General features: G+C 33.8%; 2 protein-coding genes and 1 long non-coding RNA gene across 3 annotated transcripts; 1 reads left to right on the top strand and 2 right to left on the bottom strand.

The window, feature by feature from the left end:
• Nucleotides 1-3848: 3848 nt before the first annotated feature.
• Nucleotides 3849-4666, bottom strand: LOC145098621 (AP-2 complex subunit alpha-1-like). The gene is made up of 6 exons (XM_079036249.1): nucleotides 4631-4666; nucleotides 4511-4513; nucleotides 4373-4438; nucleotides 4199-4305; nucleotides 4023-4127; nucleotides 3849-3939 (listed from the first exon to the last, which is right to left on the bottom strand). Exons 1-6 carry the CDS (start codon nucleotides 4664-4666, stop codon nucleotides 3849-3851), a joined length of 408 nt encoding a protein of 135 aa, XP_078892375.1.
• Nucleotides 4667-27602: 22936 nt separating this feature from the next.
• On the top strand, nucleotides 27603-59522 carry LOC145102128 (cysteine-rich receptor-like protein kinase 15). The gene is made up of 7 exons (XM_079039488.1): nucleotides 27603-28543; nucleotides 47652-47807; nucleotides 47945-48069; nucleotides 48685-48895; nucleotides 50696-50933; nucleotides 58656-58806; nucleotides 59006-59522. Exons 1-7 carry the CDS (start codon nucleotides 27709-27711, stop codon nucleotides 59381-59383), a joined length of 2094 nt encoding a protein of 697 aa, XP_078895614.1. The 5' UTR covers nucleotides 27603-27708; the 3' UTR covers nucleotides 59384-59522.
• On the bottom strand, nucleotides 43023-45498 carry LOC145102129 (uncharacterized). The gene is made up of 2 exons (XR_013706039.1): nucleotides 43582-45498; nucleotides 43023-43288 (listed from the first exon to the last, which is right to left on the bottom strand). It is a non-coding gene; the product is annotated as an uncharacterized LOC145102129 (long non-coding RNA).
• Nucleotides 59523-71833: the final 12311 nt, after the last annotated feature.

Genomic DNA, 71833 nt, shown 5'->3' with positions numbered 1-71833 from the left:
GCACTCCAACTGTTTGACGAAATGCTTGAAAGAGCCATCTCACCTAAGTCAGACCTTATAACATCACCTGACGTACACATGACTGTGAATTTATGGCCCTCACTAGAAATTTACTCTTTTGCAGTTTTTTACTTGCCTAGCTAATGAATATGAAAGAAGGCATATGTCAGCTTCCTCTATTGCAAGGTAATTTAATTCCATATCTATTGAGGTAGTTTTTGATCATTATGAAAGAAAGTAACAAATTCATTTTCAATCTATTCATTAAAGTGTAAATAAGCTTACTAAGATAAAAAATGATAAAAAATTAATGCTAATGTTTCCTCACCACAGGTCAACTCTATTTTATAAATTTTAACTTATAAGTCAAACTTTCCATTTATGTGATTGTACACTCACTTTTCACTTTCTATTCCTCTATCAGACATTAAAGTGCTTGGGTCAATTTGTTCAGAACTTTCAAAGCCTAACAAAAAGTCAGTTCATGGGTAAGTTTGTCTTTTTTTTCATTGTCCCCCTTTTCCAAATCAGCTCTGTTATTGTTCATAAAGCTTAAAAAGACTGCTTTTTCCCAGAGGTTTTGGTTCCATTATGGCAAACATTCTTCTAAAAAAAACTGAATTTTTTAACACATGATCATGAGACAAGTATCTTTTTAACACATGATTTTATATAATAATAATACTAGAAACCAGCCCATCCAACAGGTCGTGAAGCTGAATTACTTTCTTTGTTTTTGAACTCCTCCCCATAACTAGAACGCCCGGAATTAGTGGTGATGATAGGGATATTAGGTGTTGTGTTTACCTGAGAGTGAGAACTAGCAGAGGCAGGAACCGTTGTGAAGCTTTCTTCTCCAAAACCCCATCTGGTGGTGCGGCCTTCAGCTGCTTGCTTGTTCTGGTGCCCATTGTTTCTTATAATCTTATTCTAATAGATTTGGAGTTTTTTGTGGGATTCTCCTCAGGAAATGCCTGCCATGAATTTTGTTCAGGGGAATCTTTATCAAATAATCCCTTTTCAACCTCCCAAACTCTTCCATCTTTCACTTTCTGCTATTAAAACTAAACAAACAAATTAATACCATTCTTTTTGCCTATAAGAAACCAACTGAATTGAAGAGGAGTAACCTAATGTTAACGGTACAAACATGAAAAAGAAACAGCCCCATAAAGTTGTGTAGATTAAGTGTTTTACCCATTAACTCTATTAAGTAAAAAAGAAGCACGTTAGTGTCTCTTTATGCAAGCTTAACCTTAAAGCTTAACCTTATCTTAAACTTAAAGCTTAACCTTATCTTAAACTTAAAGCTTCTTACTGCTCCTAAGTTAATTTACATTTATGCCCTTTGTTTTCTTTTTCATTACATACAACAATGAAGTAACTGATGTCTGTTTCTTTCTACTCATACATATGTCTAGTTCACCATAAAACTCCTCCATTGTAGCAATATCTTTTTTCCTTTCCTCTTCAAGTGCTTCTTTCTCCTCCTGAAGTTCAGTTACTTTCTTCAACATATCTTGTCCTCGTTTATTCTCTTTAAGTATTTGCTTACGAAGAGACTCCAACTCCAAATCTGACATTTCCACTTGCGTTCCCAACCTTGAAACATTACTTTTCAAAACTTCAATTGCATTTCTTGATGCTTCAGCACAAAGTCTATGATCCTCATTGTTTTGAATTTGATTGTTGTTGTTGTGCTCTGGGATTTTTATTAAATCAGCCATACTTCTATCTGAAAGTGAACCCATTGACCAATATGTGTTTGATCTTTGTTTTTGATGAGGTTTTGAGTTCCTTGAAACAGTTGTATTTTGATTAACATTAAAAAGCAATCTATAAGAAAAATCCAGAATTTGTTGTATTTAGTGGCATATATATTATATAATGTAATTAATCTTTCTTTAGCAAAATCAAGGATATTCCCGTTTTCACTACTATCACGTAATTGATTCTTCAATCTGAGTGATTCAGACCTCAGAGACTCATTCTCTTCAGAATCCCTGAAACTACCCCCAAAAATCGATGAATATTATTACATTGATTCATGTTAAAGAAATTTAAAATTGATTATTAATTAATTACCTCTATTCATCCGTTCGTTGCATCTTTTGGATGAACACCTGTCCCATTTCACTATTTCAAAAATATTAATAAATAAAATATCAACAACCTTTATAGGTTATATATAAAAAAACTTACATGTAAATTTGCACCAGAGTCTGAAGCTGTTAAGGGGAGAGAGTTTTAACGCCATTGTGAATTTGGCAGCAACTGAATGTACATGATTCACATTTCACATGAAATAACATTTTTTTTTAAATTTCTATTTAACATGTTATTATGAATTGTACTCAGGGTCTCCTTGTGTATTTTTGCAAAAGCTACCTTCCTAAATGAGATGAAATATTGACATTGGTTCATGAAGATGGAGATGAGTGGCCAAGAAAGTACCTCCCTAGGAAAACAGGACTTGGTGGACGATGGAAATTGTTTGCTGAAGATCATTAACTAGTTGATGGAGATGCATTAATTTTCCAACTCATAAAACCCACAGTTTTTAAGGTTATTTTCTTAATCTCTATTATTTAAATTTCAAATCTTTATTACTCCATTATCACTACAAGAAAAAAGGCCTTTCTGTTTAGCTCCTTTTACCTGTTTACTTTTTTTTTCTGTCCACTCATTGGTTTTTATTCTTCTTTTACCCAGTTCCAATGATCTACATGATGGATTGCACAGAAAATGACTGTAGTTCACTACTCAAGTCATCAACTAAGGTACTTGATATCCCTTGATTTTGGCTAGTGTATGTATTTGTAAATTCAATTAAAAGTTTTGATATGTGTATATCGTTCCATGTTAGAGGCATGGGATATCATGTTTACATCTATGAAATGTTGACTACATGTTCATCTCAATGGTTTACTTAGATTTCATGTCTTGTATCTGTATCAGTTCTTAGTAGAACTTTTTTTTAACAATGGAGAAGGATGGATAAGCCAAAAAGGAATCACGGGTGGCTATGATTCTGTTTTCCATCAGATCTATAGTCATATTGTAAAAATCATACCTTGAGCTATAGAACTCAAACGGACCCCAAACCAGTTCCCAAAGTTCACAAATTGAGTTGGCTAACTTTCTTAAGCAGCCCAACTTCACTGGTAAGGACGTTATCTATGTGCAAGAATGGAATGTTTGCTGTTAGGTCTGATCCGGGTCTGTTCTGATATGTCATTTTGTTTTCATCATTTATAAGGCTTGGAAAAGGATCCAGAGTGATTCCAAGTTTCTATATGTTCCTGATATTATGAATTTAAGATCTGGAGTAGATGGGGTGTAATTTCCAATTATAAATTGGTTAGAATTGATCCAGACTCCAGATCAGTGGGCAGTCACCAGCTTTTACTAGTGTTGTGATTGTCCACAATGTGAATTTTATATCCGGAGCTTGGGAAATGCTTTTCATTCAATTCCAACGCTGAGACTTTCATTTGTATGTCCTTTACTTCTCTGAATTTTGGTATGGACGAATTCTACTCACAAGTTGGGTAGAATTGGCCAACCTCACTTGACTGTCTTGTTGGAGATAGAAGTGATACACCTTTTTGTAAAATTCATATTTAATTCATCCTTTGGAGTTAGAAGGAGTTCTTTATAGTTCTGGAATCCTGAACAATCATAGTTTTCTATAAAATTTAGTTAAAGCTATGTTTCTGTTTTAGATTTTGGAGTAAATCCGTTTTGAACAGCAGGTCTGTTTTAGAGACCTTGCTGTGATTACTCTTTTCTCAACTCATAGCTTCATTACTTCTCCTTTCTAACCTTTAGTCCTTCTAAGATGGGTTTTAAAAGTTTAAAATTTTTGCAAGTGTGCTATTGAAAATGAATAGCTGTACAGCTCTTTGTTGTATCTCAGTATCAATGCATGTTTCATATCTGTCAATGTGTGTGAAATTAAATATTATCAAATTTTGCATATACAAAAAAAAAAGTGTAGCTCCTATTTATTATAAACTCACTTGCTGAATATTGCCCAGATCTGGTTTTGTAATTCGGGATCTGGTGGTTGAGAGTGCATCAAAATCTTTGCGTATGTTGAGAGAAGAATGGATATTGTTGGAGTCCTGTAGAAACAAAAAAAAATAGATGATGATCACAAAAGAAAACATAGATGTATAGAAATAGAAATGCTCACGATACAGTAGGAAGCTTCTCATGTATAATGACAAAAATGTCCTTTGGGCTACACCCAGGTCGTCTGGCCAAAAGATGGCTGTATTCTCCAAGCAGATAAGCGCTAACCTGCATAATGACATCAGCATACAGTTGTCTATATTTGTGTAGGAAATATAAGATATAATCTACATACCTTCACCATTGTCTCATGTATTGCAGGCTTATCAAGATATTCTCTAGCTTTGAGAGCTGCATAAGGCTAATGATTAAAAAAAGAAAAGTGAGTCAGTAGTAAGTCCTATGAACTTTAATAATGCAGATACCAATCTACATTCTACAATACAAAATTAATTAGAATATTCATGAATCAGAATGGAGATTCTAAAGATCATCATCCAAATGCACCAAAATTTAGAGTAAGACCGAACCACTATTAATGAAGGTATTCTACTGGGCTAGGATGCTTGTTGTTTGGATATGGAGCCATGGAAGAACTTGGACCCTTCCGTGTTAACAGTGATGGAAAAACACTCTACCCCAACCACTATGCATGGAACAATGGTAACAAAAATTCCTTTAATTACTATGTCCCATTCACATCACTTATAATCTTAGTCCCTGTCTTGCTGGTGCATGCCTAACCCTATAAAACCTTTGCTTTTGAGGTACTAACTGTTTTCTCCTGGAATTTTTTTTGCCTGAGATTTTTTGCTGCCAGCTATCCCTTTGGGACCACTCTTATGTATTATGTTAAAAGCACCAATTCAGAAATTTGCTAATTATGTAAGTCAGCTTTCCTCTTCCTTTTTGCTTTTTATTATTTATGCACCCTTATGCCACAAATCTCTTTATTTATCATACTAAATATGCAACCATCCCTTATTTTACTCCTAACTTGTTGTATAATTCATTCATGTCAGCTGCATATATGTTGCATAAAATAAATTGGTAAAAGTAGACATGTGAATTATGCATCTGTTATCTCAAATCTTACATTTATTTTTATTTCTGTTATTGTTTTTTCCAGCTTTTAGGTGTTGGTGTCAAGCTTGTTGGCAATACAGTGTAGAGTACCCTCTTTCATCAATTCTTAATAGTGATGTCACGTGAGAAATCATTTTTCTTTTTGTTAAACAAGTCTTTATTATCATGTATTAGGTCATACCATGGGTAAAAACAGCCTTGCCCCTGGTTCCGGGGTTGTCACAAAATACTTGACTTTTTAACTTTGTTTGTGGTTTCATTTAGTAATAATCCTTCTGAGGGGGTGTTTGTTGGGCTGCTTCTTTCAATGTCATTAACAACAGTGGTAAGTAAAATCTTACTACTATGAACCTCTTTTGCTTAAACCTACCTTATTGACCTGTAGCTGATTAAACATTAAATTAATTATGCAGGTTTTGAAGTTTTTGATGGAAAAGAATAGTGTTAATGCTCTTCATAGAAAAGTATGTTGGTATTTTAGGAAATTTGGCTAATAATTTAGTTAATTATATAAAAAATGTTGAAATCTTACATTTGTCTACTATTGGAATGATTATTTGTAGTATTACATTTGTCTACTATTCGAATGATTATTTGTATAACATTAACTTTTGTGCAATGCATTGTATTATTTGTATATGGTATTTTATTTTCCATTATGTGACATAAAATGCAAATTTAATATGAAAATAAGTAAATCCATAAATAATTTTTTTTTTAATTTAAAATTACGATACGCAAAAATGTGTGTCATCTTCATTTATGACATGGCCTTTCTTGACAGGGGCTTTCTAGATACGCATTGCATGTCATTAACACGCGCGTCGTAAGGTTACGACACGCGAATGCGTGTCGTCTTCCTTTATGACAGGGCCTTCCTTGATACGCATTGCGTGTCGTAACCGCGCGTCGTAAATGCGTGTCGTAAATGCGCGTCGTAAATGCGCGTCGTCTCTAGACGACGCACAAATGCGCGTCGTCTATCTTTATGACATGGCCTTCCTTGACACGCATTTGCGCGTCGTCTGAGCCATTTACGACGCGCAATGAGCGTCGTAAAAGGCCTTTTTTTCTTGTAGTGTTTTCAACTCCAAAGAGAATCGCAACAAGTTCGACGATAAAGCGGATGAAGGAATTTTCTTAGGCTACTCCCTGAACTCCAAGGCATATAGAGTTCTCAATAAACACTCGAAGAAAATTGAAGAAACATACTATGTCACTTTTGATGATAGTTATGTTAAGAAGTTAAGGGCAACCGAAGATGCATCACAAGACATATTTCCAAAGAACGGTCAGGTTACTGTCTCAATCTCAAATCTTTTTGACCAATTCATGCTCTTGTTTGATGAACCTCATAAAGCGATTGACTCAGAGTCAACAGCTGCAGACAACAATGTTGACAATTTGAAACAAGTTATAGATGATGCTGCTAGGAAAATGGCTGATGAAAAATCCAAAGGAACCGAAGATACAATAGGAAGCCAACCTTTTGATGACCATCCTACTGTCGAGGGGGAGGGTTTTTCTCCTCATCATGATCAAGGTTTTTCTTTCCAGGGGGAGGACTCATCAACAAATACATCCACCTCCCCTGAAACTCCAACAAATGAAGGAGGTACAAATGCTGGTCCTGAACAGGAATCATTCTTCGAGGGGGAGAAAACAGTTAGTGAAGATGAAAATCTGTCTGAACTCGAAGAAGAAATTAATGCTGAATTGGATCCCATCTATGATCCAAAATTTCCTCCACTTGTGAAATGGACCAAAGATCATCCTCAGACTCAAATTATAGGGGAATCCTCTGAAAAGGTGTTGACACGATCTCAAATCAAAGCGAAACAGGCTGCTCTATTTTCAAAAGTTGAGTCCTGCATGTTCAATTCTTTCGTGTCCAAAATCGAGCCAAAGACTGTTAATTCGGCTCTTGATCATTCAGACTGGGTTCAAGCCATGCAGGATGAGTTAAATGAGTTTGAAAGAAACGAAGTATGGCATCTTATTCCAACACCAAAGGATGCTTCGGTTGTCGGTCTCAAATGGGTATTCCGAAACAAGATGGACAAACAAGGAAATGTCATTCGTAATAAAGCAACGCTGGTGGTCAAAGGATATTGTCAGGAAGAGGGAATCGATTATGAAGAAACCTTCGCTCCAGTGGCTAGGTTGGAATCTGTTCGGATCTTTCTAGCGTACGCATCTCACAATAACTTTGAATTCTATCAAATGGACGTCAAATGTGCCTTCCTCAATGGTGAACTTGAAGAAACCGTGTATGTTGAGCAACCACCGGGATTTGTAAACGAGAAGTATCTTGATCACTTCTATATCCTCGACAAAGCTGTCTATGGCCTGAAACAAGTTCCCAGAGCATGGTATGAAACTCTTACTCGTTTCTTAAAGATGTCTAAATTCAAATAAGGTTCGGTTGACCCAACCTTCTTTCGTAAGCGAGAAGGTAACCACCTTATGATAATCCAAATTTACGTTGATGACATCATCTTTGGCTCCACGAATCCTAGCTTAACAGCTGAATTCTGAAAGTTGATGGAAACTAAGTTTGAGATGAGCTCAATGGGTCGTATTAATTTCTTTCTTGGATTGAACATTGGACAGGGATCCGAAGGCATTTTTATTAATCAGGAAGCATATACCAAGGCTTTGCTCACCAAGTTTGGAATGACGGGAGACTCCAAAGTAAAAGTACCGATGGCTTTTGGAACGAAACTCACTCCCTCATTGGAGAAACCAGCAGCTGATACAACGCTTTATCGACAGATGATCGGGTCTTTGATGTATCTTACAACCAGTAGACCTGATATCATGTTCTCAATATGTTATGGTGCTAGATTTCAAGCCAACCCTCGAGAACCTCATCTTCAAGCAGTGAAGAACATCTTTCGCTATCTGAAGCGAACCTCCTCTCTCGGTCTATGGTATCCAGCCAATTCCGGATTTTTCGTGCAAGCCTTTTCAGATGCTGATCGAGGTGGCTGTGGATTAGATCGTAAAAGCACCACAGGAGGATGTCAGTTTCTGGATGGAAAATTAGTAAGTTGGCAATCCAAGAAACAAACTTGCGTGTCGTTATCCACTGCAGAAGCCGAATACATTGCTGCATCATCTTGTACATCTCAATTCGTATGGATACAGAGTCAACTCCGAGATTATGGCTTAAACATGAAGAAAATCCCCTTGTACTGTGACTCTGAAAGCGCACTCAGAATCTGTCACAACCCAGTGCAACACTCGAAGACTAAGCATATTGCACTGAGATATCATTTCATCAAGGATCACGCTGAAGATGGCAACGTCGAAATTCACTTCATCAGAACGACTGATCAACTGGCAGACATATTCACAAAGGCTTTACCTGAAGCAAGCTTTAATAAGATTTTACAAGGCCTAGGAATGATGTAAGCCGAGTCAGTACCGAAATTGCCTTCTCTCCCATAAAGGTAACAAGCGAAATAAAGCGAACCGAAATGAACCGAGCGTTCGGTCTATTTCGGGTGAAGTTGGTCCATGAACCGAAATGAACCGAACGTTCGGTCTATTTCGGGTTCGGTCCGTCTGAACTTCCTTATTTTTTTGGCGTTTCAAATGTATTCTTTTGTATATTTTTTATTTACTTCCTATTCCATTTCTAAAATCCCAAAAATATTTTTTTTTCGTTCAACTGGTCAATTTTCACAAAAATCCAAAAATATTTTCTGTGTTTTACCTATTTTCCATATTTCTAATGTTTTTTTTCTAAGTGTGATTCTCGATGATGCATCTCCGGCAGGTAAATCTTTTTCCCTTAGTTAGGTGTCCCTAGAAGCATGCTGTTGTATGTAGACTCAAGCCTCAACTGATTCTGAGTGAAGCCTTAATAACATGATCTACACCAATCATGTTTTCCCAATCCAGGCTATCAAGTTCACTCTAATCATGAGCTACCTTACTCTACTCACACTGAGTTTAGAGTTGTCTGCTTAGACCATCTTTTCTTTAATAAGCAGAGGTACATTTGTTTCTTATACCATCTCCATCATCTTTCTCCATTATATTTCGTTTCATCACTATAACCCCTAAGACTCTCAGTTTTAACCACTGAGGTTTATGATTATACAAAATCTGTGTTCATGATCTTAGTCGCATGCTACTATGTACTAAGTGAAACCCAAAATTCAACACCCCTAATGAATTGACGGTGAATTCAAAAATTCAAGATCTTCTTGTTACCCAATGGAATCTCCTTTTCTTTTTGAGTGATCTTTATGAGATTGCCTTTCACCAAGGTTTCTCTAACCCTAAAAGATCCAATTTGTTTTTTTTGAGATTTCTTAAATTCTCTCGTCACTAACAAATTATTTCTCACCTACTTGTTCAACAGATCACATTGATCTCACAAGCACTTCATTCTCTTTTTGATCTTATGTTAAGTATCGAAATTATGAATTGAAGCGAAAGCCACCCTCTTTAACCTTAAAAGATGCCTTTCAAAACTTCTCAACAAGTTTTTGATCGTTATTTCATGGGAAACCAAGCAAGCACTTCAATGTCTCTCTTGACGTTGAAGGAAGTGATTTTTGCCCAGAATCAATTAGTTTATGTCTAAAAACGACATCACAGATAATCCCAAAATATTTGTTTTATTTCTTTATCTTTTACACCCTTTACATGAAAATTTTTAATTTTCCAAAACTCTAAGTTTTACACAGGTAATCAAGGCACAATAGCTCAAGCGTCATCAGGTGAAACGATAGGGATGAAAAGGTAGCTGACTCAGCAGAAATTCAAACGGTTTGGCGATTTGAAAAGGGTGATTTTATGAAAAGGCGTGAAAAAGGGGAAACGTTTTTCTCTCTCCTGCGTCATCTTCGGCATGCCAACTGTTCACACATCAATTCAGGCACGATTTTAGAGATAATCCAAGATTTCAGCCGGATTCTTCTCTCTCTTCCTTGTACGTATAAAAGGAATTGGAACGGGGCTCTCTCAACCTTTATCACTTCCAAAAAGCTCTCCAAGAAACCCTCCTATTTTCTGCAACTGTTCATCATCACTCTCAAGCTCCTACAATGGCAGAATCTTCATATGTTCATGATACCTTAGTTCGTCAACCCCTACTCACAATAAAACCCCAACAAAACCTAATCATCGATCTCACTCCCTTTGTTTATGATCCGTACATGCTGTATGTGGTTGAGTGTCTCAAATACTCTCCACTCGTCGATGCACTAACAAAGGTTGAAATTGTGCCAATGTCGTTCTTATCCCATGTCTGCTCTATGGCTCGAACCTATAATGTCATTCAGCCTTGACAACTCCCGGGATGTGCAGTTCGATATGCCAATCACTAGAAAGGCATTCATCTTCCATTTTTTCAACTCCACTGCTGCCATTCCATCTCCAGACTCGAAGGTAGATAGGGATCTGTTAGAGTTTTACTTGGAGTTTGGTCAACCTCAATACCAGACATGGAGTTCAAAGAAGATAACCACTGTCAGGGTGATGAAGCCCTACTAAGCAGGGAAATTCATTAATGTCAAGTTCAGAGTGACTAGAGGAACCGAAGGCTCTGTTCACCACTTTTCCCTTGCTGATCTACCGAACCTCAACCCCCATGACTGGATACTCCTCAACAACATTCTTTTGTCAAATCCTCAGGAGTATCAGCCAATTATTGATCATGTCAAGCGTATGCTTGTTTGCTACATACATGAGGTAGCGAAGATGGACCAGGAAATTACATCTGCCATACACAAGCGACCAACGATCAAACTGATGGGCAGAGCTGGCAATGTTAATTCCATGATCAAGGGGAAGATTGATTCCAAGTATCACACAATAATGTTTCTCAGGGGCGAAGGTCAAAAGTGCATGTTCGCTCTTGTTGACAAACACCTTTTCTCAACGTCCTGTCTCGAGCATATATTGGAAATTATACAAAGGTGCGACCAAAACACTGCTGCTGATAAAAAGTTGTTCGTCGACATGCTGAGGTGGTACATTCTATTCCGACAGACTCTTCTCACCATTATTCCTAAACTGTTCAATGTTATAAAGACGGTGAGACCTGCTTAGAAGAAATAATCTCTCGCCTCATTTAACGCAAAGGGGGAGATTGTTGAGTCTAGAGGATTGCGTCATGGGCTCAGTCCATTGCCTAGTTTAGTTGCCGGTATTGGGCCTGTCCAGCCATGCATTATTTTACATTTGGGTTTAGTATATAAGCTTCATGCATGCAGACTTAGAAGTCAACACTTTGATTGTTTTCGTATTTACTATTCTGTAAACCCTAGCTCGCCTCTACAGCGGAAGTTCTTCATTGAGCTCTGCTAAGGCGTGACTCAGTTTTGAATCATAAACTCTTATTTGATTTTGATCCGTGTTTGTTCTTAATTTGTTCTTAAACTGTTAGAATTCTTTTATCGCACTTGTGAAAGATCTAAACGATCTAAGAGTTTTTAACTCATCAGAAGTCACTTGTGGCCTGCAACTAATTATACCCCAACTTTACCTCATGTTCGTAGAACTATGCTTGGAAGACTTGCAACTAAAAAGAAAAAGGATGCAATAGAAAACCAGTAAAGTAAAAAAAAATCAAAGAAGAGTACCCAAACACAAAACAAATGTAAGCAGCAGGTAAAGGTATCTAAGGCTATGAAAATACAACAATGTAGTCTTCATAAGACTGAAGGACAGAACAAAAGAGTTTGCACTCTGACAAGGCCTCCTAAAATCAAATCTAGAAGACAAAAAAATAGGTAAATAAGTATTTAGATGGTTAATTCTTTACAATTTCTTTCTTAATTTCTAGTATTGTTTCATATGGTTCAATTAGGGTGGTGCTCAAGTAGTCAATGAGGGTGATGAAGTGAATGAAGTTAATCAAGGTAATGCAGTGAATGAAGGTGGTGAAGTGAATGAGGGTGATCAAGCAGTCAATAATGATGGAAGAGTAGTAAATGATGATTGGGAAGCAGTCAATGAGGTGCATGTGCAACAACACTATGATGAGGTGAAACTCACTCCTTTGGAGTTTGATGCATCAGGAAAATGGAGAACCTAGTCAAGTTCATGTGCAACAATAAGAGGATAAAAGAAACACCAATTACAACCCTTTTGAAGAAAATCAGGAGGAAGAAATCTGAAAGGATTATCAAGTTGAAGCTGGGCAAGATAGTTGGTGATGTAGATGCACATGGGAATTCAGTAGCTAAACCTCTTACTCTAGAATAAGTTTAAGTGTTGGTTTGTGTGATATGAACATGGTATGCAGTGTGAAATTATGTGTTTTGGTGTATTGTTGTTGTTTTTATGAAACTTTTGTCAACTATGGTTTTTTGTATGAAACTATGTTGGTTTACGTGATGTGTACTTTGTAAAGTTTGTACTAACTAAGTTGGTTGTTATTTTGAGCTTTTTGTTGTGTTATTTTGAAGTTGCATGCATGGCAAGGACTTGTGTGGTTAAACTGCATAGCAAGGGAATATATTTCCATATATAGCCAATTTTAAATTTTCATTGATTATGTCCTTATATACCATGTGTGGTCCATATGCCCTTATTTTTGCACGAAAAGGACCCCTGCATAGAACTCAAAACACAATGCACTTTTAAATGGAGCAAGTGTGCTCCTTATGGGCGACAATGTGGTACCCTCACTTTAATTTTTAAAAGGAGCACATGCATATCATTAAATTTAGCAAGGTATATAACAAGTAGGATCTTTCATACCATTCATTGAATCTACAAATATTCATTACAATTGTTCCCATCTACTGCCATTCCATTACATCTACCATCCCATACATACACTGATCAAACAAGCATTCAACCAAAAACCTGACTATACATTACAACTAGGATCTAACCATGACCATGTACCCATACACTTCCTAAAAGCAAACAACTTTCTACATCCACCCATACACTTTCCAAAAAATTGGTTGGAATTATATACCATCAACCATAAATACCTATTTGATCTGTTGCAATTTTCAAGGCCACTTCAATGACATGGCAATAGCTACAATAACCATAACAAAGACCCCACGCTTTAGCATATTGTATTGCTTCATCAACTTTGTCAACTGTGTCTCAAACACTTTCTTATATGCTTCCATAGCTTGCTGCAGCTTAACCAACTTCTTTTGAAACTTCGAAACTTTACTGAAGTCTTTTTTCCTTTTTAGCTCAAACCTCATCTTGTGAAGCTTGTCTTTGTAGTAACCCTCTTCCATTTCTTTGTCTTTCCACATAAAAAACTTGCATTTTGGACCTTTAGCTGACTGATTAAAAAGGAAGACCGAAATTAGGGTTAGGGTTGCGATTAACAAAAATGTGTACATTTCCAGCTCAAAATAACAAATATGGTGTAAATAAACAAAATGAATACTCACCAAAGAGTTTTTCTAGTTCCAAAACCTTCGAGATATGTTATCGTCAGTCCAGAAAATCCTTTTCACGCTAATTGCATCTTTACAATCACAAGGTGGACAGGGGGTTTACGAAGGTTTCCGATACGCAGGAGGTTGATCGATCGACTAAAAGAGGCATACATTGCTTTGGTTATATTGATTGAGTGCAGAGTATCGGGAGAGAGGCACTGACCTAATTTGGGGTAACAATGTATCGTCGATGGTTCGAATGGGGGTTCCATTTAAGGAAGTTTCCATGTTATAAGATGACATGGTCAAATGGTTGTCCACATAAGCCAATACACATCATTAGTGTTGGATTAGTGTCTAAGTCCATAACTATTTTGGTATGTACTTGACCCGATGGTGCATGGTCCTTTTGGGTTGCCTTCACCAAAGCAACTTGATAGGATGAATTATGGAGAAAAAGGATTAAATATGATTTATTAATATATTATGAGAATAATATATTAAAGGAGAAATCATATTGTTTAATTAATATTAGTCAAGAATTAATTGGTAATTAGTTTTGTGACTAAAAGAGATTAATTAAACTTAAGGGACTGGAATTGTAATTATATGATAATTGCAATTTGGGCCATGGATTGCCTTATATTAAGGAGTGGACGAATTCTATGGAGAAGCCCATATGAAATCGTCCAAGGCCTTAAGGAAAGGGATCTATGGGTTGCTTAGGGCTTAAGCATCCAAATTAGGGTTTCCTTGTTAGATAACCCTATTAGCCTCACTATATGTAGAACCCTTAAGGCTCAAAAACGGGTGGAACTTCTCTTCTAGGGTTTCCACACGTTTTTGAGAGCCTCCTTCTCTTCTCTTCTTCATCCTCTTGCTTATGGTGTTTGTGAACCATTAAAGGAGTGACATTTGTGACTCTAAGCTTTCTAAAGTCAATACAAGAAGGATTTGAGATTGTTATTGCTACATAACAATCAAGGTATGATCTAAACCATAATTTATATGTTATATTGATTATCATATTCTAGATCTAGGGTTTATAGTCTTGGATAAATTGCATGTACAATAGAGAAACCTAGATCCAAGCATTAGGGTTTATATGAGCACATAGGATGTTCTTATGACCAAAACCCATCAGTGGTATCAGAGCCTAGATTGGTTTCTATTGTATTGATGTCATGTATGTTGAAAAAATTCGTTTTTTGTGGTTCTGCATCATGGACTCGGCGAGTCCCACTGTGGACTCGGCGAGTTGCCCCTACTCGGCGAGTCCATGGGGGGACTCGGCGAGTTTAGCTGTCAGACAGGTGGATTTTCGGGATTTTTTACCTATTTTGATTTAGGATAATCGCCATAATTGTTTAACCTTAATAAAATTCGAATTTTGTTAATCCCTTATGATTATCCTTATCAAAATATAATATTTTGGTCATCTAATTAGATAATTGTTACCTTATTTGATATATGTTAAGTTGTGGAAATTATTTGATCATTATCTTGCAAGAATTTGAACTAGATCTAATTAGATAACCACCAATTATAGTTAATTGCCTTATTTGAATTATGTGATCTAGAATATTCTTGACAAGTTTGGAAAAGTTTCAAATTAATCCCTTTAGGTTTTATAGTTTAAATTAGAACTCAAAAGTTTAGTTTTGAAATTTAAATAGTTGAAACCCTAATGTTTTGAAAAAGGTTTCAAAACTTGTCCTCAAGTTTTGGAATTTAAATTTTGATTAAAAGTTTAATTTTGATGTATATTTAAATTCTAAACCGTAAGTTTTTGAAATGTTTCAAAAATTGCCCTCAAGTTTTGGAATTTAAAAGTTGATTAAAAGTTTAATTTAGGAATGTTAAATTCTAAAACCCTAGTATTGTTTTTGAAAAGTTCAAATCACTCTTTTATTAATTAATTAAGGTGTATAATTAAAAGAGGTTTAATAAATCCATAAAAGTTTTGGTTTACAAATTTAATTGAATTAAAGGTATAATTATTGAATTTGACCACCTAATATTTTAAAAGTGTAAAATACACCCTATACTATATATAACATTAAAAGTCTAACATTATATATATGTATGAGTAAAAGTCAGTCTTACCGTTAGTAGGCCTCATTCACGAAGCTGGTCTATAAGGGGTGTTTAAGGAAATTGCCTATAAAATGGCGATTGAATGGGTATCCACTGTTACCCACCGCACTCTTGACTAGTGGAGGGTCGTTAGCCGAACGGGTAGGATGGGACGAAACCTTCCATTATAAGTATAATGAATTACAAAAGTAACTAAATGTTTTTCAAATTCCTAATCTTAGTTACTTAGGCAAAAGTGAATTAATGCAATTTCATGAAATTACACTTTGTGCCCTTGCGAAGATGTTAGTGGAGCGTGTGTGGTTAACCGGCACACTAAATGGTTCTAAGAAAAGGTAGCAAAGGGTGACTCAATGTTTGTCATAGTTCGGTGGAGCGTGTGAGGTTTACTGGCACATCGAATAGGTGACTGTAACATGTGGGGGCACCATGTAATTTGCATGGTTACTCACACCCGCTTTGTGATCCTCAGCATCCCAGTCACAAACAAGAGGGGCATATCGAGATTTAAACATGCCATTGAAATGTTCAATGAATCTCAAAGGATCTAGGAGTTTTCATAGATTTAAAACTTAAATTTCTTTTTCGTTTTTCATGGTGGAAATTAGTGAATTGTCATTCACTTATCTTCAAATATTCTGCAATTAGGGTTACGGCATCCCTCTCCCGAGTTGTAGAATATTGTGTTGGGTCCTAGCCTTAGTATCTCATTTGGGTGATTTACTAAGGACTCAATCAATCAACTAACTTAAATTCGTTTTCTCCCGTTTTGTAGATGTCAAAGTTCGACAACTATGGTCTTCCCAAATCCCGTGGAACAAGCATTCCACATGAAGATGATATTCCACGATTCGATCGAGGAACAAGAAATCATGCTTCACTTCCTCCACCTCCTCCAATTATTCTCCCTAACCCACAAGTTCGAAGGCTTGAAAAGTTCAAGCTCACTCAAGCCCTTTTGGCAAGTAAACATAAAGAAGGAAAGTCGGTGTGTGAACACATCCTAGGGATGAAGTCACACATTGATAGGTTAAGAATGTTGGGATCCGTTGTCTGTGAGGAGATGGCTGTTGATTGTGTTCTTCAGTCACTTCCTAACTCGTATAGTGAGTTCATAAGAGAGTACTATATGATGAACTGCGACGTGACCCTTATAGATCTCACCTATATGCTTATTGCTGCTGAATCAGCAATGGTTTGGCGCAATAGAAAAGCAAAGTTGATTGGTGAATCTGCCTTCAAGACCTCTATGGATATAGACAATGGCAACGAAAGACATGCTATGATCGAAAAGTCTGATCATAAGAGAAAGGCAATGTCTGAAGTAATTCCATGTCCTGTTCCAAAAGAGTCAATTTGCTTTTATTGCCAAGAGAAGGGGCATTGGAGACGAAGCTGCCCTATTTACCTAAGAAATCTAAGAGATGGGAGAGTCAAAACGTATGGCTTTGCTTTAGGTAAAATCCATTGACTAACTCTTTTAAGCTTCATTCTAGATTCTTAATACATAATGTGATAATATTAAAATTGATGTTTTGTAGGATCGAAGAAAAGAAAGGAAGCTTAAGGGAAGAAGTGAGCAGAATCTAACCGTGAAGAAATGGATTTTGATCGCATTACTTGAAGATTAGATTCGTGAGCTACTACTTAGAGTTAGAATTAGCTTGCTAAGAAAGATGTATTAGCATAGTTTTTCAATGAATTGCATTGTAAGGACAATTTTTTCCGCAATAAAATAAATTTTGATTTTATATTATTTATTTATCCTTGCAATGGCGTATATGAAAAATTGATGTTTGAATGTTTCTATTATTAGCAATAATGGATTTGGTTCTTATTATGTTATTTATGGAAAGTCGAGAGTTTACCAAATAGAGAGACTTTCTCATCGCCCAAGTTTCAATTGGACAGAAACTTGGAATCATGAAACTTGGTTGCACGATGAATGAGAAATTTCATATTTGGAAATTAGACTAATTCATTGACAAAGTGTCAAGTGAAGGACTAGAAGATCGAGTACACAAAGTTGTGTATTGATCAAAGTCCACCATAAGAGTAACAAAGATATTCTTCATGATTTACTAAAGGTTTAGTAAATATGATTATACTTATAAGATTAAGTGTAATTGTGAATTGATTAAAAAGGTTTAAATCAATAGCAAAACGAATAAGAAGAATCAAGTAGGCAGAAAAATAAAAGTTTCTCCATTCTAAGAAGAAGGGAGAGTACCTTTTATGCTTTATGATAGGTCTTAATGATTAAGAACCATATCTCAATTGATCCTCTAAGTGAGTCTTAGTACAATTGTATGTCTAAGAAGAGGAATCAAGAATTGAAGAAATGGTTAAATCAAGAAGTCAATCATACTTCGTTCCAAGACAAATCTTAGAGTTAAGATTGTGACAATGAGTGACAAGTATTAAGAAGGTTTATAACATTCATCAAATCTGGAAGGTTGTGATGTCTTGGATAAGACAAAGACCAACTAAGACCAATTTATGAAGTGTTTTGATAAAAGCTACACTAACTCTTGAATATTTGTTTGTCAAGAAATGATTATTGACAAGAGAATCTTATATGTCAAAGAGTCAGTGGGAGTCTTAATGGTCTTGAAAGTTTTCAAGAACAAATCAAATAAACCTTATCGATCATCACTAGCACACGAGTTGAGGTTAACAACCTATCGTGTTGACATTATTTTGTTATTGTGTTATCCCAATTAAGTTAATTATGCATGTGAGTTCTGTAAGTTCTCATTTTGAACGCATAAAAGGCAAGACACCTTAATCAATGAAAGGTACATTGATAGGAAAAGGTGAGCTGCTTAACTACTTGGAAGACATGGTGGGCAGCTGTGCTACCATAAGGCAAGAAATCAAGATTAAGAAAGTTCGGTCCATATGAGTTTGAATTTGTCGTAAACTTTGGTTTTAACAAATTCACATGGATAAGAACACATACACCATTTAAATCTAAGTGTCATAAGATTTCCTCCTTCATGAAAATGATTGTGAGGAAATGCTTTTACTAAGAAAGATTTTAAGAAGATAGTGATTGTAAAATTGCATTCTCGAATTCAATTATGGTTACGGTATCTCTTTTCATGATTTGAATTGTGAGGTTTGGCAATTAGTCTTAATTGTTTAAGACACATATGAGCTATCTTGGATAAAAGGTGTATAAGATTAAGAAGCCTTGATAAAGGATTATCAAAGCATTAAGTATTAAAAACATGAACTTAAGAAATTCAATAAGTATTATTTTTCTGTAAGTTAAGCTGCTAAATACATGTCAAAGCTAGTGGGAGCATAAATGTTATGTTTATAATAATCATCATGATAGTGGGAGCATAAATGTTATGATTGCATGATTATTATGGAAAGTATTGCAAGTTAGCAATATTAATTATAGAAAAACAAAAGTCATACTTTGCAAAGTTGTAAAGATTGAATAGTTGTTTTGCTATAACTAAGGGAAAGAATATTATGCTTTATTTCAAATCTAAAGGCTTAGGTTGTGGAATGTTAATAATTTAGTCAAGGGAACATAGTGTGTTCACAAATTTCGATTATGATTACGGCATTCCTCTTCATACTTCGCATTTTGAGAACGTAGCACATAGAATATTATGGCAGAAGATTAATAAAGTATTAAATCTTCATGTAAGACATTATGCACCATGTCCAATACGCATCGGGTTTGGGATTGATTGCAAATGCTATAATATTTGACCATTCTAAAATTTTCTAAATGTCTAGCGCATTTAGAGGGAAAAGGACAAGAATCGGTTTTGACTAAGATAATTAAACAACTATCAAAGGACAATCCAAAGTTCGCCGAAGATTGGTCGCTTGTGGATAGTTGGAAGTATAGTATTGAATGGACCATATCGACATTATTATGAATAGATAAGATTCTATTAAGAATGAGTTGTCATATGGAAAATATGGGAACGTGTCCATATTGGGAATTGAATATTGAAAATCTATGTCTAGATTAGAAAATTTTATGCAAAAGGATGTTCAAAGGAATGTACTTTGAGTGAGAGACATCATATCTAAGGAATTGTATTGTAACAATGTCCGATAGAGAACTTTGTAATATCGTTGGCAATAGTCTTTGTGACTTTTTGTGCTATGACATTAAGAAATGATCATTGCATAAAATGTTAGAATCTAAAATATTCTATAAGTGGCAAGAATTTGATATTCTTTCACTTATGAAAAAGGATTTGGAGTTGTGAAATGAGTATGACTGGAAATGTGTTCAATTGATCTATTTCACAAAGTAAGAACCATAAGTAAACATTGTGTGCATGATAAGAGCATGGGTCAAGTGTAATAATTCAAGTAAGAAGTTGATTACCCGAAACAACAAATAATGAGTAATCGATATGGTGATAATTAAAAGGTATTTTATTTATACTCAAAGGTTTGAGGCCATATGGGATTAGTATTATCCTTGTGTTTCACTTTGCATGTTTTGACTTCCTGAATAATTTAATTGGTTTAGAACAGTCAAATGATTCGAACGGACCACAGTCGTTTATATGTTGGAAGTAGGTATGAATGAAGATTGTCGTGAATTGGTGTGTGGATTGTCTAAAGAGCATTAGACATAAGCAAATGTTTGCTGCAACGTTCATGAGTGCTTATGAATATGAATTTGAGCATTGGATTAAACCCACGCTCACTTGGATCACTCCATGAATTGTATCACGAGTGATTGGTGAGACGATAACATCTTATATTCTTGAAACCGAGATGTGTGAGTTGTATCTTGCAAATCGGTTGCACATTGATAATATGTAAATGCACTAGTAACTTGGTGTTATAAAACATATTGTTGTGTGTGATTCGGTGAGTAAGTGCAAGCGAACATTGAATCAAAGTTTATCCGTTCCTTTTATCCAAAGTAGAATAAAAGCGATATCTTTGGGCCCCTCGATGATTTAGTGATGACAAACGTAAAATGCTCGGCCGGGCTAGGGCTAATTTGATTTGTTCAATTGGTCAGTCGTCATAAATCAGAAATCGAGAAAAAGTACAAAGAGAATGATTTGAAATCATGTCTCATACGATATCTAGAATGGAGGAATATATGATCCCTTATCTAAAGGACACGCGTATCTGATAGGATCAGAGTTGACAGCGGCTTTGGAAAGCTACGATTGCAGATCAGGATCTGAAGTCATACGCATAATAGTTATTAGACTTATCCAAGTGGGAGACTGTTGGATTAGTGTCTAAGTCCATAACTATTTTGGTATGTACTTGACCCGATGGTGCATGGTCCTTTTGGGTTGCCTTCACCAAAGCAACTTAATAGGATGAATTATGGAGAGAAAGGATTAAATATGATTTATTAATATATTATGAGAATAATATATTAAAGGAGAAATCATATTGTTTAATTAATATTAGTCAAGAATTAATTGGTAATTAGTTTTGTGACTAAAAGAGATTAATTAAACTTAAGGGACTGGAATTGTAATTATAAGATAATTGCAATTTGGGCCATGGATTGCCTTATATTAAGGAGTGGACGAATTCTATGGGGAAGCCCATATGAAATCGTCCAAGGCCTTAAGGAAAGGGATCTATGGGTTGCTTAGGGCTTAAGCATCCAAATTAGGGTTTCCTTGTTAGATAACCCTAATAGCCTCACTATATATAGAACCCTTAAGGCTCAAAAACGGGGGGAACTTCTCTTCTAGGGTTTCCACACGTTTTTGAGAGCCTCCTTCTCTTCTCTTGCTTATGGTGTTTGTGAACCATTAAAGGAGTGACATTTGTGACTCTAAGCTTTCTAAAGTCAATACAAGAAGGATTTGAGATTGTTATTGCTACATAACAATCAAGGTATGATCTAAACCCTAATTTATATGTTATATTTGATTATCATATTCTAGATCTAGGGTTTATAGTCTTGGATAAATTGCATGTACAATAGAGAAACCTAGATCCAAGCATTAGGGTTTATATGAGCACATAGGATGTTCTTATGACCAAAACCCATCAATTAGTGACCCCTAAACCGGTAACATTTTCTCCCATTCCTTTAATTAGCTGGTATTTACTAACATTAATGATCAATTGAGCACAAATAAACGTTAGTGACTAAATGTGCAAATTGACCAAATATTGATGTGCTACAGCATCAAAAACCTGATAATAAAATATAGACGTTTCTTACGACTCATCTAATTGATTTGAATTTCCATTTTTTAGTGAAATCTTCAAGAAAAAATATCTCTCTTCCTCTTTATACATACACACCACCACCACCATTACGATCAACAACCAGTACAAGGAGAGACTAAAAACACTTTCTTCTCTAACCTTCCGAATGAATCAACAAGATATATTCATGTAGTGCACTTTTAAATATGTAATTTAATATAGATCTTATTTCGTATTTTGTCCCTCACATTGATGGCAACATTTTTTCCGGCATTATTAGATTACGAATTTTCACTTTACATTAAAAGAATAAAAATCAAAGTAACTTGTTTAATAGGTTGATGAGTATATATTTTCTAAAAAGAAACCATGAACTTCGGTAAGGTGTGGCATCTTTTGAAGCCTCATCCTATTACTCTTGCAATATTTGAGAAAAAGAGTATATTGTTTTAAAAAATTGATAGAGTAAGATATTATAATTTACTTACTCCTTGATTCTTTGGCTTCTTTTTAGTACCTAAAACCAACATTATATATATATATATATATATATATATATATATATATATATATATATATATATATATATATATATATATATATATATATATATATATATATATATATATATATAATGTTGGTTTTAGGTACTAAAAAGAAGCCAAAGAATCAAGGAGTAAGTAAATTATAATATATATTACGAATTTTCACTTTACATTAAAAGAATAAAAATCAAAGTAACTTGTTTAATAGGTTGATGAGTATATATTTTCTAAAAAGAAACCATGAACTTCGGTAAGGTGTGGCATCTTTTGAAGCCTCATCCTATTACTCTTGCAATATTTGAGAAAAAGAGTATATTGTTTTAAAAAATTGATAGAGTAAGATATTATAATTTACTTACTCCTTGATTCTTTGGCTTCTTTTTAGTACCTAAAACCAACATTATATATATATATATATATATATATATATATATATATATATATATATATATATATATATATATATATATATATATATATATATATATTACCAAAATCGGTTTATGAGGTATTCATCTCCACTTCTATTTTTATCCTCCATTGTGTGTTGTGTTCTTTTCTTTTTTTTATGATGTTGCCCCCATTTATATTTCTTTTTTTTTTTATTTCCAAATCCAAAGCATGCATTATTAAATGTAAAAGAATACTATTCATCTCCAATTAATTTTTATTTAATACTTTTCATCCTTCATAATTTTAAAGTTAAATTATTGGTATTTTACACATTACTATTTGATCTCTTATTATATTTTAAAGTTACATTTTGACACCTTACATATTTTTTTAATAATAATTTTTTTTATCAATTTCTTTAGGATACAATTTCAAGTATTATTTTCGTCCGTCTCCTCCGTATGTAATTATTTGTATCCAAATTTTATTTTGATATTTTTGTGCTCCATTTTATATGGTTTAGTCGTTTCTGTGGTACGTATGGTGTCGATCTACATTTTTGAATATACTGGGGCTTCCGCAGCATCGTGTGGACGGTCCAAACCCTAGTTTATCGTTAAAATGGTAAATTTAATCATTATCTTGACTAGCTATTTTTGCTCTTTAAACATGATAATTATTTTATTTTATTTATTAATTTTTGGTAATTTTGGATCATGCATTCATTTTCAAGTATTTTTTTTTTTATTTCTATCAGTGTTGTAAAACTCGCTGAGTTGGCCGATTACTCCTCCGAGTACTCGCTACTCCCCCCTTGCCGATGCGAGTTACATAATCCCGAGTACTCCCCGATCGGCCCCTTACGAATTGAGTCGTGTTGTGAAATTCGGTCAACTCGGTGATTAATATGTATAATATACTTAATGATTTATTATTTAAGAGACATACATGTGATTATTACTACATATATATTTTAAATTTCCAGTAATTATTCACGAAGTGAGACCATTATGTGTTTTTCATTTTTTGTGTATTCACATGTATCCAATTTTGTTATATATTTTAATCAACTTATGATTTTATCTTATGATTTTGACATATATAATTTCCCTAAAAATATTTCTACATAAATTTCCAAATCCGAGTACTCCCCGACTACTCCCGAGTACTCGCTACTTAGTCGGCCGAACAGGTACCGAGTAACGAGTTCTACAACCTTGATTTACTATTAATTCACGTTAAAATATTTTTATATTTAATATTATCTTGGATGGAAATTGGATTCTAAAAGAAAAAATATATATATCAAGCTATACAATGGAATGTAAATGTGTTTCAAATTAACTTTTAAGAAAATGATAAATAGTTGGAGTAAGAATTTATTTTTAGCTTTAATATTTTAGTTATAACATTCTGCCTTTTTTTTCATACTAGGGCATTCAACTTTAAGTAAGAAGTTATATTAAACACAAAATTAAAAGTACAGTTGCTATTTTAACCTAAAATTGGAAAATTTGCAACATATTTTCATTATTTTATTTATTCCACATATTACTTGAAGAGCTCATTTAAAATGACTCACAAATAATTCTTTTTTATTTTCTATAAACATACAATTACTTACATTCACACACTCACATATAAACACATTTAACTCATCCATCGGGCGGTTATAACACTAGTTTAACACGGTCAAAATTAAACGTTGAAATGATCAGAAAGCTAAGCCGTTAATAATAATAATAATTGAGCAACAATTGCTTTTGGTGTCTGGGCAAAAATTCTCATAGGCTATTTGAAACAAACCAATGAGCAAAATTATATCGTTTCACCATGACGTACATGTTTAACCGTCATTCAAGGTTGTTAAGGGTAAAAATTGATGTTTTTTATATTCAAAGTATAGTTTGATATTTGATTGAATTTCTAAGTTTGTCAAATGAAAATTTTAGATTAACTTAGGGAATATGACTTGTTAAGGTAATTAACTTTTCGGTATGTTCACATCTGGGTAACTATCTTTTTTTTGTACACATCTAGGTAACAAACTTGTTGGAAGTGTTCACATATGACCATTATGACCTGCTATAGCAGGTTAAATCTTAGATGTAAACGCTTTCAACAAGTTCGTTATCTAGATGTGTACAGAAAAATAGTTACCCAAATATGAACAAAACGAAAAGTAAAAATTAAATTACACGAATGGTCCCTATGATTTGGGAGAATTTGTGTGTTTGGTCCCTAACTTATTTTTTTTTAACTTGGATGGTCTCTATTGTTTATTTTTGTTGCGCGTTTGGTCCATGTCTTTCTTAAAAAGACTATTATGCCCTTATTAATTTAATTTTTAATTAATTTTCTTATTTATGAATTTATTTTTTACATATTTAAAAAAAATTAATAGACCCCACATATTTGTATCTCTTCTCGGATGATCCCTACTGTTTATTTTTTAATTAATTTATTTTTTTAATTTGGATGGTTCCTACTATTTATTTTTGTTACGCGTTTGGTGCGTGTCTTACCCAAAAAGACTATTTTGCCCTTATTAATTTATTTTTTAATTAATTTTCTTATTTATGTATTTATTTTTTATATATTTAAAAAAATTAATATACCCCACATATGTGTATCTCCTCACCGTAAACTTGAAACCAAATTTGAGAACTTTAAATTGGGTCTTATCGGTCACCATTTCATCTCTCATCGAAAAAAGAAGGGATAATGAAGACGTCGATATCACTAAAGATGAAAAATAAGTAGAAATTGAAAAGGAAGAAAGATGGGATAGTGATGAGATACAGATATGTGGGGTCTACTAAATTTACTTAAATATATAAAGCGTAAGTACATAAACAAGAAAATTAATTAATAAGGGCACATTAGTCTTTTTAGGTAAGACAAAGACCAAGCTAGTAACAAAATTAAACAGTAGAGACCATCCGAGTTAAAAAAATAAATTAATTAAAAAATAAACAGTAGGGATCATCCGAGGAGATATAAATATGTGGGGTTTATTAAAAATTTTAAATATTTAAAAAATAAATACATAAATAAAAAAATTAATTAAAAAATAAATTAATAAGGGCACAATAGTGTTTTTAGGAAAGACATGGACCAAACGCGCAACAAAAATAAATAACAGGAACCATCCAAGTTAAAAAAAATAAGTTAGGGACCAAAAAACACAAATTCTCCCAAACCACAAGGACCATTCGTTTAATTTAATTTTTACTTTTCGTTTCGTTCATATCTGGGTAACTATTTTTTTTGTACACATCTAGGTAACGAACTTGTTGAAAGCGTTCACATCTAGAATTTAACCTGCTATAGCAGGTCATAATGGTCATATGTGAACACTTCCAACAAATTTGTTATCTAGATGTGTACAAAAAAAAGATAGTTACCCAAATGTAAACATACCAAAAAGTTAATTACCTTAATAAGTCATATTCCCATTAACTTACAATCCAGTACACGTAATCGATTTTTATATTATGGATTAGGAATTACTTTTTGACGTTTTAATAAAACCAAACGAGTTTATGAATACTACATCAAACATATTATTTTTTAGACTACATTAATTAACAATTCTTCATGTTCTTGTGTGGCCTATATTGAGTTTATTAATGATACATCAAACATATTATCGTTTAGACCACATTAATTAATAATTCGACTTATTAATAAATAATGTAAATATCGAAAAGATCTGAGGGTATATTTAGCAAAACTACCTTGTAATTGGTAGCTAATGGTGGGTAACGTTTGACTTTGGAGCGTTTTGTTAAAACATCTCCATGTATTTTTTGATTTTTTTGAGTGCTTTGTTTAAGCTAAAAGTTAAACGTTCCGATCGCCGAACGAAGCTTTTTCCTTTCTTACGAACACTTTCTTAAAAATTAAAAGCTAAACGCTCTCAAACGTTCCATAACGAACACGCCCTTAACAGTTTTTGGTTGTTTTTCAATGCTGTTTTTTTTTTCTTTATGGTTTTTTTCAAAAAGCTATAAAGTAATTGGCTGTTCCCAAACGATGTTAACTTATTTTTTAGAACTGCAAACACACATGCATTTTGGCTATGTTTGGCGGATTAGTTGAAAAGCTAGCTATTAGATGAAAAGCTAGCTATTAAATAAAAAGCTAGCTGATAGCTGAAAAGGTAGATGATAAAAAATAACGTTTGGTAAAACTAGCTGAAATATATAAAATTACTTAAAAGGACATGTAAGAATATATGTTTCTATAATTAATTAAGGGGTGTATTTGGAAAATTTTAGAAAAACTCCTAAAAAACTAGTGTAAGTAGTTTTTCAAAAAGTAGCTTATAAGCTACTTTTTGGCTTATCAAACACGACAAAATAAAAAAACTCGAAAAAATAAGCTAGTTGTGGCACGCCAAACACAACCTTTATAGTACCCCTAAATTACATGATTCATTAATAACAAGATTTGAAGTCGATTTACCAACACCTTATAACACTAGGAAATCTAATCTTATACTTTTAGATGAGATACAACTTAACTCTTTTATTATTATTATTATTATTATTATTATTATTATTATTATTATTATTATTATTGTGTCTAGCTCGGATCCTAACAAGATATATTGGTATTGTAATAGGGTAAGGTGAGTATTTTCTTTGGCTCTCCCATTTGATTTCTTGCTATTTTTATTTTTCTTAATGAAATTGATTACATTCTATAAAAAGTTTGACAATACGCATAAAGTTTTGTTTGTACGAAGGAAAATGAATGGAAATTTCCTTTGATTTTTAATGAGGTGGTCGGGAGGTTGACGGGACTATTTACCATCAAATATCTTTTCAGACCTATTTTTTCCTGAGTTTGGACCCAGTCAAATCCAATTGGGATTGTTTTCTTTATATAACCCATCTCTTTATATCCCCTTCCATCTCCTCCCTCCTCCGCCACAACAAACCATGTCCATCCTCGCCGGAAAACTCATCTCCTCGTTCTCTTTTATTTTCACATACTTGATCACCACCCTCACCTTAGCTCAACCCGATTTCCTTTACTATATCTGCGACACTGCTGGTAACTTTACAGCAACCAGCACATACGGAAGAAATCTAAACGCCACCCTCACCGCCCTCCCCACCACAAACTCCGGCTTCGGTTTCTTCAACAGCTCCAGCGGCAACGGAAACGATAGAGCCAACTCATTCGCCCTTTGTCGAGGCGACGTCAATCCAGATGTTTGTCGCAGTTGTGTAAATGACTCCATCGTTAAGTTGCGAGAAACCTGCCCTAATCAAAAAGAAGCAGTAGGATACTACGACTACTGTTTGTTGAAATACTCCAACCTGACACTATTGGGAGGCGTAAACACTAGGATAAGGGGTTACGTGACTTTGTATAACATTAATAACGTGTCCGATATTCAACGGTTCAATAGTGCTCTTAGACAGTTAATGAATGACTTGAGAAGCACGGCGGCTTCCGGCGGTCGGTTAAGGAAATTTGCCGGCAACAACATGACGGGACCGGATTTCACAACGATCTATGGGCTTGTGCAGTGTACACCAGACTTATCGGAGCTTCAATGTAATGGCTGTTTGGAGGAAGCGATTAATCTAATCGGCATGCCGCCTATATATGGGAAAGTAGGAGGGAGAATTTTACAAACTATGTGTAATTTCAGGTATGAGATATATCGGTTTTTTAATGCGACTAGTATAGTTGCTCCCTCACCGCCGTCTTCGCCACCACAAGCACCGATTTTGCCGCAATCTCCGGCCATTCCACCGCCACCAGGTATGAATAGTAGTTTCTTTATAAATGAATAGTATTTTCTATATAAACTTCAAAACAAAATTCGTTGACCTTGACCTAAGAAAAGCAACAATTGCGGAATTTTCACTAATGTCCTTATCTAAATTATATATATATATATATATATATATATATATATATATATATATATATATATATATATATATATATATATATATATATATTATAATAAATGAATGTTTTTTCCTATATGTCCTCAATTATTTATTTAGACACATGACATTTTTTAAAAATTTTAAAATTTTCTATTTTCTACTTGTCATTTTATTATATTTTTCACTAGGTATGAGACTCATGTATTACATGGGTTTAATTAAAAAAAATATATAAAATTTTAACGATTTGAAAAGTTTGAATTTATAAGAAAATTTTGAATTATTAAAATTAATGAGACTTTAATGTATTGAATACATTACATATATAATCTTTTTTCTAATAAATACTTTACATATATATTACCTTACACATTAAATGTGGAATTTTAATTTAATAAAATAAAAAATACAATAAAATTACAAGTGGAAAATAGAAAAATTAAAAATTCTAGAAAATGTCATGTGTCCAAATGAAGGAGAAGAGGACATGTGGCAAAAAAACCTTCATTTATTATACTAGATTTTATTAAATTAAAATTTCACATTTAATATGTAAGGTAATATATATATATATATATATATATATATATATATATATATATATATATATATATATATATAAGATATTTATTAGAAAGGGTTTATATATGTAATGTATTCAATACACTAAAGTCTCATTAATTTTAATAATTCAAAAATTTTCTATTTTTCTTATAAATTCAAACTTTAAATTAAATTTCAAATTTAATTTTTTTAAATAAACCCATATAATACATGGGTCTCACACCTAGTAATATCATATTGTGGACTTTAAAATATGAAAATGGGGACACGTAAGCTTTAAAATATGCTTTACATATCTGTGTTGCATATTAAACAATTATATTAATATTCGGATATCTTATTACATAGTATAAGTTGGTTTAAGATTTATGTATTGCATTAGTTCTTTTACAGAAAAAAAAAATATATGAAATTCTATATATTTGAGACTTTAAATTTATAAAAAGAAAAAATTGAAAAATATTAAATTATTAAAACTAAATTGTTAGTTTTTCTTGTAAATTAAACAAATGACAATAATAGAAACTTTAATTTATAAAATTTGAAATTAAAGTAGTCAATTAATGAAATTGATATGCATTTATTATTACATTTAAATATTATGTGGAAATTAATAAAATGAGAAAAAACCACAAAATATCATGTGAAAATAATTGAATATAACCACAAAATGACATGTGGTCAAATCAATAAGAGTGTGATAGGTGACAAAAACTTAATCAAAATATACATAATAGGGTTCCGAAGCCATAAATTGTAGCATGTATGAAATTTATGTTTCCTATACACCACCTATCAATAAATGAATAGTAGTTATAGAGGTTGGCTAAAAAGACACCATATTTTCTTTATAAATGAATAGTATTTTCTATATAAACTTCAAAACAAAATTCGTTGACCTTGACCTAAGAAAAGCAACAATTGCGGAATTTTCACTAATGTCCTTATCTAAATAATATAATATCATATTGTGGACTTTAAAATATGAAAATGGGGACACGTAAGTTTTAAAATATGCTTTACATATCTGTGTTGCATATTAAACAATTATATTAATATTCGGATATCTTATTTAATAGTATAGGTAGGTTTAAGATTTATGTATTGCATTAGTTCTTTTAAAGAAAAAAAATATATGAAATTCTATATATTTGAGACTTTAAATTTATAAAAAGAAAAAATAGAAAAATATTAAATTATTAAAACTAAATTGTTAGTTTTTCTAGTAGAATATTTTATTTATGTATACATAATTATTTTTCTCGCTTGAATATAAATGATCCTAGACTTCCTAGTAAACATCAAAAACATCAAATTCATAATAAATATTGGATGTGATAAGTTGTTGGAAAATTAATGTTTGACTCCATGGGAAAAAAGTTGAGTCGTCGGGAATCTTGACCATTTATGTACAAAAGTTGAAAATAATAATATTTAAATCTCGTTAAAAATACATGTAACCAAAATATCAACATGTCCGTGACACATAACACATTTAACATTGTCAAATACATAATGACTTGAGTGAGATTTTGTTGTAAATCCTCTACAAGTACTTAGTAATTAAGTATGGAACAGCATTGTTTGATAACTAATTATCCTTTAAAAACATAATAATGTGCATCTTTGCTAAATCCCCAATAAGATTGCTGAAATTATGATAAGATCGAAAATATAAGTATTTTCTTAACAACAAAAATATTTTTGTTAACAATGATGAAGTTCGCGAAAAACATTTCCTCCCAAACTACTGTTTCTTTCATGTATATTTTAAATTAGCATTATATTTGTTTCCCATTTAACTTGATATATAAAAAAAATATATTGATATAAATAACATGATAAAAGCAAACAACAAATATCATGGTGTCACACATGTAATGAATGAGGGAGGACCACGTCGCAATAATGATAGCTATTCTATTATAGAAGAAAAGTGCTCAGCTCAATTGTATGAGATTGACGTTTAGACTTTTTTATAAATTAGTTAGACATGTTATGGACTAATTCATTTTTTTCTATTGAAAACAATTACGATCGAAATTGATTAAATAGTTTTTTAATTTCTACTTATAGAAGGATTAATTTTAGTTTCTCTACAAATAAATTTACGTTTTAATTGTCATGAATTAATCACTTTATTACTTTCGGTATATCTGTAGTTACTCCATTTTTGTTATATATTACACTAAGTACACATGGAGAGAAAGTTACTAGGCCAATCACCCTTCAAATATGTGGTTAGTTATTAGTTAAGAATGCAACAATTCAAAAAAAAAAAAAAATAAATAAATAAATAAATATATATATATATATATATATATATATATATATATATATATATATATATATATATATATATATATATATATATATATATATATATAAGAAACTAATAGAGCCAACTTGGTAATTTTCTGATTAATAATCACAAATGCAGGTTTTACAATACGTTCACTAAATAGAATGAAAGTCTAACAAACTAGCTGAACAAATGGATAATCTAGATAAGAAGATAAACTATCGGATAGGCTAAGGATTAGGCTAAGGATTAAAATAAATCCTTTACTCCCCCTCAAGATATGCATGTAGGTTCTGAATGTTCATCTTGACATGTAGGGATTGTAGCTTATCTGAACCAAGTGGCTTTGTAAGAAGATCTGCAAGCTGATCACGAGTATGAATCTAGATTGGAACTATCACTTTAGACTCTACTCTTTCACGAACAAAGAAACAGTCCATCTCCACGTGCTTCGCTCTCTCGTGAAAAACAGGATTGTGAGCGATATGACAAGCTGATTGATTCTCACACAGAAGAGGTGTAGCTGTAGTGACTTTCACACCAAGTTCTGACAACAACCATCGAACACATAGGACTTCACTGACGGTTGTAGCCATTGCTCGATGTTCTGCCTCCGCTGAAGATCAGGAGACGACTGATTGCTTTTTGGACTTCCAAGAGACAGGAGCCCCACCCAAAAGTAACAAATAACCCGTTCTAGAACGACGCGAATAAGGGCATCCAAGCCAATCAGAATCACTGTAAGCCACCAAATCTGGTGACCCATCTTTTGGTAGGAGGATCCCCTATCCTAAGCTTGTTTTAAGGTGTCTTAAAACACGCATTGCTGCATGCCAATGATTTTCTCAAGGATCTGAAACAAATTGGTTGAGTACATTTACCGAATAAGTGATGTCAGGACGAGTGGCTTGCAAATAAAGCAGACGACCTATGCGACGCCGATACATGTTGGCATCTATGCTCTCTTTGTTATCCTCTCTATTGAGCTTGAGATTCTGTTCCATGGGAAATTTGCTCGGTTTGCATCCAAGCATGCCCGTTTCTTCTAAGATATCCATAGTATATTTCCATTGGCTCAGAACTAAACCTTCTTTCGTACGAGATACCTCGATACCCAAAAAATATGTCAAGCTACCAAGATCTTTGATACTAAACCTAGCATCAAGATTGGATTTAGTATCTTCAATTTTAGTGGTGTCATTTCCAACGATAATGACATCGTCCACGTAAATGAGAGCGACAACGAAACTAGTCTTGTTTTTTGAATGAAGAGAGAATGGTCTACATGTGACAATTTAAATCCCATGTCACGTAGGGCTGCGGTGAACTTGTGGTACCAATTTATGCTTCCTTGTTTTAATACGTACAACGATTTCTTGAGTTTGCATACTCGCGAGTCACCTTCCTTACCAAATCCTTGAGGCATCTTCATGTAAACGTCTTCCTCAAGGTCTCCATGTAGAAAAGCGTTATTCACATCTAATTGGTGAATTATCCAGTTGTTCTTCACAGCCAGAGTTAATAAAATTCGTACGGTGACCAATTTAGTGACTGGAGCGAATGTGTCGTGACAGTCGACCCCTTCCATTTGAGTGTATCCTTTAGCGACAAGACGAGCTTTGTATCTTTCTATGGCACCGTCGGTCTTAAATTTTATTAAATCCATTTTGATTCTATGGCTCGTTTTCCTTCTGGCAGCATTACGAGTTCCCAAGTATCATTATCTTCCAAGGCCTTGATCTCCTTCTTCATGGCATCATGCCATTTTGGATCATGAATTGCATGCTTAAAACTTCTAGGTACATCGTGAGTAACAATAACAGCCAAGAAAGCTTTACAAGAAGTCAAATTTTTTTGATATGAAATATAGTTGGAAAGGGGGTGTACCAAAGAAGCAACATGATTGGCTGCGGGTGATGCGTAGTCAATCGATGGGGGTAAATTAACCTCGTAATCTTGATACCTGACCAGTTGAGCATTTGATCTGATGGGCCTGGCGTTGTCTGAGGGAAAAGGCTTATTAATTCCGAAATATGGGCCGAAATATTGGGCCTGTTGCACAGCAGAATCATGATTAGTTGGGCTTGAGTTGTGATCTTGGTGCACAGTGGAATCATGGTGTGTTTTGTGATCATCGGTTTGGTTGTTATTGCTAAAAGATGCATTGTCTTTAGGGCTGTGATGTATGGCTTCCTCATAACCCTCTAACTGAAAAATATCGTCTGGTTTTGAGTTTTCATGTTCCTTTTTTGTGTTCATAGGAAACTGGTTTTGAACAAATCGTACATCCTCGAGACTATGATCCTTTTGCTTTCCAGATCAAAAATCTTATAACCTTTGGTACCGCTCGGGTAGCCAACAAAGACCCCTGGTCTTCCACGTGGCTCGAACTTATCTCCCCCTGGTCTCAGTACTGCGATGGTAAGTTAAACAACCAAAACCTCGCAAGTGTTCATAGATAGGCTTTCTTCCAAAAAGAACTTCATACGGTGAAGCTCCTTGTAACACTTTTGAGGGAATTCGGTTTATAACATACGTTGCAGTCAGCACGCATTCTCCCTAAAAGGTTTTAGGAAGGTTGGCTTGGAAACGAAGAGACCTAGCCATTTCTAGTAAATGTCGGTGTTTGCGCTCTACCACCCCATTTTGTTGTGGGGTGTACGGACAAGAAGTTTCTAAAAGAATGCCTTCTTTTGCATAAAAATCATGCATGGCACTGTAACAAATTCTCCTCCATTGTCGCATCGTATCCATTTGATGCATTTTCTAAATTGGGTTTTGATCATTTTGTAAAAATCTATAAGACATGTGCTTGCCTCACTTTTGTGTGTTAGTAAGAAAGTCCAAACCGCCCTGCTAAATTCGTATATGACAGTCAAAAAATAAAAAACCTTACTTGTTGAAGGAGTTTTATATTTCCCCCATCCGTCACAATGCACCATGTCAAAATAAGCATTTGTTTTAATTTCACTAATAGGAAACGATAATCTAGTGTGTTTAGACTTAAAACAAGCATCACAATTTAAATCATTCTTACTAGCTGGAATAAAATCTAAGCGATAAACTTTCTTTGGAGAAGGGTGCCCGAGTCTTTTGTGCCAGGTCTCGAAGGTGGTCAAGATAGCGTTATTAGTCTTCACTACCCCCATGCGATATTAACCTTATATGCGATTACCCGCTCCAATCAAGCGCTTCGTCCCCAATTCCTGCATGAGAAAGAAACCCGGAAAGAAAGTTACAACACAATTAAGTTCATCGGCCAGATTCCCAACAGATAGTAAATTATAATTAAAACTTGGTACAAGTAAGACTCCTTTGATTTTGATTCCTCCTAGAAGTACATGATCACCCTCACCCAAAACAGGAATCTTGTCTCCATTTGGAATGACGACAGGGGTTCCCTTTGGGGTTTGGGTTTTGTTTTTAAGAAAATCACTCCTATGAGTCATGTGTTCGGTGGCACCTGAGTCCACCACCCAACCATCATATGTATCAATTCTACCTGCCATGTTAGCCCTTGGTTGAGATTCGGTTTTAGTTATGCCTTCGCTTTCCTTGAAGTGCTTGACAAAGAGATGATATTGTTCATCTGTTAACTTCGGAATTGGGCTAGCTATCATCTCAACGCAGCCGACATTTGGTATTCCTTTGTCTCGATTTCCACGCCACCACTCAATGTATCCAATTATCTTCAAACACCCCTCCTTCACATGACCTTCTCTTTGACAGTAACTGCATTTTTCTTTCTTTTCATTCTCGATCTTTGCAGTTTTTGGAGTTGTTTTATTGACTGCCTACGCGTTCAGCTTGCTTTGTGACTGTCGATGTACCTTTGTCTCGCCATAGTTAGCCTGGAAAGCTGAAGCTTCTGATCCCGGCCTCTTTGTTCCACTTGTGATCGCCCTGTGTTGTTCATCTTCTACCACCAAGTGGTAAGTGGTTGCAAGTGATGGTGTTGGTTTCATGGCCAAGACCTGAGTCCGAATAACTAAAAACTCATCATCGAGACCAATAAGGAATTCATAACTCCTCTCTTTCTCCTTTACTTCATTCAACTGTTTCCCAATAGCACACTCACACCTATCGCACACACACCGTGGCACAGGTAGAACAACTTGAATTTCATCCCAAAGAGATCTCAGTTTTGTATAGTAATTGAAAACTGACATACCTCCCTGTCATGTTACATTAAGTAACTGTTTTAATTCATAAGCCCTTGGTTCTCCTTCCTTTTCAAATCGACCCCCCCCAGATCCTTTCAAATTTTAGAAGAGGTATTGGCATACCTTACGCTGGTGAGAATTTCCTTTTCCATTGCAGTCGTTAGCCAACCCTTGACCATGGCATCAACTCGAAGTCAAGCCATACGTAATGACGACTCCTTCTCTGGTCTCTTGATGGTGCCTTCAATCAGTCCCATCTTGTTTTTCGCAAGGAGAAAGTTGGTCATCTCCTGCTTCCACTCGTTGTAATTGTTATCATTCAAAATGTTATTCACCTGCATTTGTTTTGGATAATCAGATAGGTGAATGTAGAATGGTGAATTGACATCAGTGGCTTCACTTTCTGGTTTCTTGCTCCCATCTCCTTTCTCTCCTGTCATGGTTGCTGAACGATTTTGCTATTCGGTGTGGATAACCTGCTCTGATACATAAAGAAACTAATAGAGCCAACTTGGTAATTTTCTGATTGATAATCACAGATGCAAGTTTTACAATACGTTCATTAAATAGAATGAAAGCCTAACAAACTAGCTAAACAAATGGATAATCTAGATAATAAGATAAACTATCGGATAGGCTAAGGATTAATATATATATATATATATATATATATATATATATATATATATATATATATATATATATATATATATATATATATATATATAAACAACTATATAGTTGAAATCTTTACAAATATATGTTTTTTTAAAATATAACAATAACATTGTTGTTAAATTTGATATAATAATTCGTATACTAAATTGATATAATATATTTATTATTTTAAATTATATGATAATATATACATCTATTATAACTGCATAACCTCAACCGTTTGAATGATTTCTACCCACGAGTTACTCATTAATAAAATTAAATATAATATATGGTTTAATATTATTTATAGTTGTTGTTATTGTTAATTAATTTTTTAAAATTTATTTGCTTAACTTTTTAATTTCTATCATTATAATTATTTAAAACATCAAACGTTGTTTTTTTATTTTAAAGGTAACAATATAATCATTTATATAAAGTTATTTTTAACTATTGTTATTGTAAGTTATTTTAAGTTATTTATTTGAAAACTTTTAACGATTATACAAATATCTTTAGAAAACATTTTAGTTAAATTTATACTGTAATTTAGTTTTTGCATTTAGCACTACAATTTATCACTTTAAACTATTCACAAAATATTCATTGAGTTTTTTAAGTGGAACTGAAATTTATATTTAAGTTGACAGGATAATGTTATAGTTAAATTAACAATTTAGATATTTTGTCTAAACTGTTCAAAAGTTGTAGGTTTAAATTGTTAATGGTTTATATACAACAACATATTAAATCTAATAAATTAAGTATAATATTTTAAAATTTAAAGACATTACTTTATAAGTAGAAGTAAAAATATTATTTTAATATTGAAATTTAGTTTATTTATGATTCATGTTTTGAAAACCGGACCGGCCGGTTCGACCGGTTCAACCGGGAACCGGTCCCGGATCCGGTTCTTAAAGGTCAAAAAACCGGTAATCGTTTGAAGCGGTGAAAACCGGTCGAACCGGTCAAAACCGGAAATTTTAAAAAATATATATTTTTTTTCATTTTTTGTATTTTTTTATATAATTAAATATAATTATGACATCATCCGGTTTTTCCGGTTTTTGAGACCGGTCCGACCGGTTGGACCACCTGAACCATGGAACCAGTAAGACAACCTGTTTGGTCTGCGGTCCGGTTTTCAAAACCTTGTTTATGATTGTACTTTAGGTTTAATATTTATTTAACCTTATTAACCAACATATAATTATTATTAGAAAGATACTACAATTTATCACTTTTAGCTATTTACAAAATATTCTTTGGGTTGTTTAAGTTAAACTAAAATTTATATTTAAGTTAATCCTGTAATTTTATATTTAAATTTGTTATTTAAGTATTTTATACAAATTGGTCAAAAGTTATAGCTTTAAAATGATAATGGCTTATATCCAACAATATATTAAAACTAATAAATTAAGTATAATAAGTTAAAAGTTCAAAAAAAAAATAACTTCATAAGTAGAAGTAAATATATTCTTTTAATATTAAAATTAAGTTTATATATGATTATACTTTAGGTTTAATATTTATTTAATCTTATTAACAAAATTATAATCTTTATTAGAAAGAAATTGAAAAGTCATGAGAGTTTCAAATGAATGTGGTTTGAGGAAGTTAAAAAAGAGGGTTTCAAATGCATGAGATTCAAGAAAAAATGCTAGTTTTATAAGTATGTATGATATATATATATATATATATATATATATATATATATATATATATATATATATATTCATTAGATAATTAGAGCACCTCTACTATAAGAATGATTTTGTATAGATTCATATTTATGTATTTACTTATTTAATTGGTTTTTACTATTTTGAAGAACAAATTAATTATCTGATAGCCCGAAACAAGAAAATTATGTTCTACATTATGATTACCAAGTACACCTCACAAAGCATCTAGTTTTTCATATCAAAGAAGTTATATTGCAAAACATAATTTACCATAGTATTCACATAAGACATCTATTCTCTAATCTCTAATAAAACCAACATAAGGAAAATGAATGTCCCACCACCAACCAGCGTTACATCAGGATTTTGTTTAAGAATAGACTAAATAACTTATAAAATATGAATAAGTAGTCAAGTACTTCAAATTGTAACAAAATGTATCAATGTATGATTTAAAGTACATTGTTCATTTAAGTTGCAAATAATTGATTAATTAAGATAAATAAAAAAATATTAATCTACAAACCCGATGAACGAGGAATTCATTGTAGAGATTGAAATGCAATTTTATCTATTCAAAAAGTTGTTGCCTCAATTCATTAATCGACATGCCACAACACATAAATTATTTCGTTTATTATGAATTTAAGTTTTAAATGAGATGCACCATGTCACAATTCACCACCTTAAACGTCTTTTATTCAAAAGAAATATATATTTATCTATACAATATATATTTTACCTCAAATTTGTACGGAGTATGCTAAGGCCCACCTTTGCATCCATATCCTCTACCACTAGAAAGAGAAAACATAGTAGAAACCACTTCACAATGAAGGATTAAATTGTGAGTCAACTCCAGGTTATGATGACATATAATGGACTCTATATCAGCACCACCATTTGCTCTAAAATAACAATAGCATGAAAGAGATTTTTTGTATTTCACTCTTAAATCAAAACAATGTATAGTGTTTACAATTGAATAATAGAACACCGGAACGTAGCTAAAACAAGGCAAGGGTAAAACTAAAATGATAAACAAAGAAAGGAAATAAAGCAAAATATTGAGAAGATTTTCTTTCCAATACTCCACCTCAAATTGGAGCATGCAAGTCACGAGTGCCCAACTTATCGAGTAAGAAGCTGAGCTGTTTAGTTCCAAAACCTTTCGTGAAGAGGTGTGCAATTTGCATTGTAGTATCTATGTGATGTGGCTGAATTTCTCACGTTCCCGAATGAATTAGCAATCCATTTCGATGTGTTTAGGTTGTTCGTGGAAAACTGGGTTGTTGGGTATGTGATGAGCAGCTTGGTTGTCACAAAATAATGGGGATGGTCCGAGAGAAGTTACATCAAGCTCCTTCAATTGCCAACAGAGCCAAAGAAATTTACTAACAGTGGAAGCCATGGATCGGTATTCCACTTCGCGGACGAACAAGAAACTACATATTGGTTTTATGTTTTCCACGATACAGGAGAACCTCCTAGAAGTAGTAAGTAACCGGTTCTGGATTTTCTCGTATACGGGCATCCCAACCAGTCGGAATCAAAATACGCCGTGAGATTACAACCTCCATTTCAAGGAAAAAGAATGCCTTGACCAACAGTGGCTTTGAGATATCGCAAAACTCTATGTGTGGCATCCAAATGAGGTTGTCGTGGGTCGACAACAAATTGGTTTAACACATTTACAGAGTAGGCTATATCGAGCCGAGTTGCTTGTAAGTAAAGGAGCCTACCGATGATGTGACAGTATCGATTAGCATCAACTCTTGGTTTGCTTTCACATTTGTCCAACTTGTGATTTTGTTTGATTGGGAATAAGCTCGATTTACATCATTGAAGACCACAATCTTTAAGGATGTCCAGGGTGTATTTTCTTTGACTAAGAACCAATCCCTATGAGGTGCGAGACACTTCGATTCCAAGAAAATACTTGAGGTTACCAAGGTCTATTTTGCTGAAAAGTTTTTCAAGCTCGTCTTTGATGTTTTGAATCTTGGTAGGGTTGCTACTAACCAATATGACAACATCCACATATATTAGGGTTGTCATAAAATCACTTTTCTTTCATTAAGTGAAAAGGGAATGGTTGGCCTTAGATTGAATGAAGTCAAGATTAATTAAGGCACTTGTGAATTTTTAAAACCAATTTCTTGATGCTTGCTTCAAGATGTAAAGAGATTTTTGCAACCGACAAACTCTTGTTTCTCCTTCCTTAGAAAAACCTTGTGGTATCTTCATATACCCTTCTTCATTCAAATCTCTGTGTAGAAATGCATTGCTGACATCGAGTTGGTGAATTGCCCATTCTATTTTAACAACAACATCCAATAAAGTTCCAATGGTAACTAACTTGGCTACCGGTGCAAATGTACCATGGTAGTCAACCCCCTCCAATTTAGTAAAACCCTTTGCCACAAAACGAGCCTTATACCTTTCAACTTCTCCATTCGGCTTGCATTTCACCTTGTACACCCACTTAGAATCGATGGCATGCTTGTCTATGTCTTTAGGCAATTCTTCAAGAGTCCATGTTCCATTTTCTTCAAGAGACTGAATTTCTTTCTTCATGGCGTCTTTCCATCTATCATTTTTAACAACCTGATGAAAATATTAGGCTCATCGTTTGAATTGATGGTTGCTAAAAGGGTTTGTGAGATGTAGAGAATTAATCATAAGAAATATAATTAGATAAGAGGTATACTATTGAGGAGTCTTGACTTAGCGGTGTTTGTACATGGTCGACTGATGGGGAGATTTGAACCACAAAATCCTTTAGATGTCTTCATTGTGTTCTGGTCCTTTTGGTTTCAGCCGATCAGGGTCAGCCCCGAGAATTTAGAGGCCTTGTGCAATTTAGTAATAAAGGGCCTTAAACGGTAAATTCCAAAAATACCAACAATAAAATTACTATTTTTCATCAAATCCCACAGTTACAAGTCCTTTCAAAATAGTACATGAAAAAGTAAACTCATTTCCACTTAAAAATATATCATCCTTTTAATGTCCAATCTCAACTTCTCTCTTTTAGATGAATTGGGAAAACACCTCATTGGAATTTTCTCCTTTCCTGCTTTTGAAAAATCAATCTGAAAAATGAAATGCATAAATCTGAATCAGAAAGTCAAAAAAAAAAAAATAGATGACTCTAATTTAAAATTCAAAACTGATAATATGATTTCATCAGAATTGTTATTTACCTTTTCAAAATCTGTAAAATCTGGAACTATTAGCCTCATTTGTATAGGTTGCCTCTTGAAAATTTCAAAATAAGAGGAAATGTCAAAATCATAATTATATATACAACATTTATCTCTTAAAAACTAAAAATAAAAAAGAATGAAGGATCAAACTAAGATGATAACTAAGATATTTTAAAAAATGAAGGCTTAAAAATAGAAAACGTATAATACCTCTGATTATGTAGAAAGAATAAAATCAAAAATCTTGACTCTTGAGAAACCAAATGTATTACTCTAAGAATATGTTAAAATGTAAATCTGAAACATACTCTAAAAAGTAAAAAGTCGTTCGAAGATACAAAACGTACTTAGTTACTTACATCTTAAAAAAGATGTTAGACTCAAGAAGAGAAGAACTTCAGGCCACGATTATTGAACATGAGCATGTTTTGTGGTTGAAGGTTGCGATTCCTGAATAAGAAGGATGTTGAATGTTATGCTTTTTTTTAGGAACAGAAAAACCAAATGAAAGAAATTGTTTTCTTTTTGAAGCCTTGAAGGTTGTCAAATTTTAAATCCCGATATATCCTAGGATTATGAGATCATTAATAAGAACTGAATCATTGTATGTCATCAATTGTTTTCCCTTCACGCGTATATTGAAAACGAGGCAGGAGCAAAATCGATTTCAATCATATTCCCGCTTTTAATTTTGATTTTGTGCGCTTTGATTTGGAAGAAAATGTGTTTTGTTTTAGGAGAAAACAAAAAGAAGGTTATTAACCCTAAACGAGAAATTGGACCCTGTTAGAGGATGGGACATGTTCATGGGCACCTCCTGAACTTGCCTTGGGCCGACCCTGGAGCCGATTCAGTATGCTCTTCGTGAATGGTCTCACATTCATCATGTTAAAAGTGTTGAGTATCAGGTAGTTTGATTTCCATTGTTCATTAGGAAGGTAGATCAAAAGAAAAATCATGTGGACTTTCATCATTAGCCCCAAAATTAATGTCATGGTTCTCATTTTGACCGACAATTTCCTCCTCATTAGCATCTACTTCTTGAGGGTCTGGTTCCTCTTCATAGGTGGTTCTAAAAGGTAATTCCAACTCTTCTTGGTTAATGTTCATTTTTCCAAAGGGAAAAATTGATTCATGAAACTTGATATCCCTAGAAATGACAATTTTTTTTATTTTCAATATCATACAATTTGTACACCTTAGTTCCCCTAATTTCAAACTTGTCTACCTTCGTTTTCGTGCTTCTATAATATGCAAGACATCCTAATATTCGCATATGATCGTACTCCGGAATTGTGACCAAAAACGATCTCATATGGAGTTTTATTTCCAAGGACTTTCGAGGGTAATTGGTTTATGATATATGTGGCGGTTAATACACATTCTCCCCAAAACCGTTTCAGAGTGTTAGACTCAAATCTGAGGGCACGAGAAACTTCTAGAAGGTGCCTATGCTTCCGCTCCACCACTCTGTTTTTTTGTGGAGTGTATGGACAATTTATCTAAAGAATGATTCCTTATTCATCATAAAATTTTGTCATTGCATTTCACTTGAACTTTCCTACGTTATCACCTCTAATGATTTTGACTTTTTTTTCGAATTGAGTTTTTATTATGCATCTACCTGCTTCATATTTAAATTTTAGTAGGAAGACCCAAACCGCCCTACTAAAAAATCGTCAACAATGGTTAAAAAGTAACTAGCTCGAGTAAAAGAAGGGGTGCGATACTCTCCCCAAATATCACAATGCAATAATTCAAAGCAATCGTTTGTTTTAATATCACTGTTCGAAAAAGGAAGTCCAGTGTGTTTTGCCTTTTTAGCAAAAATCACAAGATTTACTGAAAGAAACTTTATTAGGAAAACTAATGAAAGCTAGCTTTTCATTAGACGAATGACCTAATCTTTTATGCCAGGTATCTCTGGACGTCATCATTTCCCTTCTTCCGTCTTCGAACAACCCCATCCGCTACAAACTCCTTTTGCATTCCCCAGTACCAACCAAGCTTCGAGTGGAGTTTCTGCATGACACAAAATTTAAGAAAAAAAGTAATGGTAGATTGTAAGTCCTTGCTTAATCGGCTTACAGATATCAAATTACAAGTGAACTTTGGAACATGTAAAACGTCCCTTAGTTTTGGCCGCATCGGTAGCGTACACTCACCCCTCCCTTCAGTGGACATGGCATCTCCATTAGGGATAACCACATGGGTTTCAAACTGATTTTGGGTCATGTTTTGAAGAATGTAGCTATTATGGGTGATATGTTCGGTTGAGCCCAAATCTATCACCCAATCATCATTATCATTTTTACCTGTCATACGTGCCATGGGTGTAGTACTTCCTTTGTTGGTGTTTTTCATATTTGAAAAGTGCTTTAGAAATGTTTCATATTGCTCACTTGTCAAACCTGCAATAGGACCTGGAGCTGTCTTAACACGTGTGACCTTGGATTTTGTTTCCTCACGCTTCTGGTTTCCTGACCACCACTCGTGGTATCCTATCCACTTGAAATACCCATCTCGAGCAAGGTGTAGTGCTCAACGACATTTCTAGGCTCCACATCCTTGGAAGGGGTTTATCACGTCGTTGACTAGAGCCGTTTTCCCGATGCCCCGGGACGAACCCCTCGAACGCAACAGCATCAGCGGAAGCCCGCTTATCGGCTGTTATGGACCTTTGTCTTTTGTTTTCAGCAACAAGATGATAGGCATTGCCTAATGTGCGTGTTGGGTTCATTGCAAGAATTCGTGTTCTGATGACCGAAAACTCACTATTTAAACCCATGAGAAACTCCAAAAGTCTTTCTTTTTTCTCTGTGTTCAACCAACTTCTTTCCCACATCACAGGAACACCCATTACAGTTACAACAAGGAATAGGAAGTGCAGATTGCATCTCATCCCAGATGCTTCTGAGTTTGGTGAAATAGGCCGAGACGAAAGTGTTACCTTGAATGGTTGCTGAGAGTGTTTGCTTTAATTCATACACCCGAGGGGCGCTTTCTTTTCCAAACCGTTCCTTCAGATCTGACCATATCTCAGCAGTCGTGTTAGCATATTTCACCCTACTTATGATCCCTGTTGGAAATCATGCCCTTTATATTCACTTCACTGTAGCAACAAAATAAGAAGAAGGAGAGTTGTTTATCGACTAAAAATGGCTGATTTAATATTCAGAAAACTAAAGGCTTTTTATAGCCTACAAAACCTAATTGAACTAACCAAAAACAAGCACACGTTTTCCTCTTTTCCAGCACTAAACCTATCATTCTAAAAGCTCAAAAGACTTGGTCCACATGACCCATTCAACCCATGAACTACTATCTTTTATTCAATTACTAAATAAAACTAATACTAAACTAAAAATAACATCTTATGTCAAGATTAAACCCAACATTCACCCCCTTAATCTTGACAATCTTGATATTTGCTTCTCTTGCTATAATCTTTCTAGCAACGGGCCTTCTCCTGCTTGTTAATCACTTGCTGCTTGCTTCTTCTTTCTTACCTGCTAACAAACAACAAACTTGCTGCATCTTTCTTCTGATTAACAAACATGATCTACCTTGCTGCTTATCTTTCTTTCTTGCTTTCTTTCTTGTCTGCTACTTGATACATGATACATACTACTTTCTTTTCTTGCTTCTTGATTTCTAACATAGAACATACTTAGGCTCCTTCTTGTTTTCTTGCTTTCTTTGTTGCTCTCTTGGTCTTCTCTTGCTAAGAACCTTTCTGCTTACTTCATCTTGTTTCTTGCTTTCTTCCTTAATAGCCATTTTTGCTATCTCTGGGATCGAACAACCACAACCGGACTTTCATCTGTCAACACCATTGCGAGCCATTAAAACCACAGCAAAAACCAGAATACACCACAGCCGAGAACCACCCTCATTTGATCCTCTTTTTGTGTTTCTTTCTTTCTGCAGAAAGCAACATCCAACAGGTTGCATGTCACAATCTTCTTTCTTTCTTCTTTCTTTCTTTCTTTCTTTCTTTCTTTCTTCATTGTGGTGGTCTTGACTGCAACATCAATATATTGGTTCAGCCCCTACAACCATCATCTTCTTTCATTCTCAGCCCTGCAGCCAAGGGCTGCTCCTCCTCTCTCGCTACCGACTCTCAAACCTGATTCTTCTAAACGAGTCCTAGGCTCTGATACCAATTGTTGGAAATCAGGCCCTTTATATTCACTTCATTGTAGCAACATAATAAGAAGAAGGAGAGTTGTTTATCGACTCAAAACGGCTGCTTTAATATTCAAAAAACTAAAGGCTTTTTATAGCCTACAAAACCTAATTGAACTAACAAAAAACAAGCACACGTTTTCCTCTTTTCCAGCACTAAACCTATCATTCTAAAAACTCCAAAAGACTTGGTCCACATGACCCATTCAACCCATGAACTACTATCTTTTATTCAATTACTAAATAAAACTAATACTAAACTAAAAATAACATCTTACGTCAACATTAAACCCAACAATCCCCTTCTCCATTTCATTCGTCAACCATCCTTTAATCATAGTGTCGCAACGTAACCATGACATGTGAGTACGTGAATCCTTCTCTGCCTTTTTGAATCAGTCCATCTACGAACCCAATTTTAATTTTTGCAAAGTAAAAGTTCTCCATCTCTTGTTTTCAATCGTTGTAATTTCCATCATTCAACATATCGTTTACCTGCATTTGTTTGGGATAATCTGATGTATGGATGTAGTATGGCGAGTTTGAATCGATGGATTCTCCCTCGGTCTTCTCTTGTCAGCATCATCATCTCCGATCATGATCACTCTGGGTTAGGGTTTTCTTGTTCGTACCTACTGCTCTCTGATACCATCTAAAATAACAATAGCATGAAATGGATTTTTTGTATTTCACTCTTAAATCAAAGTAGAGTATACAATTGAATAAATAGAACACAAGAAAGGAGCTAAAACAAGGAAAGGGTAAAACTAGAATGCTAAACAAAGAAAGGAAATAAACATCATTAGTCCAAACATCTTTCCAGAAGTTAGCCATGAAACCATTGCCAACTTTTTTCTTCAAATACAAATGGAAATCGAGACATTTATCATGAAGATGATTTATAGTATCCAAAATTCTAGGCCACGTGCCAACCATTTTATCCTCATCATCTTCCAAACGGAAACCACCTTCAAAACCATAAATAGCATGGATGAACTTAACCCACAAAGAATTAGTTTCATTGACAAATTTCCACACCCATTTTTTAAACAGATGATTAAAAACAATCAAAAAGATGATTAAAAACAACCAAACTCCCAATCCCCATCCCACATTTATCCTTAGGTGGTCCATGGCAGCATCGACAACCCCTAACTTTTCCGGCCGCAGTGAAAACTTTTTCGAAAATTTTCGAAATTTTATTTTTTCTAATACCGTGCAACCTCTACTGTAAAATCATGTGTCCGTCCCTGCTTATAAGCCAAAATTTTCTAGTATTTCTTTCTAAAAAAGTATTATTGTCATCTAAAGTCACCCTTAAACCACCATTTGAGTTGATAGTGTTTTTAGTCAATATTATTAACTACTTCATATTTACTAAATCACTTTTTGGGCTATGGATTTTCTATATAAAGGTCACATAAATATTTTCATAGCCATAATATCTCACTTGTTATAGTATCCATTGCTATGTATTCTACTTTAGATGAAGAGTGATACATGGTCTATTGTTTCTTTATTCGCAAGAAATCAATGCATCTCATAACATAACGAGGTAATGTGTTCATTGTTGGTTTGTAAAAGCACATATGAACCGATCTCATCACAAAACTCCATAAAATCAATACATCGGTCCACCATATGGAAAATGCCTTGATCGGGAGTGGCTTTTTATAAGTATCAAATTACTAGTTCAGCGACCATACTAGGAGTCTTATGAAACCAACTCCCTCTATTTATGTGAACTCCATCACGAAGATAAATGCATATTATTATTCCACCACAATGTCGGTATCATCACCAAGATCTGGATCTTTATAGTTCCAGATCTAACATAAAAAATCCATAGAGAACCTCCTCTTTCGCCTCTGCGATAGTCTTTCTAACTTCACACGTGTAGTTTCGACAAGGGCATCATACTTATAGCTAGTCAAATTTTATTTCATCATGGTGAAAAAAGTTTCCATATTTGTTCTTCTTTCTTCCAGGTTTTTGCCAGTTTTGTATTGCTAGGTTTTCGTTTTATAAATCATTGTGGCTGTTCTAAACAAACAGTTTCCTAAAATTCAATCGTAAACTTGTTACATATATCTTACTGTTGAAATGAAGTTGATTACTTTTAGTAAAGTTTTCAACTAATTATTTTTTATTTATATGTTTCGAACTTTACTTTTTGGTAACAATTTCTATTTTGCAGGGAAAGGGAATAACACGACACGCACTGTCCTAATAATTGTTCTTATAACAATCGGCACTGCCATAATAATTGGCTCGATATGTATCTTCATAGCATTAAAAAGAAAGAAAAAGCAAATCCTGCAGCCGCCACTTCCGCCGCTTGAAAATAGTGAGAGTATGTTTCAATTTCACATCCTAAAACTTATTGCGACAAAAATAACAGACCCCTTGTTTAAAATATTAAAGTATTAACTACGACATTAACATGCTGAAACTAATCCTATCTCTAATTTTTGTTCCTCTAAATACTAGCTGGAACGATGGATATTGGCACCGCTGATGCTTTGCAATACAACTTTAACCTGGTGAGAGCAGCAACCAATGACTTCTCTGAAGAGAATAAGCTTGGAAGAGGTGGATTTGGTGTAGTTTACAAGGTATATATACCCAATAAGATCTTGTACTTACATTTCAAAATATGAGAATCTTGCTATATATTACTTACATGCAGCGGCGAGTCTAAAACGTAAAACGACATGGTTCATTATTTAAATGATATAGATAGAAAAAAAATACTAGTTGCGAGTTCAGGTCGCATCAGATCGTATAAACAAAAAAAATAAAAAATTAAGGTTATTACAACTGTACTTGATGGATATATATTGATATAGTTTGACAATTATATCATTATTAATACCTTTTGAAACAGAAACAAATATATAAAAAAAAAAAGTAGTAAAAAACCGAATTGGTTTAAAAAAAAAACTTAATTCGGTTAAAACTGATGTTTGTTCACCTCTACCTTACAAATATTATTTATTTGGGCTATTGGAATATAAAATATAACCTTTAAAAATCTTAATTTATACATATTTTCTTTTGCCAAAACATAGGTTAGTTCACTAAACATAAGTAAGATAGGTCACAGTTTTCATTTCTGTATACCTCTTATAATTCAAATAAAATAATAAGGTAGGTCAAGTGACCTACCTTTGTAATATGTGGACTCGCCATTACTTACATGTTAATATATGATATCTTTTCATATTTAGGGTAAGCTTGGAGATGGGCAGGAAGTTGCCGTAAAGAGGCTAGGAAGGGATTCTGGGCAAGGTGACGTGGAATTCAAGAATGAGGTTTTGCTAGTTGCAAAACTTCAACATCGTAATTTGGTTAGACTACTTGGTTTCAGCATAGAAGGGAGTGAACGACTTCTCATTTACGAGTACTTGCCAAATGCAAGTCTCGATCAGTTTATATTTGGTAATTACGTTTATATATATATATATATATATATATATATATATATATATATATATATATATATATATACACACACACACACAGAAGATGGTTCAATTGAGAAAAATAAAAATATTAAGAATGAGATAAGGGATACACAAATGCTTTCAAACCAAACATGTTTATTTAAACTTCGCTAATCGTTACTTTAATATATATATAAACATACTTTTTTTTGTTTTGTTTTTTTTTTAATTTTTAAAGAGCTATTTTTATCGAAAAATTTCTTTAAATATATCAAAATTCAAAATTTTTTATTTTCTATAAATATACATCTATATTGATATAATTTTATGAAAAAATAAAAAATTTATTGTTCTTTATAGTTTCAGCTATCGTTATTCGTAAATGAATAAAAATGTATCAGATTTTTATTACAATATATTTTTTATTCACTTAGTAATAAAACTTAATAAAACGTATTCTTATTTTTTTTAGTTTAAATATCATTCATATATTAATATAACACATAATAATTTTTTTTTACCTAAAATATATTTTTTTTACATTGTCTTTCATGTTATATATATATATATATATATATATATATATATATATATATATATATATAATGTGTATTAGCTCTCGTCATATGTTCTATTAATATATGAATAAGTAGTATGCTAATAAAAGACAAATTGTTTTGAAAATTCAAATTCCTTATTCATATATGAATAACAAATTAACTGTAACAAAATTGTCATCAATGAGTTATTCATATATGAATATAATTTGTGAGAAGTGCAAGTGTACGTTTTATTCATATGTGAATATAAAATGCGACAAGAGTAATATAAACTGTAAAAAGCATATTACATGTTATATTCATATATGAATGATACTTAAACTGTAAAAAACACTTAAGCATACTTTTTATTTATAAGTGATTAATGCATGTACTTAATAAAGATTTGATGTATTTTATTCACTTATGAATAACGAGGATTGAAACTATAAATAATAAAACTTTTATTTTATCTAAAAACTATAGATTTATTGAGAATACAAAATTTTGAATTTTGGTATTTCAAAATAGTTTTTTGATAAAAAGAGCTCCTTAAAAATAAAATAAAATAATAAAAAAACAATATTTTTGTATATATTAAGGTAATGATTAACATAGTTTAAGGAAACATTTGGCTGAAAAACACATGTGTAATCATTTCCCTTTCTGCCGGTACGATGGAGAGTTTTGCGGCAACAATAAATGACTGACTATGAATGATTCCCTTATTTTCAATATTTTTTTATTTTCTCAATTGAACTTACCCCTCTCTCTCTCTCTCTCTATACATATATATATATATATATATATATATATATATATATATATATATATAATTTTCACTAATTTTACATCGATGAGAGATGATGTAATGTTAGCTAATTTCCAATAATACCATTCCTTACACGATGAAGTATAGGAGCGTCGATCCTTGTGCAAGAATGAATCCTTGGAAGTTGCTTAGTGTTTAAGTCAGTATAGGTTTCTTATGGTTCAAGCAATGATACCTCTATATGGTAATTAGAGATCGAGTAAGACTATAAGTACATTACTATATCTAAATATCGAGTTTAGGATATCGAATATGAGAGTTTTTAGCAATGAATAATTGTAACATAGTTTAAGCAATTTTCTATGCTATAATAAGAGCTTATCCTTAGTCTATAGTGTTTATCAATTGCTTTACAACAATTTTGTAATTTTACTGTTATGAATATAGTTAATATATAATCTCTAATATATGATGACACTTGTAGATCCAACTAAACGCACACTTCTTGATTGGGAAAAGAGATACAAGATCATCAAAGGCATTGCCAAGGGGCTTTTATACCTTCATGAAGATTCTCGTTTAAGGATAATTCACCGTGATATGAAAGCTAGTAATGTTTTGTTAGATGCAGAAATGATTCCTAAAATTGCAGATTTTGGGATGGCCAGACTGTTTAAACCTGAAGAAACTCAAGGTGACACTAGTCGAATTGTCGGAACCTAGTAAGTACACTTTATTCATATGAAATTAAACACACCAGCTTTATAATTTTTTTTCCTTTCCGCTTTAAACCCCATCAACAAATAGGTCATCTATTTTTTATGACTACATTATGGGAACAATAATTCTGACTTGATCTCTTAGTTGACCCTGTCAATAGGAATAAGTGGCTTAGTTGCCACCTTTTTAGGAGCACACGATTGTTGCAATTTACTTTTGCAGTTTTGCTTTGTCCTTTATTTAAGTATTGTAGCTTTCTTTTTGTTTTAAACGAATTCAACAATCAGAAAAAAGGTGGAATTTTTTCTGCACCTCTGTTACTTACTCTGTTTGGGTGCAACCTTGTATTGATCCAGACAAAGGGCCTGAACCAACACTTGGTATCAGATCTTTCTAGTTTATGCCCAAATCCATTAGATACAATAACATGATGGGTTCTAGCTAGCAGGTCACAAAAGATAACAATAGAGTGTCCACTGTTGACTTCAGCAAACTATACCACATGGGCAATCAAGATAGAGGCTATTATAGATGCTCAAGGTGTTTTGGAATCCATAGAACCAACAGCTGGAGTGATTGTGGAAGAGAAGTATAATAAGATGGAATGAGCCTACATCTTCCAAGAAATACCAGAGGATATTCTCATGCAGGTATCCAAGATGAAAACTACAAAAAAAAAGTGTGGGAATCATTGAGAATTCGATACCTGGGTACAAATCGAGTGCAAAATGAGAGATTTCACACACTCAAAAGTGAGGTTGATGAACTGAAGATGAAATAAGGAGATTTTGTAGATGATTTCTCATGAAAGTTGAGTAGGATAAACTCAAAATACATCGTCCTTGGTGCAATAATAGAAGATAGTACTTTGGTGAGAAAAATGCTTGATTTTGTCCCTGAAAAGTATCTACAACTTGTGGCCTCGATTGAACAGTATTCATATTTGGATACGATTCCAATTGAAAAAGCTATAAGAACACTCAAAGCTTATGAGGATCGGTTGAAAGTTTGTAGTGAAAACACTAATGTTGTAGCGGGTTTGTTGCTCACTTGATCTGAATGGAAAATAGGTCAAAAATCAAATAAAGGCTTTACTAGTTCGACTGGAAGAGGTCGTGGCTCGTCTCACAGTGAGAGGGGAGGTTGATGAAGCTACTATAGAAGAAGAGGCTCAAGGGGTACAGGAGGTCGAGGCAATCACCAACCTTCACTGGATACAAACAATAGTCAAGGAATGGGAAGAGACAAGAGTCACATAAAGTGCTTCGACTGTGACTTGTTTGGGCATTTTGCATTAGAGTGCCCAAATCCTAAGAGGAAGGAAGTTGATGTTAATCTCACATAGGTATAGGAAGAGGAACATGCTCTTATGTTAACTATATGGGGGTGAAGATACAGATGACTGGGTATTGCTCAATAAATATAAAGTTTTCTCAGCAACAAAAGGGAATGAGAAGGATACATGGTACTTGGATAATGGTGCACGCAATCACATGACGGGGGTGTGAGATTACTTTGCAGATTTGATGAAAGAGTAACATGGCAAGTACGATTCGAGGATGGGTCCAAAGTTCAGATCAAAGGAAGAGATACAATTCCCTTGGAATGTAAAAATGGAGAGCAACAAGTCATCTATGAAGTATACTACATCCCAGATTTGCAAACTAATATACTTTGCTTAGGATAGATCATAGAAGTGGGGTACAAGATCGAGATGCTTCATGAAGTTTTAAGGGTCCATGATGCAGGCAACCGGTTGACAATGAAGGTACAATGTTTAAAGAACAGGTTGTATAAGATTGTTTTGCATACAACACAACCTGTGTGTCTTAGTGCGAGCCTAGATGATACTGCATGGCTATGGAACTCAAGATTGGGTCATGTGAACTTCCGTGTCATCGAGTCTATGGTTGAAAAGGATCTAGTGTGGGGAGTGCCGAAAATTCACCATCCCACATAGATTTGTGAGGAATGTTCAGTTGCCAAATAGACTCGATATCCGTTCTCGAAAGAAGCATAGTGGCGAGCTAGTTCTCCACTTGAACTGGTACATGAAGACTTATATGGCCCTATAACATCCCAAGCTCTAGCAGGAAATGGATACTTCCTTCTCATTGTAGACAACTATTGTAGATACATGTGGGTGTCGATGATCAAAACCAAAAATGAAGCCTTCTCTGCTTTCAAGAGATTTAAGACTTTGGTCGAAAGTGAAGGGCAACACAAGCTGAAAACACTACGTACAGATCGAGGAGGTGAATTCACATCCAATGAATTCATTGGTTATTGCAGAAAGGAAGGAATTAAGAGTTAGCTAACAACACCCTACTCCCCACAACATAACGGGGTAGTAGAACGCAGAAATACAACAATCCTTGAAGCCACAAGATCTTTATTGAAGGCCATGAATGTTCCAGAAACATTATGGGGAGAAGTTGTTCGCCATGCTGTAAAATTCTCAATCGATTCCCAATAAGAGGAGTGAAAGACATGACCCCATATAAAGTTTTACAAGGGAAGAAGCCAACTCTGGAGCATTTTAAGGTATTTGGTTACGTTGCTCACGCAAAGATACCAACTAACAAAGTCCCAAACTTGGGTGATAGAAGTGAATGAATGGTGTATCTGGGAAACAAAGAAGGAAGCAAGGGGTTCCGACTGTATTGACCTAAACGAAATAGAATATATGTAGCAAGAGATTTGGTATTCAAAGAAAAAAGAGAATGGGATTGGGATAAGGTCCATTTTGAAGGCCGAATTCTAAGCAATTTTTGGGTCAGATTTTTGAGTAAAGGAATAGCCCAAAATAGGGTGTAGGAATTCAATCCAATATTAGGAAAAAGTGGAAGCCCTATTTTACCATCCGGTGGAGATCAGCCATCATCAACACGGTATGATTAATCGCCTCTCGTGAGAGAAATCCTAATTAGCCTTGGAGACTCTATGACGCCATCATCAGAAGAACTCGTAGACAAAACATCTTACGGCGACACACCTGTTCAAGGATTTAGAGCCTTGAATATATCTATAATGAAACATAGGAGCTGGAAGACGATTCAAAAATTATGATGTATGTAGGTGAAGAACCCACTACCTATGAAGATGCTTCAACTGATAAGGATTGGAGAAATGCAATGGAAAAACAGCTGGAATCGGTTGAAAACAACAATACATGGAAGTTAACTCACTTTCCAAAAGGTCAAAAGGCAATAGGATGAAGTTGGTATTCAAATTGAAGAAGAATGCATAAGGGAGAGTCACAAAATACAAAGCAAGAATTGTTGCAAAGGGCTACGTACAACAAAAATGTGTCAATTTTGATGAGGCCTTTGCACCAATGGCTTGTTTGGAAACAATTTGTATGTTATTGGCATTAGCAGCAAGTGAAGGGTGGAGAGACCATCACTTGGATGTAAAATCTTCGTTCTTGAACGAAATCCTATAGGAAGAGGTGTATGTTACCCAACCAATGGGTTTTGTCATTGAAGGAAAAGAAAACATGGTCTACATGCTTAACAAGGCACTATATGGTTTGCGTCAAGCTCCAAGAGCTTGGAATGAATGACTTGACAAGACCTTGGAAGAGATGGGATTTCAAAGACGCCCACAGGAATATGTCTTATACAAGCTCCAGAAGTCAAACAACACCTTGATTATTGGTGATTATGTAGACGAATTAATCATGACAGGTACAAGTAAGGAGCTGGTGGCTGAGTTCAAAAGGTGGATGCTAAAGATCTTTGACATGAGTGATTTGGAAACTTTATCCTACTACCTGGGAATAGAAGTCCAGCAAGACAAAGATGGTATCACAATTAGCCAAACCGGGTATGCTAAGAACATATTACAAATAGCAGGTATGGCAGTTTGTAACCCATCGGAATACCAGTGGAACCAAGGCTCGCTCTAACGAAAGATGAAGATGTAGTACCAGTCAATGTCGTCGACTACCGACGCCTCATTGGCAGCCTCCGTTACATCATTCACTCAAGAACGGATTTGAGCTACTCAGTTGGAGTAGTAAACAGATACATAGAGTCACCAAAGGAGAGTCATCTCAAGGCAGTCAAACATATTTTAAGGTACATAAAGGGGACAACCAACTTTGGCTTAATGTATAAGAAAGGTGGTGATAGAAAGATTATTTGATTCAGCGATAGTAGTTATGGAATGGATATTGATGGTAGAAAGGGTACAACATGAATGGTTTTCTATCTATTTGGAAATCCAATCAGATGGTCGTCCTACAAACAACACACTTTGGCTCTATCTTCTTGCGAGTCAGAGTTTATGGCAGCAAATGCGACAACTTGCCAAACACTTTGGCTAAGGAGTCTTCTAAAAGAGTTGATCGGTTAGAAAGAAGAATGTGTCAGGATGTATGTAGACAACAAATCAGCTATAGCCCTTATGCAAAACCTGTTTTTTCATGGGAAGAGCAAGCATAATGACAATTTTATAGAAATGAGGGATCCTTTGGGAATTCTAAGGCTTGAGGACAAAGTTCAGAATTAAGGGGAAGTATGTGGGAAAAGTAATTATGAGTTGTTCTCTTAGTTGACCTTGTCAAAAGGAATAAGCGGCTTAGTTGCCACCAGTTTAGGAGCACACGATTGTGCAGTTTAGTTTTTCAATTTTGCTTTGTCGTTTATTTAAGTATTACAGCTTTCTTTTTGTTTTAATCGAATTCAACATAAGTAAAATGGTGTAATCTTTTCTGCACCTCTGTTAGTTATTCTGTTTGGTTGTAACCTTTCATTGATCCAGACGAAGGGGACTGAACCAACATATAAAGATGTATTTTTTCCTACGAAATTTACCTAAGGAATATCTCCGTTGACAATTATTGACCGAATTCTGATGTATTTTTTAATTTATTTATTTTATATATTCTGTCTATATTCCGTCGGAAATTACCAAGGATTTCCGAATTATTACAAAAAAAAAAAATTTTATTATCATTTTAAACATATGTCGGTATTTCATTGAAAATTGCCAAATAATCCTCGTTAAACTAACACTTTTCCGTTGCTATTCCTTACGATTGTTATTATTACGTATTTTAATTACTAAATATAACTATGATGTTAGACCATCTCCAACCCATCTCCATTTTCCCCCCATAAATAGAGTAAAAAATAGAGTAAATAGCGTTTCATCTCCCACTCCATTTTCTACCCATTTTTTACCTCAAAAACTATATTCTTAGAATATTCCATTTTTTTAACTTATATATATATTGTCAAATACACCTCTTTACTAATTAAACTCTATATTTATGATTAATTAATATAAATTAATATATAGCATGATATTATAACTATTAAATATTGCATTAAAATTATAATTAATAGATAAAATAAGTTAGAAATGTATAAAATAAAAATGAGAGGGATTAAAATTGAGAACCAAACTTCACTTTCATTTATCGAGATATGAATAGTATTCCTCCATATATGGATGAATACTGTTCATATCTCGAAAAATGTAGGTGAAAATGAGATAGAGTTGGAGAAGAATGAGGGAAGAAATAGAGTTTGGGGGTAGGTTGGAAATGCCCTTAATGTATGCGTATGTGTGTAATAAAGATGACCCTCGGAATGGGAAAAAGTTGCGAAAAAACATGATGCAAAAAAACATGAAGTGAAAATAAGATGCATGTCTAAAATTGCGAAGAAAAAAAACGTTGTATAAAGTTTGAAAAAAACATGAAGAGAAAACACAAAAAGTAGTTGTCACTCGGAATAAGAAAAATACCAAATGGTCGTTCTCTCTCTCTCTCTCTCACTCACTCACTCACTCTCTCTCTCTCTCTCTCTCTCTCTCTATATATATATATATATATATATATATATATATATATATATATATATATATATATATATATATATATATATATGGTTGACTAATGAAAAGAAAAAAGAAGAAGGATTTTTATTCTCTTAAATCTTAAATTTTTATTGTCTTAAATCTTAAATAAAGTAAAAACAAAATATGAATTTAAATTTTCACCCAATATACTTGGTCTTTGCGAGAACCGTGTGAATCACTACACTACTTGACTTGATCCATACGGTTGTCTCCGATTGACACAAGGTGTTTTATATACACCGTATTCCGTTTGTATTCGTAAGAACTTTTCAGGAATTTAACTAGAGGTTAACGTAAATGATAACCTACAATCTGATAATCCTGTCTAGATATGTTTGTAAATGAGATAATTGTCTTTTCAACATAGCCGCATCTTTTTTTTCGGAAGACGGTCGAGCCCCTCTGTTTTTTGTTTGGTTCTCAAGCCTCTAAACTTATGAAGTCTTGTTTCTGTAGTGGACCAATTCGTTAACATACCACCGAGCCATTTTTTATTAGCATAATGACACCAAGCCCTTATTGCAGCCCATGCTACTAAATCAACTTCTTTATTTTTAGTGCCAACAATTAAGAATTCTTTTCCTCTGCTTGCAACATCAAAAACCAAATCACAAGCTTCTGATAAAAAACGAGCAGTTCTAGTAAGATTTGTAATATGAACACCTTTACGTTTTGCAGAGATATAATATATATATATATATATATATATATATATATATATATATATATGAGAAAAATGAATATAACCTTAAGGGTATATAAACTTAGGTACCCAAACTCATCATAATATGTCGTTTTGATTGATATATTCATTATAATGTTCTTAAACTTCAATCTCTAACTTGATTTACTTTCAAGACTTTCAAAATTTCACAATTATCTTCTTCTTACATCATATCTTTTTATCGAACACCTACTAGGTTATATATATTATAGTTGAAAATGAAAATTATTTAAGAGGAAGATAAATATGAAATTTATAAAAATATTGGAAGTAAATTAAGTTAGAAGTTTAATTATAAGAATATTGGACAATTACAATATATATATATATATATATATATATATATATATATATATATATATATATATATATATGATACAAAACGACGTAGTACATTGCGTTCGGTACCTAAGCTTATATACCCTTAAGGGTATATATATATATATATATATATATATATATATATATATATATATATAGTTGTGAAACCCTTTTATTACATGAGTGAATTTAAAAAAAATTAAATATAAATATCTAAATATTTGAGAACTTTGAATTTTTAAAAAAATAAAAAAAATAAATAAATTATCATAATGGAAATGTTTTTTATCTTTTAAATTTAAACAGATAATTTAAATAAATAAACAAAAAAAAAGTAATGAGGTTTTGAGAAATTTCAAATTAAAAGGGTAGTTTATTAATGACATTGATATCCATTTATTACTAAATTTATTGTAATTATTACATATGTAGAATTTAATAAAATATAAAAACTCATAAAATGGCATGTGATAAAAAAAAATCAAAATAACTACAAAATGACATTTGACAAGTTGAAGGAAAGTCTGACAAGTGGCTCATGTATTAGAGAGGATATATATATATATATATATATATATATATATATATATATATGTGTGTGTGTGTGTGTGTGTGTATGTGTGTGTGTGTTCTATCAGAAATCCATCATAAAGAATTACCCACAAGGTTTTTGCCGATAGAAAAAATTCCATTGAAATTTTCTGTAAATCCATTAGTGATGGATTCCGACAAAATTAAGTTTTTCTTTTCTAATAATGTATGGAAATACTAATTTTTTTTTTCTCATTCACTATTCTTTTATATATAGCGGTTACATGGCACCTGAATATGCCATGCATGGACAATTTTCAGTGAAGTCGGATGTGTTTAGTTTTGGAGTATTAGTACTCGAGATGGTAACAGGTCAAAAAAACCAATGCTTTCGGAGTGGAGATGACGTTGAAGACCTTCTGAGCTTTGTAAGTATCCACCTTTTCACAACATAACTAAAGATTAAAATATTTAAAATAGTACAATTTTATTAATAAAAGAGATACAAAACATTACACTTATTTTTTATGAATTGTTAGTTTTTCGGAAGAATTTCTTACTTTGTTATTTTTAGGATTAACAAGTTGTACAAATCATAATGTTAACAACTTTTTGGATGTGTTTTAGGCATGGAAAAGTTGGCGAAATGGGACGGTGGCAGATATAATAGATGCCACATTGAAAACAGGATCGGGTTCATTGCGTGACGTCATTAGAAGTATACACATTGGGTTATTATGTGTCCAAGAAAATGTTATCGATAGGCCAACCATGGCTTCAGTTGTTCTTATGCTTAATAGCTTCTCTCTCACGCTTCCCTTACCATTAGAACCTGCTTTTTTCATGCATAGTACCATTGATCCTGAAATGCCACTTCTTAAGGAATTCAGTTCATCCAATTCAGGAAGTAGTGGTTTTGGAAAACCTCAAATATCAAAATCAAAATCAAGATCATCTCAAGTTTCAGTAAATGATGTTTCAATATCCGAGATCATTCCTAGATAAGTTTTTACATTGCACTTGATATGGTTACATATATTTCTTCTTTGTTTCATTTTCATTAAGGCTACTATTTTGAACTTGCTAGTTTAAACTTGGATGTAATATTTACCATAAAACTTTAGTTTTAATTTCCTACTTCCTACTTCTTGGCTTCGAGTAAGGCACCTATCATAGTATGTACAACACAACTCATATATGTAGATAAAAAAAGTGAATCTAATACCTCATGTTTGGTTTTTGATTCCACCCTTTCAACCCCTATCATAGACCCATATGGCCCCCCTACAACATGGAAGAACAAAACTCCAGTATGCACATATGTGAATGAGTCTACATGGAATATAGGGTGCAAATTCCCTTTATCTGATGAACAAATATATCTCTTTCCAAAAAATCTTCTTCATTTTGCATTCCAATATTTGAGTTGACTTATCTATGAGTTAGATAACATCATCGACAACTTGGAAAAACGTATATACTAGCCTCACCTCATAGATATTTTCTCAAATAGCACATGTGGAATGTGTTACGAATCCCACACAATTTCAGTGGAAACTCAAACCTGTACTACACACATGATCCAACTCGTTCCAACACATGTTAAGGTCCCTTTAATGAGGGACTCAAATTTCCTTATCTTCTAAAAAAACTTAGTCATTTGCATTATGAAACTTTAATTAGCAGCAAGTCCCTTACCTTCAATATTTGGGATCATATTTTTAACTTCCTCTTTTTCCGCTTCTAGGCATTATGTATTCACTTTAGGATCATGCTTAGCTTATCAATTGTCTCCATAACAATTTATGGCGATTCATGCTATCTCTTAGCAACTTTTTATCAAAACGTGTCATAGATTTCCTCTAATATAACGCCTCATATAGTTCCATATTAATGTTAGAATGGTAGTTATTGTTTCCAGTAAACTTGACAATTGTTAAGTGCTTCTAAAAAACACCAATGAAATCAATCAACAAATTGTAACATAGTCTTGAGTGTCTTGATATTCCTCTTGCTATATTGGGTGATATATTAGTGCATAATATCTTGATGTAACATCCCGGAATATCAAGAATAAAGTTGAAGGGCTAAAGGTGTAAATTGGAAAGGGCAACTCGGCGAGTCCACGAGTGGACTCGGCGAGTAGGGTCGTGATTTTGGTCGCGTGTTAAGTGGCCAACTCGGCGGGTCGGCGGCTGGACTCGGCGAGTTGGTGCTGAGTGGAGAAAACCCTAATTTCGGAGGATGAGCCCTATATAAAGGACATTATACCCTCTCCCCAGCCTCTCTACCCTCCCTTGAAGTCCAAAAAACTCTAGAAGCACGATTGTGAAGGTTTTGTGTGCTTTTGAGCCTTGGAAAAGAGATTTGGAGGAAGATCTTGGAGAGTTAGGAGGCTTGGAGCAAGGGGCTTTGCTTAGATTCAGATTTCATTGATGTTGGGGCTTCCTTTTGAGCTATTATCTCGTTCTTTGGCTGCTATTCATCTAGATTCTTCATTTTTGGGATGTGTGGGAGGTTTAGCTTGTGGTATCTTGAGTTTGAAGAGTAGATTTGAGGTTGCTACCTCAGATCTGGAGTGGAGGAGGTCTAAAGTGCATTAAAGTCCCTGTTCTTGAGTGATTGGTGAAGCCATCTTGTCCCAAACCCTAGACCTAGAGTGTATAATGCCTAGATCTCTTTGGATTCACGTAAAGTTTGCCACTTTACGTGATGGATGGGTTGTAGGAGGGTAGATCTACGTTTTGGATCAATTGCATGGCCTGGAAAGCTTCTATATGGGATGAGATCTAGAGGCACTCGGCGAGTCACAAAGGTGTACTTGGCGAGTCGCTTGAAGATGGACTGGAACTCGGCGAGTTGGAAGAACAACTCGGCGAGTAGGTTGAAGATAGCCTTAGACTCGGTGAGTCTGTTCTTGGACTCGGCGAGTCTAGTCGTGAGGTCCAAGTTTCTTCTGGTTGAGCTGTGACTCGGTGAGCCAAGGGATGACTCGGTGAGTCGAGTGAGAAAGGATTCAGAGTTGCTGGACTCGGCGAGTTAAGTCCCGGATGGGGGAAGTTCTGTGTATGTGGACTCGGCGAGTCATTGGGTTGACTCGGCGAGTAGAGTCAGTCAGGGGTTGACTTTGACTTGTCTTTGACCAAGGGTTAACCAGTGGATTCCAGGGGCATTTTGGTAATTGTTAGCTTTTGTTTTGAGTTCAGAGTCTTGGTGTTGGCCAGTGTTGGAGATCGTATCGGTGGTTGGAGCAGCTTGGGTTTATCTGTTCAGTCGGCAATTTCGAGGTGAGTTATCCTCACTATATCAACAGGGTCTAAGGCACCAAGGCCGGCCCTTTATCGGATTGAGATCCGGGTATTTGTTGTTATGTTGTTGCTTTGATATGTTTGCATCCTGGTAGTTAGGATGGTATATGTTAGAGACCTGGTTGAGGTCGGTATCCTGTTATGTAGGGTGATGCTATGCTAGTGACCGGTTAGGTCGGTATCCTGGTTAGGATGATGATATGTTATGTGATCTGCTTGATCGGCTTGTTGACTGTGAATTGTTATATGATTGTATGTTTATGTGCACATGGTTGTTTAGACTGGAGTTGGGTTGAGGCGGGTCCTGCTTTGTGCGGTAGGCCAAGATACCCAGGGCGGACCGGTTATCCCGAAGGCCCAGCGAGCGGTCCGGATAGGCTGTAGGCCCCAAGAGGGCGGACCAGACGTACCGAGGCTCGAAGAGTGGACCAGGCCGACTGAAGGCCCGGTGCGGGCGGACCAGTCATACTGTAGACTCAGAGAGTGGACCAGGTGGATTGAAGTCCCGGTACGGGCGGACCAATCACACTGCAGACTCAACGTATATGGCTAGACTCAGAGGGTGGACCAGGTGGACTGTTGGCCGGAGCGGCGGACCAGTCACACAGTAGACCCGAAGTGCATGGCTGTTCTGTGATCGGATATGTTATGGCATGTTATGCTTGGATGGTATATGTGGTTGGTATTTTGGGGATATCTCACTAAGCTTTCGGGCTTACAGTTGTGGTTTAATGTTTTTCAGGTTCTTCAGGAGACTGTGGCAACGCGAAGGCGTGATCGTACCGCTCCTCATGTTTATGATGTGATGTGATTCTGGGAATACTCTAAATTGATTGTATTGAAAACCTTTTTGTAATAATTTAATGAAATAGGGTTGTTTTTTAAAAGTTAAAATTGGTTGGAAATTTTCAGTCGTTACACTTGAAGACTTAACTTATGCAATACATGGACAAATGGGAGAAAGACAAACGAAGGCCAAAAGCAATAAAACTTAAAATGAACATTACTTTTGATCTATTAGGAGTTTAGAGGCATGCAATACATCATCCGAAAAGCTCTCATTAGGTGGTATATCCTGTCAAAATGTATTTCATAGGTTTCCCACTCCTCATCATAAAAATTACCCATTTACGGCCTCAATTTAATTTTACCTTGTAACGCTTGCAGATTCAGGCTAGTCAATTAAGATATAATATGCATTAAAAATGACTTTTTGATAGAAGATTATTTAGGATAAATAATCTAAACCAAAGTTATAGTATATCTGACAAGGATTTTGTACCTATAAAGAGCACATAAATCCGACTCCGTATGAAGAAGTTAGGCTTCTTCAAAGTTTCGCGATTGAATCGACACGACTCTACGTATCGTAAAGAGTGAATGTTTGATAAATTGCTTTTTAGCCTAACTAATCTAAACGAAAGTCGTAGTAATCATTAAACCAATAGTGTGCATATAGAGATCATCCAAATATGACTTTATACGAGGAAGCTATGATTTTTCAAAGTTTTAGCGCAACTGTGTTAGTACAGAAACCGAATTTTAGACCGGTCGATTTTTAGCCAAAGCAATCTAAACAAGAGTTGATGATCTCATTCATAGGATTTCGTCGATATAAAGACAATCGAGAATAGTCGTCGTATGAAAAAGATATGAATTTGAAACGAAGATTAGCAGTCTAAGCCTTCTAAAAATAATAAATAAAAAATAAATTGAGAATTAGTCGATAGAGTCTAAATGAAAGATGTCGATTTCATCGATAACTATGTGTGGATATAAAGAACATCAAAAGAAGAGTTCGTATGAAAAATATTGGTATTTTTGAAGTTTTCCCGAGTACACCTCGCTCAAAAAGGTGCGACGCACACACTTCTAGAAGGTGAGGCGTGGACCGTCACCTTTTTGACACGTGTCAGCACCAGATGCATCCTTGCTATGTAGGGCATAGTGTTGGGATGCATCAAATACACTATAAACTCTAGAAAGGATCGATTCCCAGTCACAATCCTACTAGTTCCTGATGGTTGTGGATGCCCATTCCCCATTGAAGATACCGATTTGGAGATACGTAACAACTATAACCCATGTAGTTGTGTCTGACATTGTTGGTGGTTGGATCTGAAATGTCATTGAGGAGATCCTTCAGTGGATTTTCACTCAGGTTGGTGGTAATGATGGGTCATATGTGGTGTTATAAGAAACTGGGAGATATTTCTCCTTGTGACATAATGGTTATGGTGTTGATGAATAAGAATGAAATAGAGGAAAATGGAAATTTGAAGCAAAGATGAACCGAGTGAATTAAAAAAGAGAAAGGTTGTGCAATCCATCTATCACATTCACATACCATTCTATCTCTCTGTTTTCTCTGGCGATCTAATATTCAAGGGTTTCAGTGATGATGTGCAGGCCACGAAGGGAGAGTGTAACCATTTTATTGAAGGGTATTGGGTTGGTTCATTTCAATAGCTTTTTTTATCTTTGATTATGGAGGATTTTTGACTTTTGATGCTATTTCTTCTAATTTGGTGGTGGCCAGTGTTGGTTGGCCGAAGGTGACAGGTAGTTCTTGAACTGAATAATGTGAGAGAGAGAGAGAGAGAGAGAGAGTACTTATAAGGGATGAGATGGTGTTTTTTCATTTTTCCTTTTTATTAAATTAGTAAAGTATTAGAAAAGTGTAGAAAAGAAATGAATAGGGAAAATTTGTCTTTTCAACTTTTTTAGGACCAAAATCATGGAAATATTTTGATTTTGGACCTTTCATGTAAGTCAGAAACTTTTTGGACCTTATTCATAGTTTCTTGCAAACAACAGGGACCAACTTTGCATTTTTGTCTTTTAATAAGTTCTATTTTGAAAAAGGTAATAATAAAGAAAACAAATTAGGAAGAGCCAATCACAGCCCCAGAATCAAATTTCTCTCTCATGTCTCCTCTTTCTACAACCATGACGAGATCTCCTTGGTGCCCACTTTGCGCAAGCTAGGGGTCATGTTTAATGTGTGCTAGCTACCTCTGCGAGCTCCTTGGCACCCCGACTCCTTGTAGTCTATTGAGAGTATACACAATGTTAAAACTTATTTATGCCACCACAACACCAATTAAAACATAAGATTTAAAACATTTTATATAACTATTTTACATTAAATTAAGGGGAAATTGCAAGTAAGCCAGTATATTACCACAAAATTTCAATTTTGATGTTGGGTTACTTTTTTCTTAACTGAATCACTATATTTATATTATCATAAAATTTCAATTTTGACAATGATTTTCTTTTTCTTAATTATGTCATTACATTTACAAATTTTTTGCAATGTCAACAAATTGAATGATTTAAGAGATGTTATTGTCGTTTAGAAGCTCGATTTATACAATAAATAAAGCACGGTCGATCCAAGGGTTCAAACTCACCTACAAGTCAACAAAAAGAGCATAGTCACCCTATCAGGAGATGTTATTGTCATTTAGAAACTCGATTTGTATAACAAGTAAATAAAGGCCCCTACAGTGCGATTTGCACAACAAATAAATGAATACCCCTAAAAGGTTAATTTATTTGTACAAAAAATAAATAGAGACGCCTATAAATGAAGATCCCTACAAACTCGCTTCTAAACCAATTGACCGGTTGCCATCAATCTAGCAGGTTACCAAATAAATGACATTACAATATTGTGATGTGGAAGCCACGTTAGATCTTATGTGGCAGACTGGCAGGATTGAGTTTCAAATATAGGGTTTTCATTGAACTCAATTTCACATATCTTTTTTGGTCGATCCAATGGTTCAAACTAATTTAAAAAAAAGGTCAAACTCACCCTTTTAGGTGACATGTAGCATCCATTTCTCAATACGTAATTTCATATGGTTTTGAATTTGATCAATCGGAGAAAATCTGAAAACTAAAAAATAGATTTATTCGTAAGGGGGGTGCAGGGGCCTATTAACGGCACAACATGGGTGAACGAAGGGATGAAAGGATTTTTAGGGTTCTAGAGGCTATTTAACCACCATTAACCCCTAGGGTGTCACACCCCCAAACCAGACGGCGGAAACGTCCGGGGGTGGAGGACTTCATTTGTAGTATCACAACACATGCATCATAGTAATCAAAGTACAAACAACCACTGTATTTAAAAAGTATAAGTATTTACATGTGTTAAATCATTGTATATTGAAACCAAAATATTTATACAAAAGAAGAAAACATGACTCAAAATAGCTCCATTTTCTAAAAAGCTCGGGAAGTACATGTGTACTGATTCCCTGAGAATACAAATAATTTGAAAAGAGAGTATCAACATAAAGTTGAGTGAGTGCATAAGTATTTATGTTTGAAAGTATGTTTTTCTGTTCCTTGAATATGTAAACTGTTCCAGAAAATCCTATATTTTCTGTTGTATATGAAAAGTAATTTTAATCTCATAAAACTGTTCTGTTTGTATGACAATGTTCTGTAGTTGTATTCCTTTTTGTAAAGCTTGTAATTGTGAGTGTGCCTGGTTCCACCAACTGTTATTATAAACTGTAATGTAATATTGTAAATTCTATCTTGTAAACTAGTACTTTGAAAATGTACTTATGTTTAGTTAATTATACACTAACATATTGTTAATAACTTTTTAATGATTTATTATAACCATACTGACTAGATGGCCTGACCGAACGCTATGAGTGTGTTAAAACTGTTGATAACAACTATCGCTCGTAGGCGTGTATGCTTGACTGTAGCTAGCAGTCTGAGTGCGGGGTTGTCAATCCCAATATAGATCTATACACACATTGTTTCGATTCCCGACTTGAGATTCTGGTTATAATGTCAGGACTTTAATTATATTGTTTAAATGAATTAAACAACCTGAATCAAATGACTCATAAAAGGCATATAGACGTATACTCTTGATTAGTATTCTTAACATGTATATGAAAGATGTATACTCTTGATTAGTTTTGAATCAAACCTTCGTTCTTGTAAAACGTTGTACTTTAGTATACTTGAATCGTGAATTAATGTTCTGTGAATCATAAATTATACCTATTATAATTTATATGAACTTTCTGAATTGATAACGAGTGTTCATGAATGCAATCCCTTGCTCAACATGTTACAAAGGATATCTAAACTGAATGAAATAACTTTTATATTTATATACATATAAGTAAAAATCTAAATGACATTCGGACAAATAACTGATTCTATAGACCCACATCCAAACAAGGAAAAGGGACCAAAGTGAGTTATCAGTCCTAAGTCTTTTTAAACCTTATATATATATATATATATATATATATATATATATATATATATATATATATACACTAGTAGGGTACCCGCACGATGCGGCGACCATATATTTTCTTTCGGTTGAATGTTTCTATGCGACGATTAGTTTTATTTTCACGTCAAATAGTGCTGATTGTTTTGTGTTAAATAGTTCTTTTTAGCAAGCAACTTCTAGGTAGGTGCCTAGCTGCAGGTACAGGATAGGTTTTTTTTTTTTTTTTTTTTTTTTTTTTTTTTTTTTTTTTGTGTGTGTTCTTATAGTTTTTGCTTTAGCATTATTTGGTAGATGTGTGCTTAAATGATAGTTCTTGTCATATACTTTAAAATTTACAAAACAACAATGTAGGTTTGAAATTCAAAATTTGGTACATTATATAATAGTTTTGTAGTTCTATAATTATTATTATTTGATTAACATTTTAGAGGATGAAAGTTTTTATCAATCAATTTTAATAATATTTTGATGTTAAGAAAATCATAAACTCTAGTTTCTACCTTTTTTTTTTTTTTTTTTTTTAAGATTTATGTTCTATAAAGATTCAAATTATTATATATTTTTGTATATTATTTTATTTTTTATTTTCTCTTTTCTTGGTGAATAATAAAAATGCACAATATTTTTATTTTTAGTCGTCCATTTTTGAAAACAATATAAGTTATGTCTAGCTAGTCAATAAAGTTTTTTTTTTACAAAATGCAGCAAATCTAATATTATCTTTTTTATCTTATAACATTATAAATACATCCTTACATAGTTTAAGGCTTTGAAAAGAATGATATCTATTATATAAACTATAATCGGATGTATACATAAATATGAAAATTTAAAACTATAATTGGTATAATATTACATGTAACTCCTTCTTCGTCATTTGAAAAAAATGATTGTAAATGATTAAAAATATGTAATTGACATTGCAACATATATGTGATTTTAACAAAAAGTTTTAAAACTACAATAAACAAAATTCAAATTCAAATTATAAATTAAATTCACCTATTTTATCAAATTTAAATTATAAATTATCATACATAACATTTTATTGGAAATTACAAACACACAAATTTAAAATTAAATGGGTATGAGGTGTGAGAAGTCGCATGCTCGAAACAGAAGGCTGTAACTAGGGATGAAAGTCGGTCCAAACCCGGACCGGATAGACTCGGACCCGGAAAACCCAGAACCGGTTAACGGGATTTTATAGAACCGGAAACCGGACCGGTATATAGAAACCGGTTCCGGGTAAAGTGGGTCTAGAACCGGAAAACCCGAAAACATCAAAGTGGGTAGGTTGGAACCGGATAAAGTGGGTTGAGAACCGGAAAACCCAGAAAAACCAGATTTTTTTGGTAATTACTTACTAGTTAGTAGGTCGAACTTTGAAAATTTTCATATTGATATCCCGACTTTGGGGGACTGTAACTCGTTGACTACGAAACCAAAATTAACAAAATTATAGTAAAAAATCATGTACAAACTCTAAAATACACTCTGGAAAAACCCGCATGTCAATCCGACTTTAAACGAATGAGATATTCTTGTGTTAATATTTTCACATAATACAAAGTACAAAAACAAATAGCTGAAAAGTTGAAAATTTTCAGTTTTGATATCCCAACTTCGGATGACTGTAAATCAATGAATGTTAAACCAAAAATGACAAAATTATAGTCTAAACTCATGTACAAACTGTAAACTAGAAGTTGGAAAAAACCAAATGTCAATCCGACTTCAAACGAATTAGATATGCATGTTTTAAAACTTTCACCGAATACAAAAAAACTGAAAAACTAAAAACTTCCAGCTTTGATATCTCGACTTTGGAGGACTGTAAATCAATGAATATAAAACTAAAAATGACAAATTTATAGTTTAAAGTCATGTACAAACTCTAAACTACATGTTGGAAAAAACTGTATGTCAATTGGAGTTGAAACGAATAAGATATGCATCTTTTAAACGTTTCACAAAAACTGGTTCCGGCCCTAAAAGTGGTTCCGGTTCCAAAAACCGGTTCCGGTTTTTAGACCCGGTTTACCCGGACCCGATGGACCCAAACCCGGATTACCCGGAACCCGGATAAAGCCAATTTTCAAACCCGGAACCGGACCCGGTTCTACATATTCCGGTTCTAACGGTTCCGGTTCCGGTCCGATTCCGGTTCCGGTCCGGTTTTTCGGTTCTAAATCTCATCCCTAGCTGTAACCATTTGCCTAATTGAATTTTAATTTATCTGTTAGATTAAACATTTGTATTGTTCATGGCCAAAGATATACCGCTTTTAATAACTACCATAGTGAAATCTAAACCCTACTAATATTTCATCTTTCTCTTCATATCAGCCGCCTCTATCTTCGTGCCACTTTCTACGCTTCCATTACTGTAAATACAACCGCATTTTCTTCATATCCAATGACACCACCTCATCTGAGATGCCCCACCTCTACAACAACCTCATTTACCTTTAAAACCGACCGACAACATCTGGTCCATTATTCTCAGTCTTTTTACCTCCTTCGCCACTTTTTTACATATATTAAGAGAGAAAGCAGAGGTGAAGTAGCGATGATGACAGATTTTCTATGTTGGTGAAAGTGGTTGTTGGGGTGGGGATAAATCTTGAACAAAGTGGCTATTCGAAGCAACGGGTGCATTTTGGTGATGATTTCGAAGATTGGAGGCAGAGAAGACTATGACAATGGCCATGTTGTACCTTGTCTTTCTTTTTGTTCAACAAAAATGACCAGGACCTTGTAGTCCCAACCGTACCTGCACGTAAAGCTAAAATGGCAATTCAAAAAAAGAAAGAATTGATTATGGTGGTGTGTGGATCTAGATCCATGTCCATGAAATTAACACTATGTAGAGAGTTGTGAAGTTAATGTGGAATCGCAATCCCTACTTTTACATAGAGAATTGAAAACACCGTCTGTAGATTTTGGAGGGTATTTGGCTTAGTTTTTGTGGGACAAAAGTCATTTTTTAAAAGGACTTTTTATAGAATTTGTTTTTTAAAATGTGTCTGGATTAGTTTTTGAAGGGAAAAAGTCAAAAGTTAAAATGTTTGGGTTAACTTTTAGGAGAGAGGAGGGAATCATATGCCGTGAATGAAGAATTGATTAGGATAGATGGGGTATATTGGTAATTTAATATTTTTACTATTGAAAAGTTGGGAAAAGTCACATAATCGGGACTTTTCAAAAATGTTCAATTTACTCTATTGGAAAAGTCATTTCCAAAAGTCCTTTTCACTTAAACAAACATCTTTTTGACTTTTTCTAAAAAATAAAAGTAAAAGTCATTTTAAAAGTTAAAACAAACACCCTCTTGGTATGCAAAACAACATAAAGATGGGAGTTTATCATATGGAATCACAATCCAGGAACAGAAAGGTGAGGGGAAGGAGTTCATGCCTCTTTAATTGTAAAGTTGGAAGAGACGAATAGATGGTCTAAAACCCAAACTTTTAACAAAAACATACCTATTGTTGATGCTAAAGAAAACAATTATGGTCATAGATCTGATTCACGAAAACCTACACAGATAAACAAAAAACTGATACAAATAAACAAAAGTTAAGAAATTGAATGTAACCTCTATTTATCTTTGTTGCTCGCAGTCAGAGACCGTGGTAGGGGTTTCTACTATTTGTCACTGCTAGAGACTATGGTGGAGTCCCTTTCACTGGTTCAAAGAAAAAAAAGCGTGGGGTTATTTGGGAAATATTGATTCAGGGTAAATAGAAACAGGAGGCGAGAAAGATAATGTGGAAAGCGGGATTTTCAAATTAGGTAAGCGGGATTTTCAAATTTCAATTTGATGATCGGGGCTTTTTAATTTTTTGGTGATTAGATGTCAAAGTCAGCTTTCTAGCCTTATCTTTGTCTGTCTATTCTTCAATGCAACAACCACTTGTAAAAGAAGCATTGTAAGTTGTCTTTAAGACAAAATTTTAAGAGATGCTTTATATTATTGTACATCAAGCTTTAAAAGTTGTGTTTAAGACATAGAATATATATGTAGTATAGATAGTATATATATATATATATATATATATATATATACATGATTTCTGGGGAAAATATAAGTTTATAAAATCATTTAAAAGATGTTTAATATATTGAAATACATTTGGTGACTTGATGTCTTTTTAACATAATCATTGAAATCATTTGATTTGATGATATCTGAAATCCATTTTGATAAGATATTTTGAAACCATTTATTTATAACACAAAATCTTTGTATTAAACTTGTATTTCCCTCCTTAAAACAGTAAAAACTATGAAAATACAGGGGTATGAACTTACCTATTGGAGGGTGATTCAAATGTAAGATCGATACAGGATGTTAAGAATGCCAACTAATTATGTAAGGTAAACAACCTTAGGTGTTAGGAAACACTTGAAGTGAAGTGTTACAATCACATGTGATTGAAAGAAAGGAGTTCGGGGCCACACTATAAGTGTTTACGGCCATAGAGGTGTTTACGGCCGCACACATGAAGTGTTTACGGCCAAGACTTGTTCTTATGAAGGGTTTACGACCATGGATGAAGGGTTCACGTCCATGAACTCTTGAAGATCATGAATTTGAGTGTTTGTTTCTTGGTTGGAATTAAGTGTTTCTATTGTAACAAGATGTTACAAGAGTTACTCATGTTTTGGAAGTCTTTTAGGGATTTACGACCCAAGAACAAGTGTGTGTTCTTGGTGTAAAGGATGATGATTTGAAGATCTATACCAAAAGTGTTGAATTCATGGATGAAGTCAAAGAGTTTCTTGTAAATTAAGAAGGATATCAAGTGAATATGGTAGAATCACTTACGATTTTGAAGAGAAAGGAGAATGTTCTTGA

Source organism: Lactuca serriola, chromosome 4, assembly GCF_051521515.1.
Source record: "Lactuca serriola cultivar US96UC23 chromosome 4, Lser_US96UC23_V15, whole genome shotgun sequence".
NCBI classification, from domain to species: domain Eukaryota; kingdom Viridiplantae; phylum Streptophyta; class Magnoliopsida; order Asterales; family Asteraceae; genus Lactuca; species Lactuca serriola.
The sequence above is the reverse complement of the archived record's forward strand: the minus strand, read 5'-3'. Positions and strand labels throughout refer to the sequence as shown.

Excerpts from the sequence above, each read along its gene's own strand:
- LOC145098621 (XM_079036249.1), bottom strand. The coding sequence starts at position 4,666 with ATGGCTCCATATCCAAACAACAAGCATCCTAGCCCA. Across the intron at positions 4,306-4,372 it reads TACATGAGACAATGGTGAAG|GTTAGCGCTTATCTGCTTGG; the intron begins GTATGTAGATTA and ends GTCATTATGCAG. Across the intron at positions 3,940-4,022 it reads ATCTGGGCAATATTCAGCAA|ATATGAAACATGCATTGATA; the intron begins GTGAGTTTATAA and ends ACACATTGACAG.
- LOC145102128 (XM_079039488.1), top strand. The coding sequence starts at position 27,709 with ATGTCCATCCTCGCCGGAAAACTCATCTCCTCGTTCTCTTTTATTTTC. Across the intron at positions 28,544-47,651 it reads GGCCATTCCACCGCCACCAG|GGAAAGGGAATAACACGACA; the intron begins GTATGAATAGTA and ends TCTATTTTGCAG. Across the intron at positions 48,896-50,695 it reads TCTCGATCAGTTTATATTTG|ATCCAACTAAACGCACACTT; the intron begins GTAATTACGTTT and ends TGACACTTGTAG.